The sequence below is a fragment of the Mauremys reevesii genome, linkage group 11, assembly GCF_016161935.1.
Source record: "Mauremys reevesii isolate NIE-2019 linkage group 11, ASM1616193v1, whole genome shotgun sequence".
In the NCBI taxonomy this organism is placed as follows: domain Eukaryota; kingdom Metazoa; phylum Chordata; order Testudines; family Geoemydidae; genus Mauremys; species Mauremys reevesii.
Window position 1 is genome coordinate 70,214,329 of NC_052633.1, and position 72,089 is coordinate 70,286,417.

Below are 72,089 nucleotides of genomic sequence, written 5' to 3' on the forward strand. Positions count from 1 at the left end.
TTCAAAACAGACCATTTTTTTTGTTAAATTTCAGAATTTTTTTAAGCTTTTCCAATTTTTTATTTTACACATTACTGAAATGGTTCCCAAACTTTCACTTTCAGAAACCCAGGGTTTCAGTAAATTAAAGTCAATCATCTGGATAATATTTTTGACATTTTCACTAAAATTGTTGATTAAAAAAGTCCCGGGGGTGGGGGGGAATGAAAACATTTCAATAAGGTTGACAATTTTTCCACAAAAAAGTGTTTTCTATAAGAGACCACTTTTAAATGAAAAAATATTTCCTTAAAAAATTTTCTACCAGCTTGAGTCCCAAACATAATAATTACTCCTGAGGGCACTCTGTGCCAAAAAATTCTTCACACAGTATTTTAAAATTCTGCAAAATTCTGCAAATTTTATTTGTCAAATAAATGTGGAGGCTCCAGCATGGTACTGGGGAGTACAGGCCACTGGCTGCACAGAAGTGGGAGATCACTGTGCAGCTCCCCCCTGGGACACAGACTCAGCAGTGAGGCTGCACCCAACCCTGACACAGCGCAAGGGCTGGGCCTGCCCAAGAAACACCGCAGGGCCCTGCCCCTCTGGGCCAGGTGCACCAGGTGTGGGCAGGCAGGATCCAAGTGTGGAGGGGCTTAGTGTGGGGGGATACAGGTGTGGGTTGGGAGGTTTCTGTGTGGGGCAATCTGGGTTCAGGCAGCTCAGTGGGGGATCTGGGTGTGTGTGGAGGGAACTGGACGTATAGTGGCTTGTTGGGGGGTTCTGGGTGCAATGGTAATGGGACTCTGCAGGGGGGTCCAGGTGAAAGGGGTTGGGACTCAGCGGGGGGAGGGTCTGGGTGTGAGGGGGATAGAGTTTGGCAGGGGGGTCTGGGTGTGGGGAGCTCAGTGCGGAGGTTCAGATGCTGGGGGAGTGGGGCTCGGTGGGGTGGGGATCCGGGTGCAGGTGGCTTGTTGGGATGGTCCAGGTGCAGGGAGAGTGGGGCTTTTGTGGGGGTGGGTTCTGGGTTTTTCTGCGGGGAAGCAAAGAAATCTGCCGGGAACTTAAATTCCATGCATGCACAGTGGTGCAGAATTCCCCCAGGAGTAAATAATGCTACTACTAATAATTAATACCTAGCTCTTATAAACAGTACTTTTCATCAGTAGATCTCAAAGAACTATACAAAATATCATTATTGCTGTTTTACAGTTGGGCACAGAGAGGTAAAGTAACTTGACCAAGATCACTCAGCAGGCCAGTGGAAGAACTGAGAATCGAGCTCTGGGCTCAGCTGAGCCCCAGTGTTCTATCGAGTAGGCCACACCACCTCTAGTACAATGTTCTGTCAGAGGGAATATATATTTTTATAAGAGTAGGTTGAAATTTTCATCATTCAGCTTCCTTGCTCAGGGTCTCTCAGGATATTGATTTATGCCAGGTCCTCATAAGTCCCTTTTCTGATGAGCTTATGTAACAGTCATTATCATAAGCCATCATTAAGGCCTAGACCTAAAAGCATGAACCTTTAACTAGAGCTAAAGGAGCAACTCCTTTAACTGGGAGCTGTAGTTGACCCATATTCTCTGTGGACCAGCAACTAGAAGGGGACATGCAACATACTGATTAGCATGTTACACTTACAGTCTAAGAGCCTGATCCAACGCTAAAGCCACGGAAGTCAACGGTTGGTTTTTTTCCCGAATGAGAGCGTAGGGTGACCAGATGTCACACTGTTATAGGGACAGTCCTGATATTTGGCGCTTTGTCTTATATAGGTGCCTGTTACCCTCCACCCCCGTCCTGATTTTTTCACACTTGCCGTCTGGTCACCCTCTGTGAGAGGCATTATGTCAGGCCCCAAAGCTTTTTAGCCAGCGAAGGGATCAACACAGACAAGCTCTTCTCTCCAGGCACATTCCTATTGCCAACAGTGGAATTCCGAATGGGGGAGATGTAGAACCCTTTCAGACACAGGAGTTGTCCATGGAGAGGGGGCAAAGTGAGACCATCTTTTTTGCTGTTTTCCACCCAGTTTTACTTTGTTTGTATTTAGTGTATGTGCCTGCACACTCAAACACACACACACACACACACACACACACACACACACACACACGACATAGCATATTGTTATTATTCATAAAATGATTTAAATTGAAAAATATCAAACTGATTCGAATCCAGCAATACACTTCAGGCTTTTCCCCAGTGTAAATTCTGACTTGTAGAATAACAATAGTGCTATGGAATTAGGGATGGACCAGTTCATTGATCTGTATTCTGTATGCTAAACTCACAGCCGTCCCCAGCAACTAGAACACAGGGTAAGGAAAGCAACATAAACTGCTACTTTAGAAATCAGATGGAGCTCCAGGCTTGCAAACTTTGCTTGTGGTCTCTCCTAGAGGAAATTAATTATCTGGGATTAACACTTAAAGTCACAGACCCGGCCTTTCTATGATCTCATTTAGATCCTGTCTCCTTAGATCAGAAATCTCATATCAGTGAGAATCAGCAGAATTTTTAAGGGACTGAGGGCTTGGCTACACTTGAGAGTTGCAGCGCTGGTGGAGGCTTTCCAGCACTGCAACTTAGTAACTGTCCACACCTGCAAGGCACATCCAGCGCTGCAACTTCCTGGCTGCAGCGCTGGCTGAACACCTGGTCTGCTTGGGGTGTAGCGAGTGCAGCGCTGGTGATCCAGTGCTGCTCATCAAGTGTGGACACACACCAGCGCTGTTATTGGCCTCCAGGGTATTAGCAGATATCCCAGAATGCTTTTAACTAAATTACTCTCTTTATTTTGTTATGCAGCCTCTCTTTGTTTTGTTGTGAACTCGGAGCTCTGTTGCTCCGGGAGCTGCTTATCTAAAAAACAAACACAGCTCCTGTTTGCTGTGATCAATCTGTACCTGACTGTGAACAATCAAATGAGATAACCCCTGTGAATGAGGCAGGCAGGGAGTGAGTGTTTGCTTGACAGAGAAACAGCTGGGGGCAGAGGGGAGAAAGGGAGTCCGTTGGATGCAGGCTGTTTGCAGTTAAGAGTTAAGAGTAAGAGGTCAGGAACATTTTCTGATTTTGCAAGGCAGGAAGCTAACACACAGTGTTGGCTCCAAAAATCCACTCTCTCTCTCTCCCCCGCTCCCTGTCACACTACACCCCACCCCATCCCCCTCTTTTGAAAAGCACGTTGCTGCCATTTGAACGCTGGGATAGCTGCTCATAATGCATCACTCCCAACAGCGCTGCAAATGCTGCAAATGTGGCCACACACCAGCGCTGGTAGATGTGAGTGTGGCCACACACCAGCGCTGGTAGATGTGAGTGTGGCCACACACCAGCGCTGTTCCTACACAGCTGGATGACCAGCGCTGTAAACTCCCAGCGCTGCAACTCTCAAGTGTAGCCAAGCCCTCAGTAGTGACACCTCCTAGGAAGGGCACCCAGTTGGATTCAGGTGTGGTCCAGGTGGAGTTCCAAGTGACTGTAATAAACGTCTGTTTCTTAGAACCTCCTGGATTATGTCTGTATGATAGCTGTTTCTGTGACTGTTATCAAACAAGGGACAGTAGACAGTTATCAAACAAGGGACAATGCACGAGCACTGATAATAAAAATTACCGAAAGGAATGAGAACTTTCTCTGCCTGGCTGAGGGGTTTTACAAAACCAGAGGGAGAGAAAACATTTTCAGTGCATTTAAATGGGAAATTTAGCTCTCTTAGCTTAGTGCCAGGATTGGCAACCTTTGGCATGTGGCCTGCCAGGGTAAGTACCCTCACGGGCCAGGCCAGTTTATTTACCTGCCGCATCTGCAGGTTCAGCTGATTGCGGCTTCCACTGGCTGCAGTACACGCTCCAGGCCGATGGGAGCAGTGGGAAGTGGCGGCCAGCACATACCTTGGCCCGTGCCGCTTCCTGCCGCCCCCATTGGCCTGGAGCGGTGAACTGCAGCCAGTGGGAGCCGCAATCAGCTGAACCTGCAGACGCAGCAGGTAAACAAACTGGCCCAGCCCGCAAAGGTGCTTACCCTGGAGATCCTAGGGCGACCAGACAGCAAGTGTGAAAAATCAGGACAGGGGTGGGGGGTAATAGGAGCCAATATAAGAAAAAGACCCCAAAATCGGGACTGTCCCTATAAAAGTGGGACATCTGGTCACCCTAGGGGAGCCGCGTGCCAAAGGTTGCTGATCCCTGGCTTAGTGCAACCCTATTGACTTCCACAACGTTAGCTCACAGACTGTATATCGAATTCTTCCCTATGCAGCACAAGGCTCATGCACCACCTAATCTCATTTAATCCCTATTTTGAGGTCTTAAATGTGATTTAAGTGAGACACAGGCCTGGCATTGATTTAAGTGGTATGCTGGCCTCATGCTGGACCTCAGCACAGAGGTGAATTTCTCCTTGTCTGGCAGTGTAAAGGGGGCTGTGAATCCCCTGATTTTATTTTTTGAGAACTGTATTCCAAACACACTGAAAAATAAAGCATCTTTTGGAATAGAAAGGGCACATAGAACCCATTGGCAGCTGGGCCAGTTAGAGCAAGACTCTTTACATTCTTTCTTATCAGTGAAAAATTCAGACCCTCAAGGCATCACATGCCAATGGCCCAGTGGAGACTGATGCAAACAATGATTACTCTTTTCAAGTGATTAGATACCCCTCCCCCACCAAGGTTGTCAATGGAAGAGTTCCTGGGTCTTTATGGCCCTCTTTAAACAGGTGGGAACTAACATCAATTCTTGTACATTGAGCAGTCTTTAAAATCACAACAAATGGCCAAATTCAAACCCAGAGTGGGCTGAAAATCATGGAGGGGGGGATGAATCTGACACGTTGCATCCCCCCCCTTTTTTTTCTATGATTTCAACAACAAAAATAAATCAAAATTAGAAAAAAAGACAACCAGCTCTATTCACACCTTTTGGATCTAGAGAATACAGCTGCATTTAGATGCATATTATAGAAGCTACTGATGATTACTCTCTCTCTCTCTCTCTCGCAATATCTTCATCCAAGAAAGTGCTGGTAACATTAATTACATTCCAAGGCTAGGACAAAACAGTCACCCTGAATGTTTACTGCACAGAAACCCCAAAAATCCAGAGGTGGCAAGCCCACCTTTGAGGATATAGTTACAGGAAATAACATATGGGACATTTCCATCTTCAACAACAACCTTCGTGAGTGCATGAGACAACTGATGGATAATTAATACTGCCCCATTTTAAGGAGCCATAGTTCTATAACAGAACAGGCAACATTCATCTCTGCGGGCTACTTTATGATTGCAATGTCATGGCAAGAATAAAGAGCAGAGAGAGTCAAAGCCAGTCCTTAAGGGCCAAACCATGGTATGTGCATGCAGATGAGCCTGCGGGTGCAAAGGGCCTGTTCATAGAAGAATTGGTGCAGTGATGGGAGGTGAGATTCAGCGGGCGCATGGATGAGGTCCACCTCTTGTGTGCACTATGGAGCATAGCTCCACCGATGTCCCATTGCAGAGGGTTAGTTTAGGGCTGGAGGTGAGGATCCATGACTACATAGACTCACTAGCCAGATCCCAGAAGAGAGATTCAGCAGGAGCAGAGGCTTCCAGAGCAGCAATGGATCGGCGGGCAGCGACTGATCCAGCCGGGATTGATTTATCGTGTCTAGTCTAGATGAGATAAATCATAGAATGTCAGGGTCGGAAGGGACCTCAGGAGGTCATCTAGTTCAACCCCCTGCTCAAAGCAGGACCAATCCCCAACTAAATCATCCCAGCCAGGGCTTTGTCAAGCCTGACCATAAAAACCTCTAAGGAAGGAGATTCCACCACCTTCCTAGGTAACCCATTCCAGTGCTTCACCACCCTTGTACTGAATTTTTTTTCCCTAATATCCAATCTAAACCTCCCCCATTGCAACTTGAGACCATTACTCCTTGTTCTTTCATCTGGTACCACTGAGAACAATCTAGATCCATTCTCTTTGGAACCCGCTTTCCAGTAGTTGAAAGCAGCTATCAAATCCCCCCTCGTTCTTCTCTTCTACAGACTAAATAATCCCAGTTCCCTCAGCCTCTCCTCATAAGTCATGTGCTCCAGCCCCCTAATCATTTTTGTTGCCCTCCACTGGACTCTTTCCAATTTTTCCACATCCTTCTTGTAGTGTGGGGCCCAAAACTGGACACAGTCCTCCAGATGAGGCCTCCCCAATGTTGAATAGAGGGAAATGATCACGTCCCTCAATCTGTTGGCAATGCCCCCACTTATACAGCTCAAAATGCTGTTAGCCTTCTTGGCAACAAGGGCACACTGTCAACTCATATCCAGCTTCTCGTACACTGTAACCCCTAGGTCCTTTTCTGCAGAACTGCTGCCTAGACATTCTAGTCTCTAGTCTGTAGTAGTGCCTGGGATTCTTCACTTGTCCTTGTTGAACCTCATCAGGTTTCTTTTGGCCCAATCCTCTAATTTGTCTAAGTCCCTCTGTATGCTATCCCTACCCTCCAGCATATCTACCACTTTTCCCAGTTTAGTTTCATCTGCAAACTTGCTCAGGGTGCAGTCCACAGCATCCTCCAGATCATTAATGAAGATATTGAACAAAACCGGCCCCAGGACCAGCCCTTGGGGTACTCCGCTTGATAACGGCTGCCAACTAGACATGGAGTCATTGATCACTATCCATTGAGCCCGATGATCTAGTCAGCTTTCTGTCCACCTTATAGTCCATTCATACAGCCCACACTTCTTTAACTTGCCGGCAAGAAGTAAGCTCAACCTCCGAGCCCTCTCCTGTTGACTCCTGTACTCCACTGCCGTGACAGGCTCAAGCAGAGTTGACGGGAGAGTGGCAGCAGTGAACTCACTGCGGTAAAGACACCATGGTAAGTCGATCTAAGTACGTCAACTTCAGTTACGTTATTCGCGTAGCTGAAGTTGCGTAACTTAGCTCGATTTCCCCCCCGCCCAAGTGTAGACCAGGGCTCAGAGTGGCTCAGCATGGGAAGGACTCCTTTCCCCACTGTCCCTCAGAGTTTCCCATCACACAGCCCTTGCACTCTGCTGTGTGCTGACCTAAGGCTCTGGCCATGAGAACACAGAACTTTGTCATACTAGGTTCTCTGAAAGGCCATATTTTAAACATAGATTGAAGGCCTTGCCCTGCTGGTGTCCCTCTCCTGGTCCTGTGCATCACAGTTCCATTCTTGGCATGTAGTGGTTTATCTGCTTTTCCAGCAAGTTTGGTATGTATTTAACAACAACGCATACTTTGATCCTCATTCCCCCAAATCTCCATTGATTTGAACGGGAGATCTTAGATGTGCTAGGAAAACCTATTTTCCTAGTTTCCACCCTTGACTCATTCCAACCAATGCTAAAAATCATGCCAGCCACCAAAAAACAAACAAAAAAACCCCAAAATACTCCAATGCGTTTATATAAAAAATAAACAAAAAAAAAAAACCCTTGAATGACCATGAGGTATGTCTGCCTAATCTGAGTAGCTCATGATCAGGTGTATCTATCTGTAACTTGGGTCCCACTGTGTACCTCTCAGTCTTGTGATAGGTTATATTCTCCCATATCTGTCATGTAGGGGATAGACCTGAATAATGAAGGAAAATGGTTATTAATACAATTATTATAATTTATTCTTATAAATGTTAGGCTATTACAAACTTGCCTTTTCCTGAAGTTTTAAGAGAGACAATTATTTTCACACATGATGCTCAGAGAATATGGTAGCTCACTTGCTTACGTTTAAATTGTTTATTTAATTATCTGAAATACTAAAGCTAATTAAGGAAATCCCTAGGAGATCTCTGCTTTCTGTCAATGTGTTAACTACTTATGCTGCACCTTGTATTTAGCTGAGACACTGAATACCTCTCCCAGACCTGAAGAAGAGATACTTGGAGCTCAAAAGTTTGTCTCTTTCACCAACAGCAGTTGGTCCAATAAAAGATATTACTGCACCCAACTTATCTCTCTACTGTCCACGTGACAGGCTCCCCATTGTCAAGGAAGAAAACACCTCCTTCGCCACAGGACCCTGTTGTTTACCTCCATGTGAGTTTATACAGACTCTAGAATTCAACTTTATAATTTCTATTTTGCCAAACCACCTATATGATTTCCATTTATACTATGTTTTGAAAGATGTATATAAGCATTAGCCATTGTGAGATGTGTATAGTGTGGAACAATTTAATAGGAGTTTTTAATTGCAAATTAGAAATGTACTTCAGCCTAGGAACCATTTTGGGAAAAAAGGCAAAAACCCACAAGATTGTCCTATCAAAGAACAAGACACATCCCCTTACCTAAATAGCAGACTGATATCGAGATGATCTTTATCTCAAGAAAACAGATTTTGTAAGATATTGTGTAAAAAACCATAAGGATGCTCTCTATTCTGGATCAAAGCGAAGTAATGCTTTGGGGTAGGTTATCAGATCTATAAACTAAGTCATAAAAGTAGGCCTCTGTTACTCCACCTCCTTACAAAAAAGAAAGCTGTTAGTTTAAACCCACACAAAGAATATTAGAAATATCCTTATCAAAACTGATTTCTTGTATGAACTCTCTAAAGTCTTCATACTTTGAACTTTAAAGGAGAATATTTATGGTTCGGAAGTGCTTTACAGAATATATTTGTTTACTTCTAACTTATGTTTCCATTTGTCCCTCAAATGCTGAAAATGGTATATGCTTCTTTTGAGATGTTTATTTGCCAGTGTTGGGTATCTAAATGCAAGTGTTCATATGATAACTACCTGAGACTAGAAAAAAGTTTGATATAAACGGGAAAAAAAAAAAAAGGTTGGTTCATGGCTGTTTTGAAATTGGGACTTCAATTCATGGTTGTGTTTTTTTCTTCTTGTTCTTCAACTCATCACATCATGAATAAAAAACAATTCAGTCCAAAGAGACAAGTCTGCAGCCTGTATTTGCAAAGCTTTATTAGTTACAGTATGTAAGCATGAATGTGCTAGCATGCGACAAATTCTAACCACATTTGATTTAAAAGTGGTTCTAGGAAGACTTACAAAATGGAACAATATTGGTCTAATATGTTTGTTCTTTTGTGGAGCAAGTCAAATGGTGCACAGAACATTTTTATTCTCAATGGCTAAGTGTATCTCACTATGTAATGGCCAGACCACTGTAGGGGGAATGCTAATGATGGTATATAGACAGGGTGCTCTGTTCCATTCAAATGGGCTCCGAGATTACTCATTTTCTTTTAGAATAACAAATGGACTTGTCAGGAAAAAAACAGAAGGAAGTCATAAAAAATGGAACACCTGTTCTTGCTTTTTCACAGATGTGCTTGCATATGGGCAGAGATGCTCAAATATAAAATACTTTAATTATTATCCAGAAAATTAATTGCTCTGCAGTCGCATAACATCAAAGAGAACCAAACATAAAAACAAAAAAACCTCAAAGGTCTATATAGTCTTACAACTATGTTCTAATGAATCCTTTGTCACAGGTACCCTTATCAATTATTATTTTCCCAAGGATTTTTGTGAAAATCGGCTATGGGCTTCAAACTGTCATAAATTCACAAGCCACTAACATGGCTGACTGTTAAATTTGTGTACAGTGAGCAATAGCTTCAGATATTCCTTTCCCCCATGAAGAGTAAATTCTCCTTCGGGAACTTGGGGACTGGATGGCTCACTCAGTGTTTGGTATTGGGATCAATTGTTCTCCGTATCCACTGATGGTAGGACATGAAGTAATTTGCTTAATCTTCAGCAAGGGAGATTTAGGTTAGATATAAGGAAAAGGTTTCTAACTCTAAAGATAGTTAAGAATGGGAATTGGTTACCAAGGGAGGTTGTGGAATCTCCAGAATTGTTTTTTTTTTTTTTTTATGAACAGGTTAGACAAACATCCATTAGGGATGGCTCAGTTTTACTTAGTCCTGCCCCAGTGCAGGGGGGCTAGACTAGATGATCTTTTGAGATCCCTTCCAGCCCTACATTTCTATGGTTCTACCATTGCTGATCTTATCCAGCCATGTAATATGGAGCAACTGGCAAAAGATGAGAACCAAAAACATCAGTCTGCAACTCCTCAGCCTTGCTCAGCACCCACATGGCACTGGAGTACAATAAAGTTGGCATAACCATGGTTCCGTAAACCTAGTTGATACTTGAATACAAATAATACTGACAAAAAATACTCTGGTTGGTTGGATCAGGAAGGAAACCATAGTTCAGTGTGAGAGGTTAGGTCAGTCTATCTTCTTAGCAGAAGAGATTTTATTGCTGATTTATGGGAAGTGGGATCCTTAAAAAATGCCAAAATATTATATATTAATTTATGAAAATGATTCAGTTACAGTTCATATTGTCCAGGTTAGTACTTTATCACAACATCAAGCCCTAATTTCACCTTTAGTGGATGCACCCAACCCTATATACATTGCATGCCAAAGGAGGAGAAGCTCCTTGAAACCGCACAAGAGAAGAACAAAGGGAAAAGATGAAGAACGTTCATTGAATAATGAGAGGAGAAACTTACAGTGAGAGAAGAGGTCTCGCAAATAGGCCAAGAGTCAGAAAGAATCCATCAGCGCCAACTTCAGCTCTCCAAAAAGATGCTACCAGCAAAGCTTCAGTGATCTGGGCAGACCCTTAGTAACTTCCATGCCTGCTTATTTCTGGAGGTCCAAGGTGTGGATAAACCAATTAAGAGTGCTAGGAGAGTTCTTACTCCCCCTAACTCCCTTCTTGATCTAGCCCTTAGTAAAATGGGAATCAAACCACTTATGGCCTGATCCAATGCCCATTGATGTCAGTGGAAGTTATTCTGTTAATGTCAGTGCACTTTGGAACCTTGATGCTCAGCAGCCCTGATTCAGATGGACAGAGATAATGGGCAACATTTTCAAAAGCCCTTGAATAACTAAAGAACACAAAAATCCTCATTGAAAATCCCAATCTGAGCAGACTAATAATCATTTAAAAATAATAAAAAAGCAGGATTCATGTTTTGCTAACCAAAAATTACACCCTGGAGTTTCAAAATAAGCTGCAGTTGAAGAAAAAAAATACATTATATCAGTAATTGAATTAATTACTAGTGGTAAAAGCATGTGTTCATCCAAAAACCAATTTGTGGTAATGCTTAGTAATTGCTAGTCATTTTCAGCAGTTTCTAATTATTAACTGCTAATTATTTTGCATGTCTGAACTGAGTGCTAATAAATGGGGCCAAGATGGTTGTCCTTGTGATTAGCATTTTGTGTGCTAGTAACAGGTGCAGTTGGGTCAGTGGAAGCCACAGACACACACATTCTAGGGGTATGATTCTAAGGTAGTGTGAGAGGCACTGGGTTCAAATCCTGCATATGCACTGGTGGTTGATAAGACCGGATAAGTCTTTGAGTGGGCCAAAAGAGTCAATATTTAGTGAGCTTTCTGGGAGATGTGGACATTTGTAAACTGAGAACTAGAATGTGACCACCAAATTAATTAACAGCCATTACTAACCTCAACTGGATTTCATCCAGCAGGCTGAAAGCCTCTGTAACCCTAAACTACCCAGTTCCTCTAATTAATTCATCAAATAAAGTGAATATATGACTCCATATTGAAGATATTTCTACATATGTTCTTCTAACGTATATATAAATCCAATAGTGGCAAGGCACCTCTTTTCTCTCGCCAGACTCAGCGTTTTCGCCTGGGGTAATCAGCCCCACTCAGGCAGCGATTGCCTTCTGTGCTCTCTTGGTTGTATTTTCAGGGTAGGTGTCAAGACTTTTCCCCCCTCTCTGGGGCTTTGAATGCAGAAGGCGGGGGCCCACCAGGACTCTAAAAATTAATACTTGCCACTCCAGGCTTGCATTAAACTCCCAAGCTTACAGCTTTTCTCTGACTTTGGATTGGTAGATGCTGCCACCACCCAAGTGCAAAACACCTTTTAGAACCCAGGAAGGTGCACTGGGGAATTCCTTCCTGTGGGGTACCCTCAAGCCCTTTTGCACCCTCTTCAGGGAAGAGCTGAGAAAGAAAACCAAAAGAAATCAGCTGTTGCCACCAGCTAATTAAACAACAAGCACAAACCTCTTAGGACACAAAAATCCAACCCTGTTCTTAAAAAGGTAAAATTTTATTAAAAACAAAATGAAAGAAAATATATCTAGAAACTTAGGCTATTGCTAGATTAAAAAAAAAACCCTTACAATGGATTAAGCATCAAAAATAACTTTCTTGAAGTTAAGCTTAAAGGTTACAAGCAAAACAAAAGCATCTGGAGTTAGCACAGAGTTGTCCACAAGCCATAAAGAAATAAAAAATAAATAAATAAACCTAATCACCTCTTCCTAGACATTTCCTGATCTACTTACATAGCTGGGGTTTCAAATAGGTAGTTTCTAGGAATGATCTTATGATTTTCATACCTAGCACAACTGTTCTGTCCCTTCTCTCCAGGAAAACAGCACAGACAGACAAAAGGGAAGTTTTCCCTCCCAATTTAAAAAAGTTCTCGCCTTCCCATTGGCTCTTTTGGCCAGGTGTCCACTCACTTCCTTTTACCTATGCAGGGAGACTTTTTAACCCTTTGCAGGTAAAGCAAGTAGAGAACAACTACTAAGAGGGATTTTATAGCTAACTGGCTGGCTGGGTGTCCATAAAAGGGAGCTACCCCCTTCATTTATCACAGCAGGCCTGAGGGTCGGCCTAAGGGTTGATCCTCCACCTAACAAAAGAAAACAGTCTCAAACAAGCAACAACAACAACAACGGGGGAACTTTCGGTGCCCCCCTCACTGGAGCAAGGTGTCATCCAGTTGGTTATCCTGGGGTGTCAGTCCTTCCCCTAACAAGCACCCAGGTTTGGCTGTTTCCCTATGGGGAGGGACACAACCTCTCAGCCTGGAACAGCCTATTTCCTTGCTGCTGCTTGCTAGCTAGCTAGCCAGCCAGCCTGCCAGCCCGCCCTCCCTCCTTCCTTCCTTTGCTCTCCCCAGAGGAGGGGTTTTTAAAGGCCTCAGGCAGCCCTTAATTGGATTCAGGTGTCCCTAATTGACCCGAGGTAACCTCTTCTCAGCTTGTGGGAAAAAAGACCTTTAACATTCTAGGGCTAATATATCAGCCTTCCAGGACCCTCTTGCAGCCGTCCAGCCTGACTTTGTCACACAATATTGTTGTGAAACGATTGCAACTTATCAAGTAATTTCCAGAAAGAGTCTGAGTTTTAAGCAATACGTCATAGACACCAATTAAATAAGAAAGCAAGTGGGCCAATCCTGCTCTGGTTGAAGTCAATTGGAAAGCTTCTATGAGCAGGAACAGAATAGACCCTTAATGCCCTGATCCTGCACACATTTTAAACTGATAGGACTGATTCTCTGTTACTTTGTGCCTTCTGCATTCGTTTACATCAGTGCAGAGTGTGTGTAAAACACTACCATATCAGAATGGCACACTCATTTTGCATTGGTGTGAATGACGGCATGAGGCAACGGAGAATTAGGCTCAACGGAACTACTATCATGAGCAAATTTATGCATAGATTTAAGTGCTTTTCAGTAACAAGGACTAATTGTTTTATCTTGGATTAATATTCATAGATTCCAAGAACAGAAGGCACCATTGTGATCATTTAGTCAGACCTCCTGTATAACACAGGCTAGAGACCTTCCCCAAAATAATTCTTAGAGTATATCTTTCAGAAAACCATCCACTCTTTTATATAATTTTTTTTCAGTGATGGAGAATCCACCATGACCCTTAGCAAATTGTCCCAATAGTTAATTATTCTCTTATTATGTCTTATTTCCAGTCTGAATTTGTCTAGCCTCTAATCCAGCCATTGGATCATGTTATAACTTTCCCTGCTAGATTAAAGAACCCATTTTTAAATAGTTGTTCCTGTAACTGTTCTCATAATCAAGTCACCCCTTTAGCCTTCTCTTTGTTATGCTAAATAGACAGACTTAAAGAGCTCACTCACTATCAGGCACGTTTTCCAGTTTTTTAATCATTCTTGTGGCTCTTCTCTGAACCTACTCCAGTTTATCAACATCCTTCTTGAATTGCGGGCACCAGAACTGGACACAGTATCACAGCAGCTGTCACGCCAATGCCAAAGACAGAGGTAAAATTACCTCTGCATCCCTACTAGAGATTTCCTGTTTATGCATCCCAGGATTGCACTAGCCCTTTTGGCCACAGTGAGACATTAGAAGCTCATGTTCAACTGATTGTCTACCATGACTCCCTAATCTTTTTCAGAGTCCTTGCTTCCCAAGTTAGAGTTCCCCATCCTGTACGTATGGCCTACATTCTTTTTTCCTAGATGTATACATTGACTTTTAGCAGTATCATATTAAAACACATATTGTTTGCTTGTGCCTAGTTTACCAAGTGATCCAGATCACTTAGAAGCAGTGGCCTGCCCTATATAACTTTTTAATTTGGGGGCGAAGGGTTCTCAATGTTGCTGGCAATAAATCACAGTTTTCTAATGGTCAGGCTTTCAATTCGCAAACATCAAGAGACTGGAAATGTACATCTGAATTCTGTCCTTGGAACCAATATCTGGTGTGTACAGACCCTCAACTTTCTGTGCCAGCTGCAAGCAGTGGGTCAGTTTCTGGGCACAGTTATACCAGTGTAAATTTGGATTGCCAGTGGAATAACTAAGACCAGTGATTGGTTCACTGGGTCAGCCTCTGACCTCAGGAAAGACTGGACTGCTATCAGTCACTAAGTACCTAATCTAAAGCCCTTTGACTTCAATAGGCTTTGAATCCAGCCCTGAAACACTATAATTTTTCATGCTAAAATAATCAGTCATATGATTTTAGTGGGCTCTCCATCATTCTTTTCACAGTGAGTTCATCTCTCAGACTGGGTTGGGGAGTATGGATAATGCAATTTTGCTAGCCTTTAATGTGATATCTTTCCAGATCCCAGAAAAATGGTCTCCACTTAGTAGCTAAAACTAAATGCTGTTGCTAACCACAATGAACAAATGGTTCTCAAGGTCACTGGAACTGCTGAATAATGATAAAATTGTGTTATGCTGGGGCTTAGGTGAAACCTTGTTGAAGCTGATGGGTGTAATATCCACCCTTCATTCAGGAAGACTGGAAGGAGTAGTTAAGCTCTTTTTTTGCAGAAAGAGAGCAGAGACAATAGGAGCCACTACCCAAGGCACATGACTAAGTAGTGTTTTGATGGAGGTGCATGCTCATGTGTGGAAGTAGCAGAAGCACCACAGGAGCAGGCAGAGAAGGCAGCAGAAAGCCAAGGACAGCCCAAGAAGCACTTGTTATATACACTGAGAAAGTTAAGAGAGAGCTTTTTGGGTAGAGTGCTGGCTGCAAAAAGAGATTTGGGATATTGAAGAAAGAAACCATCTCCTGTCTGATTCCTGTTGTGTACGTTCTTTGTAAATAAACAGATTGCGCCAAAGAAACACCTGACTCCATCAGCAATTCTCCTCCTACTGGATATAACCTACTACACCCCAAATACTCACTAACTGCTCGGGTCAAATGGGGTAACAATAGTACGCCCAGAGCAACCAAAGAACCTCTACTGTATCTTTAAGAGGTAACGTTGATATGTAACTTAATTCTAGAATCAACACTTTAGAAATCAGAGTTTATCCAATTTATTTTGATTTATGTTTAAAATTTCACCAGTATCACCATATGGCTGGGAGGGAAGGCAGTTGGGGGGAGGGGTTGAAAATAGGGAGCACCATTTCTGGACTTGATTGTGCAGAGCAGCTGCTAACATTATCTAAAGGAGTGGGGTGTGGCTGAAGAGTTCAAAGCATTATTCACACAGCAATGCGGGACTCAGTGAATGCTGTTCAGAACTGGATACGGCACTTTAGAATTCCTAAGAGACAATGAAAAACTTCTCTTCTGTTTCCGAGAATGGACTGGCAAATTGACTTGTTCCTTACTGTTACATATACAGCCAAGAAAGAGGATGAGCTGGGTAGCTACGATTTCTTAGTTTGTCGTCTGCTTCTCCAGTGTCATAGGATTCTTACTCGGATCGTCCAGCAAGTCATCACTTAGGAAGGTTAGGGCTGAAACCATCCCACAGCTTATAGATTAAAACTAGATGCACAATATACAGCCTTAGTCACTGGGCCATGAATGCAGTCCATTACTCTGCTAGACGAGTATAAACAGGTCAAAACAATGATAATATATCTTGCATTTATACAGGGCCTTGTGAAGGATCCTGAGGATTTATATCTCTATCTACCTATCTGTAGTATGAAAGGGAGAATTTGATTCATATTAAATGTATGAATTGCTTTATCCATCACTGAAATGCAAGCACATTTCAGATAGAATACAGCCAGTGTTTTAACAGCTGCACTACCCAACAATTTAGGACCGGAAGTGGAGTTTAATGTATCCAAATGAAAGCTCAGGAGGAATTTTAAGTTGGCTGAATGTGTAATTAATTACTCATATTAGAATTCAGTCAGGATCCTGATGAACACTCTTAACTCATGCAAAAAGTACAGTGGTATCTTTAATGTTTATGATTAGTCAAGGAACTTCAAGTTTGTCTCATGTGAAAGATGGCATCATTAGTAGCAGAGTCCCCCTAACTCAGAGCTGGATCATTAGATCAGTTCTCTACTCAGATCTTTTATGGTATGATAATTAAAGATCTCATCTCCAAAATTTACATGGGCTTATATACACTAATATAAGCCATATTTCACTAATGGTACACCAGTGGTGGAAGCTGTAGATAGGGTGTAGATGTTTACCACCATACATCTGACTCTCCGTTGAATATGATGATTAGAAACACCTGGGCTTCGTCTATGCTGTGGTTTCCACTATTCCTACCATGTGCAGAGCTACATTGCTGCTGAGTGATAGCTTCAAAGTTTGTTGGGTAGATGCGGCCTTGGTGCATTAGAAGAAAGAACATCACTCTGACACGTAAGGAATTTACCAATATTGAACTTTTTCTACTGTGACAACCACCAAAGAGTCCCTCAAAACATTGCAGATAGTTGAGGAACTTGTCCACTGATGACTAGTAGATTAATAAAGTGCAATACAAAATAAACACAGAGGGAGGAAAGAAGAACAAACAATATCCCTATGCAGTGGCTTACAAGTAGAAGGTTCAAGACTCAAAGGTGAGATGCCAAGGATGGAAATATCACACGTCGTAGTGGATCTGATGGTGGCTCTAGACACAAGCGAGACAGATTCTCATCTGGCATAACTCAGTTCATTTAAATGGTCTCAACTGATTTAAATGGAACTATGTCACTATACATCACAACCCCTTGAAGTCAATAAGCGTTTTTCCCTTGACTTCAAAGGGCTTTGGATCAGGCCCAGCTGGAGAATTGCCTCAAGATTTAAGACTTAAAGCTTAACTCAAGACTGGAATGATATCCACAAAATAATTGCATAAATAAATCACTGACCTGATCAAAGTTGTCCATGAAGTAACTGCATATCTGGTTTGGAAAACAGCAGGAATTCCAGTGAGTTGTGAGTAACAGAAATAGAGAACCAGGTAAAACAGCATCGTGGAAAATCTAGAAGAGATGGAAAATAGGGGGGAAAACAAAAAAAAATCTGCAGTAGGGATGTGGGCCTGGATGATAAAGATTGATCTAGCTTCCCCCCGCCCTTTTTAAATTGGCCTCCCACAATTTTGAGGATTGAAACTAAAAAAAAAAAAAGTCATTTTAGAAATCAAATGTGTCTGTAGATGGTGGGCAGCTCTGGTGCCCACTTGTTATTTTTAGATGCTGTAAGTACAAGGATCAATACTGCACGCTGTCTGCAGCTCGGGGAAGAGACAGAGCAAAAGGACAGTCAAACTAAACGATGTACTTTTCAGGTCTGTTCCTATTAGATTCAGAGATGTGAGGTGAAGTACAGTGTTTGCCAGCAACTTCATGCTAAGCAAATCCAATTTTACCAGAGCGTGAAATACATTCACTGCTCCTAGAGAAGTCTGGGACCTTCTGGCTTCCTGTCGCAATTATACTCCAATTCTCATGTTCTCATTCCAGTTTCTAGGCACTCTGAATAACTAGTGCTCATTGCCTCTCCCTTGGATTCTAGAGTAGTATTTTAAGTTATCCCTTGCTGAGGGAGCTTCGCCTAGTATCCAGTCAGGAACATACCTTCCTGTTTTAAATGGCAGAGGGAAACGTCAATGAGTGGGTGTGAAGGAGTTCACTCACTGCTAGAGTGCCTCCTGGTGGCTAAGTATAGTGAAGCAGCTCTCTCCCCAGCTGGCACTCCCCTACCAACGGTTGCTCCCGCACTGCAGTGGTCTGTAATTCAGTCCTCTGGCCAGGCCACAAGTTAGTCCACCTCTTCTGGTTACCAGAAGAAGCCAACAATCAAAGTGCAAGACCTTCTATCAGATCTTCAGCCATGACTGTGCCTCACGGACCTCAGTCCCTTTTCCAAGGCCTCTCTGCCATCCTTGTCCCCTTTTCAGGGGGCCTCACTGCACCTTCTCTGGTGGCTGTTGGGTGAACCCAGGCCTTTCCACTACACCTGGTTCCAGCCCAGGGACCCGAGGACCAGCAGTCACGATCTGTTCCTTCAGACCATTTGCTGCTGCTTCCCTAGACTTTTTCCTACTACAGCCTTTCCCAGGCCTTCTCCCTACACAATCTCACTAGACTCACTCTTTTCTTGGGGATCACTCCTGGAATTCCCACGAAATCCCAAACTCAAAGTATAAACTTAAAAACCCTCCTCATACTTTTTTTCACTCTCTGATCCTAGAGGGTGACAGCAAAGTTCCAATTTTTTTTCCCCTTCAGCCCCTTTTCTACTACCAAATTCCTCTCTTTATACTGACTTCCAGCTCTGCCCCCAGCTGGAATTCATCAACACTTGGGCCTGGCCCACCCACCAGGTGTGGCCAGGTACCTTAATTGAACCCTCTAGTTCTGGTTACCCTTTTCATGCTAGTGTGGGGTGCACTGTCACTAGGGATTCTTTCCATAGTAATGTGGATCCCTGTTGGCAGGCTGGCATGGGGAAATCTTCTCCTCCTACCGTCTGTTCTTTTACCTGTTCTGTGCCTCAATAGTCTCCAGAAATATCACCCCCCCTTGCCAACCCGCTTCCTGGCATGGGCCAAGGTGCCCATCCATCAATTCTAGAACAAGGAATCTGCACAGTTCTCTGCAATGATAGGCCCTCTTTCTGATCGCTTGTTCATTCACGCACTGGGCAGAGCTTTTCTGGGCAGCAGCCACTGACTCTTGGGATTCCTACTCCAGACAGTAGGCATTGTCCAGGATTCTCTGCTTGGTGCCCCCTTCTAGATCCTTTGTTTTGATCAGTTGATGATTACCTGTTCTGTTCATTCCCTCTGAAGCACCTGGCATTGGCCAATGTCGGAAGACAGGATCCTGGGCTAGATGGATCTTTGGTCTTACCGAGTATGGCCGTTCTTATGTTCACCCTGACCTCTGCCCTACCCCCGTTTTTTCATTCTTTTCCCTCTGTAATCTGTTGATTTCTGGGTTTTATGGCTCTTCCTTCACAGGAACGCGCTGCCCTTTCATTGCTTTGGTGCACTCTGCCCACTAATCCCAGTTATTGAATAGGCTGGAATCTTTCATAAGCACTAAAATCTCTTGAACTGAAATTTACCCCTGTGCTGAGGCCTAGATATTAATGAGGTCCCTGCTAAATTCATGTTGGTCTTCTGCTGGCCCTCTGCACAAGGGTGAGTTTCTCCCTCAAAGAAAAGAAAATGGAATAAATGTTAACATGAGGCAGCAGAGAGCAGATGTTGGGAGCATTCTAGAAGGTGAAGAAATGGACTAAGACAGCCCCTCTAATGGTCTTTCTTTCCACTATGCTCTTCTCTGACAAATCAATTGGAGTGAGCACTTCACTTTTAATTTCTCTACAGACCTTCATACAACATGCCCTGAACTCATAAGTTCGGAGCAGCAATTTGACCAGGCACTGCTCAGAGACTGGAATGAGCTTGAACTGGGACTCACACAGCAACTCAGTGATTTTTGTGCTTGGTTTTCTAAGTCATCTCCGGGAAAGTCCCAGTGCCATTCATATGGCTGGCAGGATCTGGGCTTGTTTCCCATCTCTGTGTTGTGTGAAGCCGAAAGATTCAATTGCCAAAAATTAGTAGAACATATAGAGGGAATATGGGAAAACTACCTTAGAGAAGGGCATCAGAGCCATAATGGTAGAAAAGGATTGCTACTCTGAAGGCCTTTAAATTAAACAGAAGAAGAGTTAGCGTTCCATATAAAGTAAGAATTTCCAAGTCGCTTTTTGTTTGGATAGTTCAGAATAGTAGGTCATTAATGTTCAAGGCTTCTCAAGCTGACCCTCTTATGAGGGCATCACAAAGGATTGATCCAGAATCTCACAGAGTCAGATAAGTCAGAGCCTGACAGGCCTAACAAATACCTGATTAGTCTCCTGATGAAAGCAGGGATGCAAATTAAACGTGGGCAAAACACAAACACTCTGATTTGTGGAGTGCCTTGGAATGTAGCGTGCTGTATGCCAGGCCAATTAGAAAAAGGTATTTTTCTTTCTTATTTGCTTGTGGGAGAGAATGTAACTAGGGAGAGGGAATGTGAGAGTTCCAACAGCCAGCATTCTTCTTTCCTCTACTGCGCTGTGAGAAGCAAAACACAAACAAACAAACAACCCCCCCACCTTCCTCCAAACCCAGGAGCAATAGAAAATGTTCCCAGAGAAAATTGGACAGAAAATTGAATATCTGTTTAAAAAGGAGCAAAAGCACAACATGCATTAAAAACACCCAAAAGCAAGAACATTTGCATTTAATCATCACCGTCCTGCTAATTTGATTGGCTTTCACAGTTGCTAACAGGATGGATCCAGTATATAGTCTAGAAAAATCAAATTCAAAATGATACAATGCAATTAAGAACTCTGCTACCAGCCCCAAATTATTTGTATCCAGTACAGGGACTAGGTGACATGGAAACAGAAAGCAGCATTTGTTACCATAGCTAGAGGTGCCACCTGAAATCCATCTCAGTCCTTATTCACATGGAAGGATGGCCTTAACTAGTAAAGCTTACTTAGGGATGGTCTTGTGATGAAGACACTTCCTTGGGATTTAGGAGTTGTGGGTTCAATTGCCTGATCTGCCACAATCTTCCTCTGTGACCGTAGGCAAATCTCTTTGTGCCTCAATTCTGCATCTGTATAAATACAGACACTAGCACTAATGAGTCCCTAATATCTGATGAGGCCACCATGTGTTACTGTAGCAATATGAATACTCACATAAAACTCCCATGGTAGCAGTAACGATGACCTTTAGGAAGGATGAGACACAGCACCCAAGCCTAATGGGTTTCCAACATTGGGACTCAGCTGACCCACGTCACGCATTATTAAAAAGTGGGCCAGATTCTCCCCTGCTTTATACCAGTATTGACCTTGATGGATTTACTCCTGAATTATAGCACTGAGAGAGCAGTATCAGGCCCAGTGAGCCAGTGAATGAAAGTTTGCTCAAGGGCAGCCTAGAAAATCTTACTGCATTGGCAGACCAAATCCTACTCTCTTCTCCTAATATATATATAGAGAGAGAAATCCTTGAGTAAAATGCATATCACTTTTATACAACAGTTTCATAAAACTGCATATGCAATTATGTTTGTGCAGTTCCTTTCTTAATTTGCCTGTACGGTGAATGCATTTAAGCCAACAATCACAGCAACCAATCGTCCAGTCGACAGCTTTTTGTGTGTAGTTGCTGTGATTACATAAGCAAATCCAGTAATTAGGTGTACACAGTTGGTATGCAAATACTCGCACACATTTATGCATGAGCAAAAACATCTAGTGCCAGAATGTATTAGTGTTTTCCTGGCATTTCCTGCTCAATAAGGAATACTGTCTCAAGAACCATACAAACAGCTGACCAGTTTTTTAAAGTATCTGCTTTATTTTGGCTTTCAATTTGAAAGCTATTATAACTACCTTCCTGGTAACATATCACACAGTTAGATCCTGGGAATAGTCTTCCAGAGAAGAGAGTGGGCCATAAACCAGTGGAATCAGATGGATAGCTCATTCTTTTATCTTGAAGTCTCAAGGAAATTCAGCTATTACTGAATATTAATGTATTGTGCAATGCTTCTGACCTTTAGCTTCCGGGCTGCTCATGTGATTGCAGACTAACAATTGCTTGTTAAGATGTCATTCTCTCTGAACAACAACAACAATAATAATAGTGATGATGATAATAATAATGGAAAATACCCACACACCTAAAGCGTCAGGTTACAGGAGATAACCAACCTAATAAAGCAGAAAAAACTTCCTAGCTGTGACACTCAGAATGAGAGCCACTAGTTCAGTTCGGACTATCAGGAGACATTTTAGCCAAGTGTATTTGCTGGCTGTGAAAACTGGCCTGCTAAGATGCCACAAACCCATTTTTCTATAGAGTGACAGCCAAAACTGGGTTCTCCACAATCTGTAAATTGTGGTTCTTATAACCAGCAGTGATTTGGAAACTAATTTTAATGCAGATTTACAATAACAAGCTGGTTGTGTGTGTGAACATCTCCATTAACTACCCCATTTTCAAGACCTCTCTTCAAATGTTAAAGCTGCTTTTGGTTTAGGGCTAAAGAAGCTCCTAATTTTCCTGGCTACTGGATCCTCTGTGCTTATAATGGTTTCCTGATCTGTCATTAATGTGATCACATTAACACTAGTTTCTCACATCTCTATGGTGGAATTAATATGACATTTCAGGTTGAAAAACCTACTTTTCCACAAGCCTCTTATCTATTATATGCTCATTGGCAGCAATCAGGTAATGTGAATACAGTATGCAACATAGGCACTACCATAACTGAGTGCAGGAGTATAATATTGCCTTTCTGTGACTGAAGATAATAATTGAGAGCTACGTTTCATGGTTGCTTTTAAAGGGGATTTGAGGGCCAATCATGTGATTGTCAGCAGGGGATCTGGGTTCTTATTCCCGGCTCTGCCATGGACTCAACTTGCCTCAGGTTACATGATACTTAACCTTTCTGGGCCTCAGTTTGACTAGAATTAATTTGACTCCCTGAGATGACTGTGGTTTTAGGAGATTTAACCATTAATGTTTGAAAGGGCTTTAAGATAGAAAAGTCAAAGTCTTATTATCATCTGTGATTGTGATTAATGCACGATAGTTGCCTTGTAATGATCCTCACAGCCTGGTGACCACGAGGTATTGAATTGGGGACCATGCAGGACGCAAAACAGTGCAATATATCCTGCTTCCCATTAACCTTTTATGTGAGGCACTGAACTCCATTCAGCAGTGTTTATATTTTCATTCTCACTTTACTGAAGTGAAGGAAACATCCATTTTCATTTGAGACTGACTCCACCAGTCTAGGTTCTGATGATCCCTTCTCAGAATGCAAGACCATATTTAGACAAACATGTCAGGCTAAATAACGTTATTGTCCTAGAGTGACACAGACTTGTATGTTCCTTTCCAGTTCTGGAGCATCCAATTTCATGTTTGCACTCATTTCGCCAGCTGAATTACTTAGCATGCCCAGTCCCTCCTTCCCATTGCTGACATTAATGTGGCTTGAGTTTTGTGGCACCTGGTGAGAACTTTAAACCATCATGCCATCTCCTTAAACCTAAAAGCATCTCCAAGGAATGACACATTTGTCAAATAAGTGCCTTATTACCAGTGCACAAGAATTGCTACCAAACTGTTCCTAGGCTCTCACCATCTGTTTGGAAACAAGACAAAAATTCATTAGGCACATTCACCCAATCAAGCGAACTGATGTGCAGAATGTTATTTAAAAAATAACAACCAGGAGTTCTCTATTCTCTGTTATGCTGGGCAGCTAGACTTTTACTCAGGAGAAACTGGGTTCAGATCTGGAGTTGACAAGATGTGAAAGGAGTTTTGATGTCCCAGGCTAGTCCCCAAAGATTGTTTGTCTGCATCACACATACCCCCCTTCCCAGACATCCATGTGCTCAGCCTCTTTGAGAGGCAGCATGGTCAAAGCGTAGGCCACTGGACTGAATGTCAGGAGATTATGATTCTGTGCTCGGCTTGGCCGACTCCCTTGGGCACACCACTTCACCACCTGTTTCTCCCAGAGTCAGCAGGCAGCCAGCTGAGGCAGCAGCAGGTGCAGGCTACACCAGGGGCAGAGTCTGAACTACTAGGCAATAGAAATACTCTTAGCCAGCTAATAATATTAAGCAGACTGGAGACACTGCTTCCCTTAGCAGCCTATATACCTGCCTGGGGATCACCTGGGTGGGTCCTTGCCTGTGGATTGGCTGGACTCTGGTTGAATGCATTCAACCAATCACAAGACCTGCAGGTAATTGCCTCTGATGACTCATCAAATTTACACAGGCTCAGGCTCGGAGGCAATTCAGAGATGACTCATCACAATTTCCCCTTCCACCTTTTCTTTACCTTCTCTCTTTTTGTCTCTTACTATATATCTGTGCAGTAAAGTAGGACCTCTATCTTAGTTAAGACTTTTACTCACTACTGCCCCATTAATAATAATGTTCAGAGAATATATTTTCCCTTCCCATATGCTCTGGAAACTCCATGAGTTAAAACACATGGAATTTCAGAAGAGAGGTTGTGACTGTATGGGAAGAAGCAGCAGGCACCAAGCTTTGTGATACACCAGTCTGAGGATCAGTGAGGAAACGTGTCTGTCCCAGTGGAGATATGGCCCTTTTGTATTACTCTCAAGGTCCAAAAAAGTTAAAGGCATTATAAACTCTTTTATTGGTCAACATTAATACAGTAATACATAGGTTCAAGGTTTTATCTACAGAGGTCCTCCTGGTTTACTCAGATTCTTGGCAAAGACCTAAAAGCATTCATTCTATTGATCAAACATAAGAAAGAGTAAAAAATTAAAATAAGCATTTATACTGATGATGCAAAACAAACTTAATCAAAACCTATTAAAGTCTCTCACATTTTGGAGGCAAAATATCAGAGTCTGTTATTTGTATTAACAACCTTTCTTTGATGAAAGGGAAAGGGTTGGTTTTGCTCGCAGTCCTGATGTATGAAGGCTATTCACGTCTGCTTATAAGAGACAGACCGACACAGCAACAAGATAGAAAAGGTGAGGGAAATGCAGCGTTTGTTCATGTTTTTGGAATACTCGACGGTGGGTCAGTTACAAATGGATACTTTGGCGGTTCGGCCAACTACAGCATGTGTTGATTAGACTCTGGTTCATGTTCCAGTCAGAAACGTCATCTGGTTGGGTGCTGTCTCCTTAGACAGAGAAGAGCTGTGGTCATGTCATCTCACTGTGTTGATGCAGTGCCTGATGCAGTTGATTTCAGGATTTGATGAAAAGCCAAGAGAGCGAGAAATAGGAAAAGTGAAAAAAGAGTAGGGAAGAAAGTAACACAACAAAGAAGGGAGACAGAACAAGCTCTTATGGGGCCCTGTGGTGTTGGCAATGAGGCATCCCCAGGGATGGACTGAGGACTGGGTATCATAATTATATGACGACTTTCAGGACTCTCAGATGAAAAACAAAGTTCCTTCACAAAGAACAAGTCCTGATGGCCTTCCTCTCAGGGAGGAAATCCTTTGGTCTAGTTTATCTATTGAGATAATAGCCCTGAGATGAGTCCAGATAAGCTTGGAGATAAGATGGGATGAGACCAGAGCTCTGTGATGCATTGAGACGTGATTTTTTTTCATTCTCTTTTTAAGAACCCCAAAAGGGGACTAATGGGTGGCATAGTTCATCTCCTTGTTATTTTTGTCCACCAATTAGGCCTAATATATTCCACACCAATTTTGGTCCATCAATTTCTGCACCCATTTCTTCTTGTTTATTAAATCCAACCTCAACACAGTCCTTGAATCATATCATCAGGCCTTTTTTGGTTTGAATAATTTAGTCTTTTTGTCTGCTTTCCTCGCACTTGTTTATAACATTCATTATTGAAAATAACTTGATCTATTGTCCATGGTTAATTCCCAAGCAGGCAAAAAGTCACAGGCTATTGTAAGGTCTTATGAACTTTCACATACTTTTTACAGTTGAGCTCACAATTAAGGTACATTTTTAGGCCCAATAATCACAACCGCCACCTTTCCCTGACACCATTGCCTACTCCGGAGACATACAACTCTTTGCTCCCTCCCTACAATGGTGCCCTCTTCCCCTTTCAGGACACAAGAAGCTGCAGAGGGAGAGCTCCTGCTGCACCAAGTGATACTACCTTCCTTAGCCTTGTGAATTGGTGTGTTGGGAGGGAATCCACAGAGCAAGAACCACATGGGTTTCAGGTTTTGTCTTCTCTTTACCCTCTCCATATTCAGAAGCCCTACATCTCTCCTTCTGCAGCTCCCCTGCCATGCAGTAAGTGTCTCCCTTCCTGACTCTTTCTCACACTGGCATTGGCACTGGCCTCCTTCTCTGCAGCAATCTCCCTCCTGCTAAACTCCAGATACAATGAAGTGGTGCAGAGAGACCCGCTCTGTGACACTTGTTTCAAACTTAGGGTGAGGCTGAGAGGGAAGAGCAGGATTCTCCATGACTCACAGCACCCTAGTGCCATGGGTGGCAGCTCTAGGGGTAGTTACTTCTTCAAGGAAACACCAGTATGATGTGATGGGACATGTGGGGGTGAGTTTCACAGTCCCCAAAGGCCCTGTGTGGCTACTATAAAGGACCACAAGTAACAGAGGGCGTTCAGGAAAAGTCACCATTTGAAACCTGTCTCCACAAAGGAAAGGTCTAGAAACTCAATGCTACATTTTGCCATCTAAGGAGCTTCTTATCTGGCCCCTGTCACTTTAATATCTGAGCACCTCACAATCAGGGCTGGCCCCAGACCCCAGCGCGCCAAGCGCGTGCTTGGGGCGGCATTTTGCTGGGAGGGCGGCAGGTGGCTCCGGCGGACCTTCCGCAGTCATGTCTGTGGGAGGTCGACCGGAGCCGCGGGACCAGCGGACCTCCCGCAGGCATGACTGCGGAGGGTGCACTGGTCCCGCGGCTCGGGTGGACCTCCCGCAGGCATGCCTGCGGATGCTCCACCGGAGCCGCGGGAGCGGCGGACCCTCCGCAGGCACGTCTGCAAGAGGTCCCCCGGAGCCGTGGGACCGGCGACCGGCAGCGTGCCCCCTGCGGCGTGCCACCCTGCTTGGGGTGGCCAAATTCCTAGAGCCGCCCCTGCTCACAATCTTTAGTGTATCCTCACAACACCTCTATGAGTTGGGTAGGACTATTATCTCAGTGGTACAGATGGGAAAGTGAGGCACAAAAAGACTAACTGACTTACCCAAAGTCACACAGGTAATCTTTAATTGAGTAGGGAAGTGAACATGGGTCTCCCGCAGCCTAAGCTAGGGCTCTAACCACTGAACCACACTCCTTGAGTCACAGCTGTCTAATCCCTTTGAAGATAAGTTTTTCCAAAGGTCCAGGACTTTGACTCATGGGGTCTGTTTCTGATCTCATTGGCTTCAATCATGCACTTAGACTTTCAGTATGGGGGGCATGGATCAGCATTCACGTCACATTCCCCGTCAGTACCTGGTGCAAGCCAGGGAAGCTAACGATCCAACCAGCAGTGCAACTTCGGTGATGAAGCCTGGTCACCTGCCACCAGAGGCACGCTGCGCATATGCTAAGAAGACTGACTTTCAATGGGAGATGCCTGCCTAACTCCCGGAGCTTAACATTCATGAACATCCGGGGTGAAAATCCCAGCCATAGAAAATAAACACTGAGACTGGCATTGGTCTTTAAAAAAGTCTCAATAATAGGTGGGGTTGGCACTGAGCCAGAAGAGTGAGCAATGAATCACAACCATCACTTGCTTGTAGTATCCGGTGTTGAGTTTGCCTGGCCCATTGTAGCTTTTGAGAGATGATGGGGTCACAAGTGGAAGGACTTCTTGACTTTGTTCTTTTTGCAAACAAGGACAAAAAAATGGAGAGGGGGGAAATACTTCAAAGATGCTGCTGCTTCTACCACTGTAAATGTGCTGGGTGATATAGCTAGTAATTTGTGCTTTGCGTCCCTAGCTATTTCATTACACATTTACTGTTTCCAGACGTACACAGGAGCCAAGCACTATGGAACATTTTAATGTGAGAAGCGATGCACTCTACTCTCCCAGTTCATTCAACTGAAAAGACCAAATTCTTCGACTGTGTAAGGGGAAAATGATAGATATGATGTAATGTACACAATTCAAGATGTGCACAGTGAAGCAAAACACCTGCTTGGAAATATATCTTCGGGATGAACTCCTGCAGAAATTGGCTATGTTTCAGGGGTGGGGAGGTATTCACCTGCATTTACTGCAGCTGAAGTTGGCAAAGAAAGATTTTCCATTCCTTTAACATGTGAATTGCGGAAGTGGATTTTCTAAATGAAAGATTTCCACTACTAAATCCTTTTAAGTGTGTCCTAGTTCCCAGAAGACAGTTTGGAAATTGCACCCAGGTAACAGACACTTATTTCAAAGTGTAATATTCAGCCAACCCTTCAAAATATTCTTAATAATGAAACCCTTGTGTGTGAACTTTGGTGTGAACAGGAGGCTAACATAGGTGATTTATCGATTACATTTCCTCTGAAATATGAACTGGATTGGTTAAGTGTCCCTAGCCCTACAGTATCTAAGAAATGCAAAATAGATGGGGGGTGAGGGGGGTGGTGCATCAGGAACACAGGGAAAAAAAAACAGCCTCAGCAAATTAAGAAGGTGTGTGAATTCTGAGTTGCAAACTGGAAGTGGAAATTAGCATTTAAACCACACATTAAACTATTCTTCTCCCCTCCCATGTCCTTAAGAAAAGACATGCCTGCAGCTGTGAAATAGAAATTAACTTAACCAAGGTAGGATATTTTATAATTCATGTGCATCGTAGATCTGCATTATATACTAAGGGCAAATTCTGTAACCGTTACTCACATGTGCTGTACTTACTCATTCAAGTGCTCCTCTTAACATTAATGGGATTACCTGTAGGTGAAATTCACTCCTGTGCAAAGAGCAAGTACAAGTCTATGCACCATTTGAATCCCTAAAATGAGCTCGAGTGGGACTTAAATGGTTCATCGGCCTTCTGCCCAGGAGTAAAATTCACAGTAGGGTGAATTTCATTCGTACAACAGTGGGAACAATCCTGCAGATGGTATAATAGTTTTCCATCTCTAATTAATATGCACCAAATTGTTCTTTATCTACTCAGACAAAATTTCCTTTGAGTTCAGTGGCTGGCATGCATAGTTAGGCCTGATAGGTTTGAAGTAGGGTGACCAGAGGTCCTGTTTTTAAAGGGACAGTCCCGTATTTAAGCCCTCATGCAGGTGTCCCGACTTTTTCTTAAAAAGGGGCAAATTGTCCTGTATTTTCTGTCTCCCTGACCATCAGTGCTGGAGGGTCCTGTTGCTGGCCAGGTCCCTGCTCGCCAGCCACCTGCCCATCAGCGGGGGTGGGTGGAGGGTAAGATCCAGTGGCCGACAATAGGGGTGAGTGTGTAAGGCTGGTGGCAGGGTGAAGATGCAGCACGTGGGGCTGGCCAGTCCCCCTGCTTGTCCGTCAGCACAGCCCACCCCCCGCATGTGAGCTCTCGGCCAGCAGGGCCCCACCCCCGTCCAGTTTCCAGACGGTGCTGGCTATGCGCTGTGAGCTGCAGTCACTGGTGAGTGCAGGTAGGTGCCAGAGGCAGCCAGTTACATATCGCCTCTGCTACCCACCCATCGGCTCTCTACATGCTCCCCCTCTCACTGTCCTCTCCCTGCTTTGTTCCTTCACCCCCCTCCCCAGCCCCGCTGCTCGTCCATATCCCCCCTCAACCCCCCTCCCCGGTGGGACACATCCCACTCCTAGTGCTGTGCAGAGAACCAGCCCCTGGTCGGAGTGCTCAGCTCACCAACAGCCTGGCTGACAGGTTCCTTCCCTCCCCCACTGCCTCTGGCTGAGCCGGTGCCCAAGGAAAACCCAAGACCCTCTGGCCCAGGGTGCTGGCCACTAGAAGCCGAGCCCTGCACGTGCCAAAGCCCCGCACAGCGCTGGCACGGGGAAGCTTCTCTGCCCCTCAGCTAAGTTCTGGAGTGGGAGGGGGGAAGCGATTTCCAACCTGTTCATGCCCCGAACCTGCAGGATCCTCAGCAGCCCCCCGGAGCCGGGGCTTAGCACCCTCTTTCCACCCCACACTGCCCTGGGTCCTGCCCCCAGGGAGTGTGGGGCTGCTCTGTTCCCTAAGCACCCTCCCCTGCTAAGCCACCTCTCTGGCTGGTTTGCTGAAGCCCCTGCAGTCAGGTTCCCTGGGCCCTGGTGCACAATGCATCCTTTGGGCTTAACCGGGTTAAGGTACATTTAAGTTAACCCCTTCCTGCCTGCACTGTGGCCAGAGGTGGCTGGCTTATGTTGGTGGCCAGCAGCAGCCGGAGGTGTTAGGTGCCTTTCAACACTGTGCAGGCAGGAAGGAACCAGCTGCTTCCAGCCACACTGGGGTGGGGCAGGGAAGGGGGGAGTTCTGCAAAGACATGGGGCAGGTCATCCCTTCCTCCTCTTCTCTTCCCCTGTGGCTGGAAGCAGCTCCTGTCTCTTCCCTCTCACACGGTGCTGGCTACATTCTGGTGTGAACCCTGGCAGAAATCTGGGGAGGGGGACATGTAACCCCACGTGCCCCCGCCCCCCCAAGTGTTGCCTCAGGAAGACACGGCGCCATGTACCAGGAGAGGCAGGTCCCAACCAGGGGGCCCAACCAGGCATGGAGGGCGTAGAGCTCTGGGCAGGGAGGGTCGGGTCAGTCGGTCACCCCCTGGTGTGAGAGAGGTGTATGGGAGTGTGTGTGCGTGTCACCTCTCCCCATGTGAACCGTAAAGTTTTAAAGATAAGAAGGTAAATAAAAAGACTCCAACTAGGCAGTATTTCTTAACAGGCTCAGTCAACTTGATGTTGATTTGAACGTTTATACTGCATAGTTCTGATAAATTGCCATTGAATTCATTTGAATAAGAGTAATTTTACCAGGTGTCCCGTATTCAGCTTATGGTCACCCTAGTTTGAAGTTGAGTCAGAAAGCGGGATTTTTCCTACACCAAGTTAAGGACCCTGGTGCTACAGTAATAATAATAATAATTCATAATTCGGAACTAGTTGTGCTTTCTAGAGGACTATTGCCTTAAAAAAGAAATGCCGTAGAGCCAAGAAAGTGAAATTTCAGTGACTCTGAGGAGTGAGGCGTGTGGGAAAGCGTTTATAATAAGCATTGCATTCACCCAGATGAGCAGGAGTCCATCAATGATTGTAATTAAGTAAATGGGATAATGTCAGTGATTTCTTTGCAACAGTGCCTCATAAAAAAGGGACTTCTCAGCTACAGCTGCCAGCACATATAGAAGGAAAGGTCTTTTAAAATAATTCTTTAGAGAAAATGGTTTAGGTCCATCGTCCCACTGCAGTCAATGGTACTCAAGCACACATCGAAATTTGAAGCCATACTTAAGGGCTACCCTGAATAGGAATGCTTTCCTGAAGCAGGGCCTTAGAGATGTAGAGAACTGTAGATGTAGATGTAGAGAACATGAACAAACTGTAATGGGACACAGAACTTGCATCCGAAGAAGTGGGTATTCACCCACGAAAGCTCATGCTGCAAAACATCTGTTAGTCTATAAGGTGCCACAGGATTCTTTGCTGCTTCTGTAAGAACACCAGGATTTTCACTATCCCTAAAAAGGCAGGATGATCTACCAGACTGAGCCTAGAGCCTAAATCAGGAATACCCAAATTGGCTTTCACAGTGACTTGATGGGAACTTAATTAACCTCTCTGTCCTGCAGTTTCTTCATCTCTATCACTAACCCATTTTCTTTGAAGACCAACTGAATAATATCTGCTTAGTGCTTTGCATTTCAGTGCTACAATTTCATGATGCGAGCCTAGTGGGTTTGACTACATTACCATTGTATCAGTGATACTACATATTCATTGAGAACATGACACAAGCACCATACTCCACTACTGTTAAAACAATGTGATTAAAATATAAGACTATGTTTAACTATTATACCCTGAAATGAAATCTGGTTAAATATACTTTTTTCTTGGATTTCTTTCAAAATCTGTATTTTCATCATTTTTCATACCCAGAGAGGTTTCTTTGGGCAAATGGTCCTGTAATAATGCAAGTCATACATTGTCTGACCTATGGACACCTGAACCCATTATATTTGATGTTGATAAATGAGAACAAATTGTATTGACAGACTCCCTCTCAAACATAATTACTGAAAAAGAACCATCCTGAATCAATTAATAGTGTAACTCAGCTATAGTTTTGTGGCCCTCCACTGCTCAGAAAAGCAATCAATCCTGTGGCGTTTGGCCAAACTTTGCACAACTTACCCAGGAGAGACGTTATAGGTTTCAGTCAGTTACTTGTTATTTACGGCCGATTAGAATCAGGGTCAATGATTTCAGTGGGACTACTGACCTCAGTAAGGAAAGGGAGGGATAGCTCAGTGGTTTGAGCATTGGCCTGCTAAACCCAGGGTTGTGAGTTCAATCCTTGAGGAGGCCACTTAGGGATCTGGGGCAGAAATTGGTCCTGCTAGTGAAGGCAAGGGGCTGGACTCAATGACCTTTCAAGGTCCCTTCCAGTTCTAGGAGATTTGGTATATCTCCAATTATTACCTAAGGGAATTGCCCCTCTGTGTCTTGTGGGAGGGGTAAATGGAATACAGAGCCTTCCACAACTAGGCCAGATGTCTGACTCCATCTCAGCATTAATAGTGAATAGATGACAGTCCAAGTGATATTTTGTAGGCATTATGCGGCTGTCAGACCTAAGTTTGTGTTCTCAGCCATTTGCCAATGTACGGGTGTTCATGGCAGAAAGAAAAGTTACCATTTTTGGCATGAAGTATTGCCTTTTTGGATGAATGGCTGAACGGAACAGGGAAACTACCTTCCCATTTCAAGAGGAGGTTCTCCACTCCTACCTGAAAAGGGAAGAGGTACAACTGTGAATTGTGAGGGAGAAGTTGGCAGTGCACTACCTGGTGGTGATGCCGTACTGTAGATTGAGGAGCTGTACATCTTCTCTAGATTAATAAATTATAAGGCCACAACACTGTGATCATCTAGTCTGATCTTCTATATAATACAGGTCATAGGACTTCCTTGAATTAATTCCTGTTTGAACTACAGCAGATTTTTTTTTAGTGAAGCTTGCAATTATGATTTAAAAATGTCCAGAGATTGAGAATGTCTGTCTGCAGAGCTGTCAGTGTAGCATCATTCATAGCTCCTTTCTCTCCTTCTCATTCCAAAAAGTATATTTCTCAAATGAACTGGATGTTAATGGCACCTTAAAATAGCCGTTAGGCCTCTCTGTTAAGTAAGCAGAAGAGAGATACGACAGGCTAGAGTAACGAGTATTTTCTAAAGTAAGTTCCTTCTTATGTTTCATGGCTATTCATATAAGCATGACCCCAGGGTCAGGACTTCTATAACTCCACTTCGCACTGAATATTTCTGCCTTAATATCCATCTGAAAGGCTTGTATGACATGTTCATTATGTTGCTTCTTCAGCTCATGCACACTCTAACTCAAGCATCCTCATTTCCATCACTGAAATCTAGACATCTTTTAGGATAGGATGTGGCAGTTCTTTTCACAACACACAGCAACACTGTGTCCTTAGGAGGTGAAGTCGTATTTCATATGAAGGTTCCATTTATATAAGTGATGTATAAAGGATTAATAAATGACTATTAGATGTTGTTACAGACATAAGTAATATGTGTTATGGATGGTTATAAATACATCAGAAGATAGGTTACTGGGCCATCATTACAAGCAACCTATTCACTGGTTAGACCAGGGTTTCTCAAACTGGGGCCACCGCTTGTGTAGGGAAAGCCCCTGGTGGGCAGGGCCAGTTTGTTTACCTGCTGCATCTGCAGGTTCGGCTGATTGCAGCTCCCACTGGCCGCGGTTCACTGCTGCAGGCCAATGGGGGCTGCTGGAAGCGGCGGCCAGTAAGTCCCTCAGCACGCGCCGCTTCCAACAGCTCCCGTTGGCCTGGACCTGTGGACAGGGTGGGTAAACAAACTGGCCCAGCCCGTTGGAGGCTTTACCTACACAAGCAGCGGCCCCAGTTTGAAAAATACTGGGTTAGACTCTGTAGCAATTGATTAACTGCTTAATAAAACATCTATTAACCATTTATAAACTCTATTCACTATATGTAGATGGAACCATTCTATAAAGTGAGACTGAATATTCAGTGCAACTGAACTTTTTCAATTTTTTTCAAATTTTGTGAAATCTTATTGAATGGAATATAAAGGATCACACCTTACTGAGGAAGTTTCTTCTACATATAATCAGTCAAATTATGCATATTGTACAAAATAAAATATAGGAAGAGTCCAGGGTTTCTTGCAATTTCTTGTAATGTGTTAATATTCTTAACTATAACCAATATTGGAGAATTATATATATAAAATAATTAATTCTACAAAGTACTTAAATAAATGCTGAAGGAAGCTAAAGCTAAATAATGTTTGTTGTTGTCTCCTGCTTTTATGAGACTGGCCATTTGCCATGGAAAGATAATGAGAAGGAATAACATGGGTGTTTTTTTTTTTCGATTTTTCATTAACTACAGGAGAGTGAGGACTGGCATTTTCCTTAGTTTTTGGTTTTAAAAAGTGTTGCTTCCCAGGATACCCACGGTTGTGATGCATCTTCCTACCGTCTGCCTTTAATGTGAAGAAATCTTGTCTGTGCCTGCTGCGAATCAGTTCCCTGATTCCATTAGCCTCTGCCAACACAAGCACTACCTTTCAGGCCTCTGCAGACTTCTCTTCTCTACAGGTTTGCGATAGGAGCACACCAACCTCCAAGCATCCCTCTGGAATGCTTAGCACCTTTTCCACTGAATACTCACAGGTTCACTATTCCCAATGGAATAGTACACACCAGCTTGCTAGTTTAAATTGAGCATTACCACTCCACTTAACACACAGCACTTAGTTACATTTATAGTGAAAACACAAATAAGTTCATTATCAGATAACAGCAATTCAAATGACAGAAAGTGAGAATATTGGAAACAAAGGGTTTCATATCAAACAAAATCATAACATGCTTCTTCGAGCCCCAACTTAACTCACAAGACATTCTCCTGTCTCCTACAGGAGAATCCTTTCCCCAGAGTTTTCAGCCACATTGGTTGAAATTCCTCTTTTATAAGATCAAGCCCGCTGGCAGCTTGGCCTCACAGATTGAAGGATACGTGGGAGGCTCATATGCAACCAAGACATACTAAACTGGACCTTCTGATCTTCACCTGCAAAACAGGGTCTCTCCCCCACAAACTCACAAACCCACTGTTTACTTCTTTCTGTTAATTTTCTTCTGAAATCTCTGCAACATCTTCATTAGCATTTGACTCAATGTGCTAATAGACTTCTCTTGCAATACACACAATACACAATATTCATTACTCAATATTCAATATTCAATACTCCCCCGTCCAGTCTGAAGAAGTTTGTCTCAAGACATGCTATCTTGGAATGACCTGCCTTTAACTACAAAGCCTAGAGAACATAATTTCAGCCTATGCACATAACTCCTCACATATTTTCTGTACATACATCTGACAATGTTTAGGATGACCATAAGATACATGCTTTCAGTAGAGACCTTACATGACCCCTTTTGATGAACCCAGGGGATCCCTGTAACCCTAAGTACTTCTGTGCCCTCTGCCAGCTGGCATCAGGAATTCCTTGAGTAACAATTGAGATGAATAGTTTCATCCCTGTGTGATTTACTGACATGTTATGACCAATTTAGTGTGCCCAGAAAGAGGACTTGATTCTGCTCTAACTGAAGTCAACGTGAGTGTTGTAATTGCCTTCAATGGAGGCAGGATAATATAGTGTGAACATGCATGTGTAATAGAGTGGGGAGGACACTTCTTTAAAGACCACCTAGAGCTGGGACCAAAAATGCTGAAAATTTCAATATTCCTGAGGCTAGTTTAATTCCACTGCATTTTTAACTGAACCATTTTTTTATACTTATATTTAATTTTTTTTGTTTGAAAAACATTCCATCATGTGACTAAACTGTCAAATTAATATGGAACCCCTTCCTGAAAAGGCTCCCATAGCCAATAAATGAATCAGATTTTTTTTTTAAAGTGAAACATTTTAAGGACATCAAAATCTGTGGTTTTGGTAAAAATGGCCAAATTTTGGGGGAAAAAATAGTTTGACTAAAAAGTTTTGATGAACTCTAGCTCTAGCAGTTTTTCTTTTCTAAAGTTTGGTGACATGGAAATAAACCGAGAACGTGGGATTTTTCTTTATTTTCTTCTTTACCAGTGTTTCTCAAACTGGGGTCACCGCTTGTGTAGGGAAAGCCCCTGGCAGGCCAGGCCACTTTGTTTACCTGCCCCGTCCACAGGTCCAGCCGATCACGGCTCCCAGTGGCCGCGGTTCGCTGCTTCAGGCTAATGGGAGTTCCTAGAAGCGGCGCAGACCAAGGGACTTACTGGCCGCCACTTCCAGCAGCCCCCATTGGCCTGCAGCAGCGAACCGCAGCCAGTGGGAGCCGCGATCGGCCGGACCTGCGGACAAGGCAGGTAAACAAACTGGCCCGGCCCGCCAGGGGCTTTCCCTACACAAGTGGTGACCCTAGTTTGAGAAACACTATTCTTTAGTCAAAAGTGGCAGTGACAGCATGTCTTAGCATTGATCTTTGTGGGATCAGGGAGTGGGATGAGGTCCTTGTTTCATTAGCAACAAGGCAGTCAGGTAGGGTTGTAGGAAAAATATCTTTTTTTAAGCATGTTGAGAGGCCAGTGCTATATGCTGAGGCTAAGGTATTTGCACGTTGGCTGATGGCACAAACACGATTGCTGAGTCCTTGGTGTCACAGCAAAAAAGCTTCCCTCTGCAACATGAACTTCTTTCTTCGGTTCCTGTTATCATACTAAAATCCTGACTTAGACCCTGATCTCGCTGGTGCAGAGACCCACTTGCACACAGGCCATTTCAGGATTTGGGAATGAATCCTGATGGTGCACACAACTCTGTGCATGTGGTAATACAAATCATAAATAATAGTAATACATTTTGCCCATTTCAGTTTTGCCAGGGAAATCAACTTAGCCAATGATTAAAAATTAAGCATATTCAGAAATCTTTGCAGGACTGGAACGAGAGAGTATTATAAGAAGTCTGTATACTAGAGCTTAACTCAGTTAGCAACCAGGCTTTTTTCAAACACAGCAGTAGAGCAGAGAGAGAGAGAGCTGTTCTGTAGTTAGGGTGTTGCAGGAAGCTCACACAGCTTTATTAATCAGCTCTGCTGCAATTTAATGTGCATTTAAATGTCTCCATTAAACAGCATTGCCCATTTTGTCTTCATGGTGACCATGGAGAAGTAAAAAGCATTTGAAAAATATCTGCAATATTGTCAGAACAGCTCAGTTACACACAACATACCCCTTCGGGGACGTTATACCAGTGAGATGGGAGTTTTTCAGGCTGTCAAATTAAGCAGGAAAAAATAAAAATGATGCAACTGCAGCTTGTAAAAGCAGGGACAAAATACTCAGTAAAACTCAAGTAATTCAAGAGACTGGCAATAAAGAATTTTGTGCGTTGTTTTCTCCCTTTGCTTTATCATTTTGCCTCTTGAGCCAAATTCTGACCGTTGCCCTTTGTCTGCAGTTTTTTGGGAAGCAGAAACTAAAATTCAAACCAATGGAGAGGCCTTTGCTATATCATTGCAAACCTGGACAGAGTCTATTGAGAGCCTGATAGACAATATGCAGAAGCATATTTATCTCCTTCATCCAGGTGGTATAGTGGCTTAAAAGCCATCTTCCTCTCTTGTCATTCTGTCCATATCAACCTCCTCTTGTCTGGCGTTGCATCACATTTGAACTATACATCCTCACTTTCAAGGCATTGACCTAATCTTGCCCCACCTACACCTGTGCACTCATTTCCCATCTCCCATAGCGCTTCCAGATGCTTTCTTTTAACTGATCTTTTTGTCTCATTCTCCTTCAGTCTTTGCTTTATGCCCCAACTCAAGCTACCCTTTCACTTGGGGCTAGGGTGACCCGATAGCAAGTGTGAAAAACCGTGACGGGGGTGGGGGGTAATAGGTGCTTATATTAGACAAAGCCCTGAATATCGGGACTGTCCCTATAAAATCTGGTCACCCTACTTGTGACAACCTGACTTTTCTTGTGCACCAAGCAACCAATCTCCTGCTTCAAGTCCATCATTAAAGCCTACTTCTCCCACAAATCCTCTCCGAATTGTTTGATCCCCACAATTTCCTTTGTCTGTACTGCTGTTTTGGGTCCTGTCTTTGTTAACCTTGACTTTCTTGTGCTTGTCAAAGGGAACATGTCTAACTCCATCGGCCTGATACAGAAAACTCCGAGTTATAATTAGTCCTTATGCATGTGAGCAAATAGTCCCCTTTAGTAAATGGAGCTCCAATCTTTGATGGCTTTGTTTCTCTGCATTAAAGGAAGCTTCCCTAGCTGCACAGCTCCTGAGATTGGTAGGTGAGGAATGAAATGATCCCATTTAGTGAGTGCAGATCTGCTTCTTTATGCCATGATGTCCTGTCAATATTTTAACAAAGGGCTTCCTCAAGTGGCTCAGATTTTAGGGTTGTGGTCCTCGTGTAAAATAAAAATAATAGACTAGCACAATGATCACATATTAAGTCTACCGTATTGATTAATGCAAAGAGCTTTAAAGAATAAAAATAATAATAATATTAAAGAATGAAATCATTCTGAAAAAATGGTAGAGTTTTTTTTATTATTTGTTTTTATTACACTTTTAAAGAGTCCACATGGTGCCTTTAATTTTATAAGCAAATGCAAAAAAAAAAAAGTATGTTAGTATTTCCAGATGTTTCTATAGTGCCAAATGACTTTTTATTTTAATTAAATGCAGAAAAAATCATCACTCATAATTGACTGGATTATTTAACTTATTTTCTCTTTACATTTCAATTCTGTTTTAAAACATCCAAGCTGTTGCACTTTTGAAGTTTTCAGTTGTGTGTATGGAGTAGTTCCTTTTTTGGCATCCTTGTTTCCTATATGCTGCAGGTTGATAGGGTAGTTTATACCAAGCGTCCCAAATACATTAGCTCCCAAAAGAAAGCAAAGGAAAATCAAGGCAGAGTGACAAGAAATATCAAGCTGACATCCTCTTATAGAATGAGAAACAGCTCCCCCACAGAGAATAGTAGAAATCTAGTCTCTTGTGAAATTGAAATTAGGGCACAATCTCCCAATTGCTTCCATTTTGCATGGAGGCAGGGGTGTACTTGCAAAGATTCCATTGAAGGATGGGAGTTCAGGCTGGTAAAATCACTCCCACAGTTTCTGTAGGAAGCGATCCTACACTGGTAGAGAAAGGGACTAGATACCCAATTAGTAGAGCTGAACAAATCGCGGGGGGTTGGAATCCTCAGCTAACGTAAATTGGCATAGCTCCATTGGTGTATCTCCATCAACGTCAATGGACATGCATCAGTTCACTCCAACTGAGAGTCTGGCCTGAGGATTTTGACAATACACAACAAATTAATAATCAGAGAGTCTAGAAGGAGGGAGAAGCAGAGTTTGGAGGAAGTAAAGATGGGTTTATTTGTATAATTTAATAGTCACATTGGTCTCAGTAGTCACACTGATCACAAGTAGCCACTAGCCTAACACACAGGTTTTAAAAGAAAAATAGAGGTCTACATTTTGCTCTTAAATACGCTGGTGTAAATCCAAACTCTGGTGTAGCTCTCACTAATTTTGCTGGCTTAAATCCAATGCAGTTCTTCTGGATTTAGACCAGTGCAAATAACAGCAGGATTTAGTCCATTTATACATACATACATACACCATCACCACCACCACCTGTTTCCACTGCAACCTTGGCTATGTTATCTGTGTTGAATTATAGGCAAAACCACTGTGTGAACCTATTTCATTACTGAGTAACTGCCAGGAAAGTGATATTCAATTATTCACCAGGCCTAGAGGGGGTAGGACAGCTTTGGAGGACTATTTTTATCCTATCAGGAAAGAGCTGCTTTTAACTTTGGGAAAATAAAAATCAAATTTCCTGCAGCGGCATCCTGTAAAAGGAGCTGTGAAATTGGTCTGAAGAAAGAACACACTGTAGCCGCCGGACTGGTCTCCCTTTTAATGACAAAGTATTCCCCAGTGAATTGCAGAGACTTGCATGCAGTTGTACTTGGCTTCCCAAGGTGGGAACTGCTCTCATCGATTTAATCAGGGCTGAGGAAATGCAGTGAGAAATGTACACAATTCAGAAATTGCGTTGGGTAATGGAGTGGAGGTGCTGGATTCGTGCACGTCTCACGACAGAGAGAAAGGAAGGTCAAAAAGAAGCACTGGACTTGGACTCAGAAGATCTGGCTTCCGTTCTTGCTTAGGACAGTCTCCCTTCCTGACCTTGAGCCAGTCATTTACTTTCTCTGTGCCTCAGTTCCCTCTCTATAATATGGGGATAACACTTCCTTTCTCTCACCCTTTGTCTATTTAGACTGTTAGCTCTAGGGGCAGTGACTGTCACTTGTTATGTGTGTACAGCACCTAGCACAACGTGTTCTGATGTCACTTGGGACTTCTAGATGTTACTATAATTCAAATAATAATAAATCATTAACATGAATTAACTTCTCCTTCCCACTCCCTAAACTCTTCCGACACCTCCTCTCATACCCTCTGCTCTTCCCAGTTTTCTCTCTCCACACTCTCACCTAGAGTTGTTCTATTTCCTCCAGATTCCTTTTGAAAAGGGGCTGTGATTGGTGTGTGTGTTTTCAACAATTCCAGTGGCTTTCCCAGAGCCCTGAAAGGGTTCAGCTTTGTGAATGGCTGGCGTAAAAGACTGTGATGAGGGACTGTCTTCTTAGACCACATTGCCTAGTGGTCAGAGCACTGGTTAGTCGTACCACCTACTCATTCAAGTTCTGGGGGTTGGCGTTAGTGCCTAGTGGTTCAAGTCTGGGGTGTTAGCTGTAGGAACACCTGGGCCTTCCCAGTTCTCTAGGTTCCAACCCAGTGCCCAATGACAAGTAGTTGAGGTGTGTGACCTGGGCTAGGTTATCACCCAGCCTACTCCCTGGGTTACTTCCTACCACATCCCAGCCTCTCCTGAGGCATGGTGATGCCCTGGCTTGCGTCCCCCAAGAAGGTCAGGAGATTTCCTTTTTCACTCATAAGCAGCTACTCCACTGTCTCTTCCGTGGTGGCTTGCAGCTCTGAGTTGAGGTCAGCTTCAGGATGGTGTGGGGGGTCCTGCTGGATTCCTGCAGGAGCTACCAGTGCAGATCTAGTCCCTCGCACTGACCACCCTGGCTGAGCTGTGTCCTTTTCAGTGCACCTCCACTGAAAGTTCGGTTTGAGGGAGCCTCCTGGGACCAGACATGTTCCTTAACCTCCTGTTCCCCTGTGTGGGGTCTGAACACTCCATCACAAAGATGCTGATGTCCGCTGTTGCTCCCAAATTCTGGGAAGCCCCCTGCTACATCCATTGTGAGAATATTCCATGATTAGAGAGCTTTGGAAGGAAGTGCATAGACTATCTATCTATCTATCGATCGACCGACTGACCGACCTACCTAGGGCTGGAAGAGTCCGTGAGACATCATCAAGTCCAGAAGTCAAGACCCCTGCACTGAGGCAGGACCAAGTAAACCTAGACCATCCCAGACAGGTGTTTGTCCAACCTGTTTTTAAAAACCTCCAAAGATGGGGCTCCCACAACCTCCCTTGGAAGCCTATTCCAGTGCTTAACCACCCTGATAGTTAGAATTTTTTTCCCTAATATCTAAACTCATCTCCCTTGTTGCAGATTGATCCCATTTCTTCTTGTCTTGCTTTCAATGGACTGACCACAGTCCTCTTTATAACAACCCTTAAAAATGTAAAGACTATGATTAGGTACCCCCTCAGTCTTCTTTTCTCAAGACTAAGCATACTCTGTTTTTTTAACCTTTCCTCGTAGGTCATTATATGGGCAGCTGTTATGAATCATAAAAGTTAGTGTAGCATTCGGTGACTTTAAGAACACATCCTTGCTGGTTGCTTTTTGTCCATTATATCCAGTGTCTGCTTTGGTTTTGGGGCGTGGGGATGTAGAGAAGAGGACAAAGGACATAGAAGCAGGTGAAATGACTGAACAAAAAAGGCAGGATACTTATAGCTGCCTTTATGCACTCAACAATGTCTGAAATAATTTGGAAGATAGATTAAAATGTATCATCTGCTTAAAATCTGGGCTGCCAATTGTGTTTGAAGTCTGCTCCCCTTAGATGCTCGGTTGCAACTCCCAGTGACTTCAGTGTGAGCTGAGAGGGAAATGGGGCTTCATGAGCCTGATCATCCTTACATCCCTCAGCCTATGCCACTTCCCGCAGCCCCCATTGGCCTGGAACAGCGAACCGCGGCCAGTGGAAGCTGCGATCGGCCGAACCTGCGGACATAAGCGCCGACTCTGTGGGTGCTCCAGGGCTGGAGCACTCACAGAGAAAAATTGGTGGGTGCGGAGCACCCACTGGCAGCTCCCCGACCCTCTCCCCGACCCCAGCTCACCTCCACCTCCACCTCTGCCTCCTTACCTGTGTGGGCCACCGCGTCCTGCTGCTCCCCCCTCCCTCCCAGCGCTTGCGCCGCGAAACAGCTGTTTCACATGGCAATCCTGGGAGGGAGGGGGAGGATGAGTAACGCAGCACGCGTGGGGAGGAGGCGGGGGCAGGGCTTTGGGGAGGGATCCAATAGCAGCAGGGAGGGGGCGGAGTTGGGGCAGGGCCGGGGGGGCACCTGTACCTGCAGACGCTGCAGGTAAACAAACTGTCCCAGCCCGGCAGTGGATTTCCCTGACAGGCCGCCTGCCAAAGGTTGCCGATCCCTGGTGTAAACGAAGAGTAAAACCCTTGAAGTCAGTGGAGTAGAATCAGTGAGAGGTGAATCAGCACATTCCCACACAAGTAAACACAAACCCCTCTCTCTCTCTCTCTCTCTTCTAGCCCTGCCAGAAGGAACAAGCTCAATGTTATCACTCGGATTTTCTTACATCATAGTCACTTCTTTGGCTTCCCTGTAGTTACTCTTTATTTACACCAGTGTAGTAAGAATATCAGGTTCTACATAGCGGTAGAAAATTAAGTGAAAGATTCTCGTTAATGCTGCTTATGTTTTTTCCCCTTTACACCCAAGGCTCAGTGGTGAGGGGTATCAGAGTGTAGCAACTTGCTAGTGTGCTGTTATTCCTCGTCCTGTGCAAATAGATGGGGTAGGAAGCGGGTAGAGCCTTAGCTCCATCCCTTTAATCCAATGGCCAGTGCACTGGAGCCAGTAAAACTGGGGGAGGGCTGGTGCAGATAACTTGCCCCATGGAGCAAGGGAAAGCAGAAGCCAGATGATGATGATCAGACTCACAATCTGATTCCTGCCTTTCCCCGGGGGAAGTGTAGTTACTCACCACCCCGCCTGAGACTGGACTGTGCAGTTATAGGCCTCCTTCCATAGAGGTTTTTAAGGCCTGGCTTGACAAAGCCCTGGCTGGGATGATTTAGTTGGTGTTGGTCCTGCGTTGAGCAGGGGGTTGGACTAGTTAGTGGTTCTCAAAGCCAGTCCGCTGCTTGTTCAGGGAAAGCTCCTGGCGGGCCGGGCTGGTTTGTTTACCTGCTGTGTCCGCAGGTTTGTCTGATTGTGGCTCCCACTGGCCGCAGTTCGCTGCTCCAGGTCAATGGGGGCTGCAGGAAGGGCGGCCAGCACGTTCCTCGGCCCGCGCCACTTCCCGCAGCCCCCATTGACCTGGAGCGGCGAACTGCGGCCAGTGGGAGCCGCGATCGGCCAAACCTGCGGATGCGGCAGGTAAACAAACCAAACCGGCCCACCAGGGGCTTTCCCTGAACAAGTGGCGGACCGGCTTTGAGAACCACTGGACTAGATGACCTCCCGAGGTCCCTTCCAACCCTGATATTCTGTGATTCTATGAATACTGGAACCTGTAATAGTCTAGCCTTACTCAACCTTAAACAATCGTAAATTCCTTTTACATGCAGATCAGAATGAGATGAAAATTAATTTTTAAGAGAAAAAAAATCTTCAGCAACAACCCAGATGATTTGTTTTAAATTTTCATTTTAATGAAGTTATTCTTATCTTGAATTCCCACACAATCCAATTACCTGGGCAAATTTTAATGCATTTTCTAAATTTAAGCATTCTCGTTCTTTTATTAAAAACAGTTATTAGTTTCATAAACCTTCACACATAATTAGAATAAAACCCGTGGGACAATGCTGGTGACTCAGCAGATTCAGTGCTGGTTTTATTATGGCTTTAAAAAAGATGGTAGGATTTTTAAGCATTTACTGACTATCCACAAACAGTGTGACAAGAACATCTATTTGCAGGAGAAAACATAAAGTTACATTCAAAGCCTGTCAAACTGAGCCCTTTCCTCATTAGCTGGCAATACTGGTAAAACTCAGTGCTTTCAGTATGCAGGGACTCATGTGAGTTTTTTTTTCTTTTATGTTTGGCTCATTTTTGATCCCACCCGATGAATGGTGGGTCCAAATCACAGAGTTAAACTCAGCTAACCCTAGAGTTGGCCTCAAGTCTCAAAACTGGGATTGAGATCCCTGTCTCAAACGCTGCAAAGATCGGAGATGTTCAGTGTCATATTTAGAGGGCTAGTTACACCTTTATCCCTTTTCTGATCTCTCTGAGGCCATGTCTGCAGTTATGATGGCATGTAGAGGGGGGTGCGTGGTGCGGACTCTGGGAGGGAGTTTGGGTGCAGGAGGGGGTTCGGGGTCCCAGAGGCACTTACTGAAGCTCTCGGCAAGCGGACGCCAAGAACCTGCAACCAATGGGAGCTGCGGAGCCAGCCCTTGGAGAGGGGGCAGTTCGTGGAGCCTCCATGGCTGCCCTGGCTGTCTCTTTTCAACCAGCCATTCTGGTCGAAAATCAGACACCTGGCAACCCTAAGTGTAGATGTGGCAGGCATTACTCCGGTGTGTAGAAATGTCCACTAGGGTACGTACCCTAGGGGTTGAGGCTTGTAGGGATTCTACTCTGCTCACCTAAACCATCTATGCTGCTATTGAAATCCGTGAAGAGTGCAGTGTCATGCCGCCATGCGTGTAGACATACTCTGCGTTCACCCTCTCAGGGGTCAGGCCTTGTGCCTCAGACCAGGCCCTGGGCTGCAGGACCTCATGTATCAACCATTCATATCCTGCAGCTCTGACTCAGTTCACCTGATGTTCTTCCCTTCAGGAGTCCGTGGCCAATAGAATACCCTCGCTCAGGGTGTCTCCCACTCTCAGGTGCATTAGAGAGGGAGGAGTAATCACTAGGGGGGTTGAGTCACCACTCCAAGTGAGGAGGCTGCAGGGAGCCAGATGTAGCTCTCTGATTCAGGGCTGACTGGCCTAGGCAGAATTTAGAGCTGTAGAAGGCCAGCTCTGAATTGCACCAGTACAGGATCCTGCTTGCCATGTCATCTTCCCACCCTGTCCTGCCTGTGCCCAGGTCCTGGAACATGCCTAGCATACTGCTCCATCCCTACCCTAGGGATTGGTAGAGGGCTGTCACAGGAAGTAATAGAACCACCTCTGCTGCCTTTACAGCATCAGAGGGTTCCCATGCATGGGAGAAATCCTCTGCTGGCCTTTTCTGGCTGCTTTAAAGCCACTTTGCACAGCTTAGGAGCACAGACTCCAGCCCAGCTGACTATGATAATTGACTATTAACTGGGCTCACTGAATAGCACTGATTATTCCTCCTGCTGTTTGGCAAATTTACTGTTAGCTTTGCCTGCCCCTAATGACAGACTTACAACAGCACGATCGTTTGGACATATGCTCTATACGTACATAGCACTGTGTAAAGGCAGCTCTTTTACGCATGCAGTGTCATGTATACAGCACATGCTCGGCACTAAACAGCAACCTGAGCCAAGAATGTTTGCTCCAGATGTCTACTCGAATGGCGCAAAGTTCAGGGACGGTTAGATCCAGGATTTTTATTCGTTTTAACTATTATTATGCAATGTGACAAAACAGCTAGAACATTGTAATTAAATATCGGCTTACAGCGTCTCTTAGACTATACCAAAAGAGAGTTAATTCAGTTTTGTTTCTAAGCACTAATAGGCAAACAATAGAGTGGAGTCTCACCTGCCCTTTTAGACCTATGTAATTGGCAGCATTTGCCACAAGGTCTCAGCCTCAACATTTTAATGCAAACCTTCGCATTTCCTTCACAGCAACCTGATCATTCCTCCTTCTACTTTAGTATCTTCACCACACGGTTTTATATTGATCCCCTGTCCTGGGGTTTCTTTTCTAAGCATCTCAGTCTTCTTGTTATTTCTCAGGCTGTGTAGACTCCAGGTTCTTTATTAATGCCCATGTTGGTTTTTTCCTCCCCAGCCTAGTTTCTGATCAAAGCAATCAATAAATAAGTGCTGTTATTATATTTTCAGCCTTTCCGAGGATCCATTAATGGCTAGGCAGTGTCTGCATAAGCAGTGCAAGCTGAACTGGCTGGACAGGGACAAGAAGAAAGAGACAGTTACCCAAGTTAATGGCTAGAGTACATATCCTTTACTCACCCAAAGCCCCCCCCAGGTCATAGTTCAAGCTGACTTTGAAATAGGAGCTGCAGGTCTAGTGAATGTGATTTGGGGAGCATTTCTAGTGTCTCTGTTCGTTACAAGAGATGAACATACAGCCACATTCAGATAGATTATTGCTTAGTAGCACAGGAATTAGGAGTTCAAAAGTACGTGATTTGCATAATTCATAATCACAACAGCAAGTGATAGCCTTTTTTTTCTTGTACCGTACTTGACTTGTTAGACTTCTGCAAGTCCTTGATCAGGCTGAAAATAATCCTATCAAAGCTTTTCCTTACAAATCTATGTTTTCTTAGATGAACTCTGAAGTGCAATTATCTTTGGTGGTAACAAAGCCGTCTGTTTTACTCACCTGAGCTGGTGGTGCAGCAGAATTTGGTTATGCATTTCTTCTGATTCCTTTGTTATATCTGGGGCTAGAGGTTAGGCCTCAGAACGAAACTCAATTCTCAGCTCATTCTGTGTTGGTTTCAAAGCAAACTGTGCATTCAATGCCCATAACACAAGGGGATTGAGAGCACCATATAATGATAGGGGAAAATCCATCCCTAGCAGAACTTTATTGATTGCAGTGCCATTGCACCTGGGAAAAGTTCCCCCCTCAGTATGTGCTTAGAATCATAGACTATCAGGGTTGGAGGGGACCTCCAAAGATCATCTAATCCAACCCCCTGCTCAAAGCAGGACCAATCCCCAACTAAATCATCCCCGCCAGGGCTTTGTCAAGACGGGCCTTAAAACCCTCTAAGGATGGAGTTCCACCACCTCCCTAGGTAACTCATTCTAGTGCTTCACCACCCTCCTAGTGAAAAGATTTTTCCTAATATCCAACCTAAACCTCCCCCACTGCAACTTGAGACCATTACTCCTTGTTCTGTCATCTGCTGCCACTGAGAACACTCTAGATCCATCCTCTTTGGAACCCCCTTTCAGGTAGTTGAAAGCAGCTATCCAATCCCCCCTCATTCTTCTCTTCTGCAGACTAAACAATCCCAGTTCCCTCAGCCTCTTCTCATAAATCATGTGCTCCAGCCCCCTAATAATTTTTGTTGCCCGCTGCTGGACTCTTTCCAATTTTTCCACATTCTTCTTGTAGTGTGGGGCCCAAAACTGGACACAGTACTTCAGATGAGACCTCACCAATGCCAAATAGAGGGGAATGATCACATCCCTCGATATGCTGGCAATGCTCCTACTTATACAGCCCAAAATCAAAATGCTGTTAGCCTTCTTGGCAACAAGGGCACACTGTTGACTCATATCCAGCTTCTCATCCACTATAACCCCTAGGTCTTTTTCTGTAGAACTCCTGCTTAGCCACTCGGTCCCTAGTCTGTAGCAGTGCATGGGATTCTTCCATCCTAAGTGCAGGATTCTGCACTTGTCGTTGTTGAACCTCGTCTGATTTCTTTTGGCCCAATCCTCTAATTTGTCTAAGTCCCTCTGTATCCTATCTCTACTCTCCAGTGTACCTACCACTTTGTTTTCACTACACTGCTCTGTTACTCCACCTCACCTGAAACTGCATTTCTAGTCCTTTGCTTCTCTTCCAGAGAGTAAATTCACTGTGTAATTACCTCATATAGCCTTGATCCAGCAAAACACTTAAGCAAACGCTTGGCTTTAAGCTTACGAGCAGTCCCATGGACTTCAATGGTTACATGCTTAAAGTTAAGCATGTGCATAAGTGCTTTGCTGGATCAAAACCTGTGTGCGGGGGGGGGGGTGTTTGGAGGGTTAATAATATGAAGGGGCATCCACTGTAGAACAAATTAATTTTCCTGGTAACATGTAGGAAGTGGGACTGGAGCCTGTGTTTTCTCATGTGAAATGCTGAATAAACCTTTGTGCTGCCAAGCTCTGAGTGGCTGTTAAAAAAGCAGCATTACATTTATGTGTTCACTTGTGTTTCACTCTCTTTCCCTTCTTGACTTAGTATTTCCAAGTATTTAGTGCCAAATCTTTCAGTTAGGGTTATCAGGGTATTGACACAAATCCTTACGTCTCTCTCTCTCTGCAAGCCTCCTTTTCTTTAGTATTTTAACATGTAGCATCCTTATCAGGCTAATCACTGAATCGGATGATATGTCTACCCCACAGTCTTAGCCCATGCTCCAACCTTCCCACCACACACAAATCCTCAAGCATGTGATTATTTGCATATTGAAGACCTGTGCTTGCTTGCACAGCTGAGGGTAGGAGAGTAGGGAGAGTTAAAGCCTGAGCTATGTTTTTTTCGCTCGGTCTGGAACTTGCCCCCTTTGTAGTGAGGATGGAGGCAAGATCACTCAAGTGCTGATAGTCCTCCAATGCCCTTCCTCCAGTTCCTTCCCAAGGGACAGACAAGTTCTCCTGTAATTGACCCAATTGGCTGGAAAAGATTCCTAGCGTGTCTCAGCACACAGAACCACGGGCTATGCCCCAGATGCACATGAGTGAGTGCAGAAAAAGCGAGAACACAGTGATGTGGGAACAACTTTGCTGTGGGAATGTTCATACTTGGACTAGGTGAAGCTGGATGCTCAGATCTGGATGCCAATCACACCAGTTAACGGTGCGGTGTAGACGTTCTCTCAGAGGCAGCGTGGTCTAATGCAGGGTTTCTCACACAATCCCAGGAAGGAGTACCAAAGCCGAGCCCCATCACCCCAGGCAGGGGGGTAAAAGTCAAAGCCCAAGCCCCGCTGCCCTGGGGGGGCTCCAAAGCTTGAGGGCTTCATCCCTAGGCAGTGGGGCTCAGAGTTTGGCTTCAGCCTCGAGCCCCAGCAAGTCTAACGCCAGCCCTGGCGACCCTATTAAAATGGGATCATGACCCACTTTGGGGTCCCGACCCACAGTTTGAGAACCACTGGTCTAATGGATAGTGGCCCAGTCTGGGAGTCAGGATATCAGGCTTCTATTCCTGGCTCTGCCACTGAGCTGCTGTATGAACTTGGGCCAGTGGTTTCCCCTTCCACCCTTTCGGTGTTTAGATTGTAAGCTCTTCAGAGCAGAGGCTGTCTCTTCTGTGCAAAGACTAATACAATGGGACCCAATCTCAGCTGAGTTCTCTGAGAGCTCCCATAAAGCAAAGAAGAATAATTGAAGAACAATTGGCGTCATCGAGAATTGGTTCATACTCGTGCATTTCACCTTATGTGCAGTTCACATGTCTTACCTGAAGCCACAGCTGTGGGCTCCAGAACTGCAACGGTTTAGGCAAACAGAGGAGATATTGTTATCCGAGGAAATGGATGTGCCCTCTGCATTTATTCCGAGATATAGTTTGTTCTCCAACTTTATATGACAAAGAGAGTGCAAGGGGATAAGATTTCAAACTAAAACACGCCACAGACACTGGGAAATAAGTTTATCACAATGTGTATGAGGAAATGTACCAGAGCACAGAGCTGAAAGGTCTTTGTTACATTCTTAGTAATACTTAAATATTTAGGATCTGTGCACAGTTCCTCATCACCACGTTTTGTGAGCGGAACAGGCCCCAAGAGTGTGGTCTTTACAAACCACAACTACTTCATACAAGAACAATCTCCCAGCAGATCTCATTCCTCTTAATGTACCTAGTTTGAGTTGAATTTAAGGGCTGGGGGCAAAGGGTGGGAAACAGACTCAGTCACTTAAAGCTGAACTCCTACTTGTTGATTGAGAATAAAATACAAGCAGCAGCCCTAAATAATCCTGTATTCCAACACACTGCTCTTCATTACAGGGTGAATGGGGGAGGAAAAAAAATTGTGATAATCTTCCCATGAAATAAGTTCCACCCATTCCCAAAATAAGAGATGGCTACCAGAGATAATTAATTAATTGATAATTGAACAAAATTTAATTTCCATCCTGCAGGATGTTTAGATATTTATTCTGGACCAAAAAAAATCAAAATATCAAAACTTTTCACAGAATGAAGAGTCTAAAAAATATTGAATTCAGAAATGTCAAAACAGTTCATTTCCTTCCACATTGACATTAATCTCCACACCTGCCTGAGCTGCTGCAGTGCTTCATGGGAGCAGTTCTGGGTCCCTCATGTCCATATTCTCTCTTATCTGCCTTTCTATCTTGCCTGACTACATCACCCATAATGCATAGTAGTCTCTCCCTGTGGCTAAACTGCCAGCATGCATAGGAGTGTTTTAGAGATTGATATTGCTAAACTACTTGAAATGTTTCATTCTGATTATCCCAACAAAATATTCTACAAAAATCAACCTTTTCCCACAGAACATTTCAATTTCAATTTAACCCCATTTTCCAATGGGAAAATGATTAATTAGAATGTTTTGACCAACCCTACTCAGTAGATTGTACAGATGTTCAAAATGGGATCATACCGATTCTCTAGATTGTGCTGAGTTCTTTGAACTTGGCTCCTTCTCAGTGGAGCTTGTATACTCCACTGGGTCCTTTGGGCTTTTCTTTCCTTCAGTGTGGCTCTGATGCCCAGCTGGGCTCATTCATTTTGGCTTATTCTTGAATAAAGAAGAATTTTCATCTGTCACATGATAAGAAGTGAGCTGAGAAAATTGTCCCTGAGTATCTGAATTTTCTGGCAGCTTTTCATTCTGCCACATTTGCAGTCTTTAAGCATTCACTTTCCACCATGCTCAACATTCATACATTCGAGCTTCATGGAGGGAAAAAAATGCACTCAAATACCATGGTGATGGGCTGGGTTTAGGAATAGACAGATAGGCTCACAGAAAAGCAAATCTGAAGTTTGACTTCTCCCAAATTGCTCAAGGCAAATTTTGAGTTTTATATTTGATTGTAAAACTGGCAAATGGCAATTCACAATTTAAACTGCCTGTGTCAGTTACATAAGTCATCTCACTGGGAGACAGAAATGACTTATTCAAATGACCAACACACTATCAAACATCAAATTGCCCTCTTACCAGTTTCTCATCAGCAGATGGGTTGTCCCGAAGTTCTGAAGTACTCTGACATTGCCAAGAACATAATTTGATGCAGTTCTCAGAAGAGAGTAATTTATTCCCCATCCCACCTGGCTCATGAACATGTTCCTTAGATTGGAACTAGAGCGAAACTAAGGGACCTGATCCTTTCAAAAAGTTCACACAAACACTCACTAATTCAGTGGACAGCTAATTCTCAGGGGCTTAAACAACCACACCAGGACCCTTGAGCAGTTAGCCTTCTATTGTTATTCAAGCTAGCTAGATCAAAGTTAGCCTGGGTATGTCTACATGTGCTGCACTCACACCTCTGATTGCAGGGCAGACATACACTGGGGACAAAAAACGTAACTATCTCTTATGAATACTATGTATGACTTACAGAATACAGTAGCCTTATATTTGATCCCCAATGGTCTTCCATTGCAAATGTGCAGAATAAATAGGGATCAGAATTTCCATAAGAAATACTAGAAACTCGTAAGAAGGCAAGGCAAATGAGTGGGCTACACAGTGCCTCCTCATCATTTTTTTTTTGTGCATGAATTTAGGGAACCAATCCTGTGAGGGAATTGAGGGCAGTGGACCCTTCCCAGGAAGGGCTCAGCACATTTCAGGATCAGGCCCTTAATCAGAATTTATGGATCGTTTATTATTCCCGGGCCTATACATATATAGTGACTGGACTAGTTTGCCCCAGGGCAGTATTTAGGAACACCATATCTCACTTCAATGTGGGGAAATAATGTTGCACATTTGGGCTTGATCTTCCTCCCACGGCAATCAATGGGAGACTGGCCATTGACATCAAAAGGGGATGTTTTATGAGCTTTTTATGTTTAATATTGTGATGGGGTGTCTACCGTACACAGGTAAACAAAGAGTTAACAGGCATCTGAGAGCTCAGTTAGCCAACCTTGCTGAACCTGGAGGGTGTATCAGACTTGATTTGTTACTAGACCCAGCTGGGAAGGAGATGGGTCTCCTCCATCAAAGAAGGAAATGAAAGCTATGGGGTGGTCCCGGAGAGGGACCCAAGACAGAGAAACCCAGGAGAGAGGAGGTAGGGAGTTCACTGTCTCTGGGAAGGGCCTGAGCAAGGCAGATGGAAGAAGGCCACAGGGATGGAATTAATCCCTGTGGTTGGCCTGGAAAGAGGACAAGGCACAGGGAGGCAGTCCTGAGGGGACAGTGTTCCAGCAAAGAAAGAAGGAGTTGAGAGAATGTAGAGAGAAGCCTTGCATCAATAGGAGAAGCAACAGCTTGTTGTAAGTTGCATTTTATATAAGATTTTCTAAAACTTAGATTGAGAAAAAATCTAAAAGTTACTTGTGAACAATTAATTCAGAGTCTTGAGGGCAAAATCCTGCAAGATGTTGAGCAATTCCCGGAAAGTCCTGAGTGTGATATGAGTGGAACTGGACAAAGAGGGGCAGATTTCAGGAGGGATGGAGTTTGTTGCAACACCAGGGGTTCAAGCACACAAGTTGGGGCAAGGCTGATCCCAGACAAACACAAGCCTCTCAGTGTGAAACACAGGTCCTTGTGCATGCTCAATAAAACAGAGATCACACACCATTAGCTTTTAAATTGCTGATCTTTGTAATTCCAATTGCTCCTGGCTCTGTTGTTTTGTGGATTTATAAAAATAAGGTATAGTCTGGATTCTTAGAACTAAAACAGAGGTACTTCAGACAAAGGACAGTCACGTGCTCCTAGCTGTGTGACGCTGACAGTAGATGGCATCCAACCAGTTCTCACTAGCCTGAATCTGGTTCCCTCTAACATGTGCTCTGCTCTTAAAGGCACAGAACATACTCCTAGCACTGACTGGCACTCACTACCTAACATGCTTTGTTGCTTAGTAATACTAATGTGCACCCCACCCCCGCATGTCTTCTGTCAACAAGATCAATGTTCCTTCCTGAGTTTTGTCTTTCCCATGGGTTTAGTTTGATCATTCAATCCATGGTCTTCATCATAGGTCCTCATTCTATTCCATGTAAACCTATTGAGGGAGTAGTTCAACCTCCAGGGCCTTCTAACCACTTGATGGTTGAAATTCTGAAGGAAATATCAACATTTTGAATGTCAATGAAAAAAGAGAAGAATTTATTCCCCAGGCTTTTTGAACGCTACAGAGAGAGTTAGAATGTTTAGAATTTCAAAATTTCTGCAAAATTACAAATTGTGCCATTTCATATTCCAACAAAATGGAGGGGGGAAATTGTGAGTGTGTGTGTGTGTGTGTGTGTGAGAGAGAGAGAGAGAGCGAATATACTACTGCTTAATTTTAACCAAGTCTATTATTGATACTAAAAAGTCTTTCAGATTTGCTGAATTCATAGATTTCAAGGTCAGAATAGACCATTGTGATCATCTAGTCTGGCTTCCTCTATAGCACAGGCCCCAAAATAATTCCTAGAGCTCATCTTTTAGAAAAAAGCTTCCAATCTCAATTTAAATAAAAGTGCTTTATTTTTGGGTCTGAATTTGTCTAGCTTCAGCCTCCAGCTACTGGACTGTGTTATACCTTTATCTGCTATACTGAAGAGCCCATTACCAAATATTTGTTACCCACGTAGATACTTATAAACTGTGATCAAATCGCCTCTTCACCTTTTCTTCCTAAACTAAATAGATTGAGCTCCTTGAGTTTATTGCTATAAGGCATGTTTTCTAATAGTTTTATTCATCCTTGTGGCTCCTCTCGGAACCCTCTCCAATTTATCAACAGCCTTCTTGAATTGTGGACACAAGAACTGGACACAGGATTCCAGCAGTGGAGGCACCAGTGCCAAATACAGAGGTTAAAATAATTTCTCTAATCTTAATCAAGATTCCTCTGTTTATCCAAGCTTCACATTAGTCCTTTTGGCACAGCATTGCACTGGGAGCTCATGTTCAGCTGATTATCCACCATGACCCCCAGATGTTTTTCAGAGTCACTGTTTCCAAGGATAGAATCCCCCATCCTGTAAATATGGCCTACATTCCTTGTTCCTAGATGTATACCTTTATATTTAGTTTATTTAAAAGCATGTTTGCTTGTGTCCAGTTTATCCAGAGATCCAGATCTTCTTGTATCATTGATCTGTCCTCTTTGTATTTACCACACACAATTTTTATGTTGTCTGCAAACTTTCAGTGATGATTCTGTTTACTTCCTCCTCATCGATGAAGGTACTAAATAGCATAGGGACAAGAACCAATCCTTGAAGCACCTCAAATTGTATTGTACCACTTAATGAAACTGTTCATACACAGTTTGAAAGGTGTGTAGGCTGCTAGCTTTCCTCTTTATCTCTCAATAGCTAATCACATTGAGCCAAGAGGCCTAAGAGGAAGCAGGTCAATATTTTCTGGACTATGTCTCAGTTCAGGCAGCAAAGGCTAAGACTCAAAGTTAATGGGCTATCAAAAGACACAAACTGTATTGGACATCAACTGATAGGTGGCTTTTAGGTCACCACTGCACACATTCATCCTGCGCCTGTTTCTGTGGCAGATTCACATCGGGTGTCAGTGTGCATCATATTTCTCATTAAAGCAAGCCATTTCTTGATTTGCACTGCTTCCTTTTCCATACTACCTACTTCTTTCCTCGCCCACTTTTACTGGGACAAAGACTTGCTTGGGCTGTTCTTTGACTGAGGGATCTTTGTCTCACAGCAGGTGGGGTAATGCTGTATGGCACAATAGCTTTCTGATGGGAGGATGGGGAAAAGAAGTGACATGAAGCAAAGTTATCCAAAAAAAATCAACCCTGACTTATTTCCATTCTCAAATCTCTCTGAAGACAATAAAAATGAAATTCAAATATTTATGAAAGGCAAATTTGTTGCTCTGGTCATCCCTACACTAGCTTGATTAATCCCAATGATAATAAGCTTGAACAACAAACTTTGGCAGAAGAAAGAGTCGGACTTAAGCTAATTCTTTATCTGTTAACATTCTGTTCTAATTTACATTCAGTAATTACATTAATATTAAAAGTGCAAAAACAATTGCATGACTCAGATGTGCTGCTGTGACAATTAATTCCATGAGTCTCCATGAAGATGACCCAATTTTTTTTTGAGACATTACAACTTGCACGGTTACTTATTTCACTACCTTATTTCACTGTGCAGTTAATCCAGGGTCCTACCCAGGATTTAGCGCAAATCCCCTTCCCATCCACATAAAAGAACCTCTAACCCGGTGTCTGGAATGGCTCACGACCGTGATTGCCAACCTCATGGCAGACTGTCAAAAAGCAGGGCAGACACCCCAAACTGGTGGTACGTTCTATAACTAGATTTTGCCAATTCATTAACAAATGTGAACTCCTAAAGCACTATAATACCATAGAGTCTGACATTCCCTTGGGCACTCCATCCAGGGGAGCTGGAATAAATGATAAATTGTCACTTTCGCCAAACATCACAAAATAGCCAGATAGCTCCCAGTCCCGAGAGGCCAGTCACTTACACCAGGTCAATTTTGTACCTCAGATCTCACACCAAAGACAATGCTTGTAGCCAGTCCTGTAGTAAATTAACTAAGTATTTCTGAACTTGGAGAAAGAAACGACAGTTATTTACAGGTTAAAGCAGGCAACATATATGCACAAATGAGTTAGTTTATGATTCCTAGAAGTGACAGAGTTGTACTAATATGTCACCACTGAATGTCTTTTAGGTCAAGCAGCATGGGGATTTCTTGCTTACATTTAGGAATGTTTACCGCTCCAAGTCCAGACAGCATAAAAGATCATTTCTCCTTGTCAGGTATTTTTATCTCCTCCACCCCAAAGTCCAAAGTCATGGGGTGATTTCATTTGTGGATTTCTCCTTCCTGGTGGAATTTAGGAATGCAGTCAACAAGGCCTTTCTCCTTTGATACTATACAATATCTCATTTGCCTTCAGTGGGCCATCTTGTATGCAGGATGTGCACCTTACTTTAAGATTAATGCTGTTTTTCCTGTTTGATGAGTTACAAAATTGCAGAGGTTTACAATGCAAACACTCGATATAACTTTATACCATGGGCTACAGAGGTTATATATGAGATCAATACATGCAGCAAACTACAAGCATTTCATAAAGTCTAAACACATTCTTATCAACTTAACATCTAATATCTATTCTGATAATGCTAGCACACAGGTGAGCAAGACTGGTTATTCCAGCTGTGCATTTGTAAGCATTCAGTGAGGCCTTGGCATGAGCTGGCACCTGGTCTTCCACCATTACACCTGCATTAGAGGTGTGTTAAGTCTGGGCTGGGGATACAAGCTTTCATGGATGGGAGTACAAGTTAGAACCTGGACTCTGTTTTCACTCGGGATGGAACCCATCTACTTTGCAGTGAGGAAGCAAGCAAACTCACTTATGTGCTGATAGTCCTCCAATGCCCTTCCTACTATTGCCTCAGAAGAATAGACAAGCTCTTATGCAATTGCACTAAGAAGCACCAGTCAAATTCACAGATCTTAGGTGTAATGTTAATATAGCATGTTGATCCAGGAAGCAGGTAAGCTACCACCAATATACAACTGACAAGGGTTTTGAGTAGTAGCTGCATTAGTGACCCAAGGATATCTGCAAATAGCATGCATTAGAAGCCAACGTGAAGGTAAAGAAAGAATAGATTATTCCAAAGACAGCTGCATCCGCAAAGAAAGGCTGCATCCTATGAACTAAAATGAAATCCTAAAAGTCCTAGCTACTGCTGCTACTAAGAGCAGTCAAAGGTCCTTGGGGAGCCCAAGGCAGGCTTGCTGAAAAATTACTGTCACAACTGTATTTTTCAAGGGAAAATTGGTTTTCAATTAAATAAACATTTTAGTGGAAAAAGTGTGTTTTCATAGAATCATAGAAGATTAGGGTTGGAAGAGATCTCAGGAGGTCATCTAGTCCAACCTCCTGCTCAAAGCAGGACCAATCCCAACTACAGATTCTTTTAAATTAAAAAATAATAACAAACCTCAAAACCCACACTTCTGATTTTCAGCCAAAAACTGAAATATTTGAATTTTCAGTTGCTGCTACAGGGCTTCATGGGAGTTGTAGTTCAAAGTCACCTGATGCTCTCATTGTCTTCTATGGGCGAGGCTTACCAGCTGGATTTCATCTCCCATGATGGACTGAATATCCAACTGCCACAAAGCACATATCCCTTCAACAAATGAAAAACTGTGGTGCATGATGGGAAGTGTAGTCTAACCGGGGAGCTTGTCCTATAGAGAAGAATGGGAGCATGATTCATCCCAACTACAACTCCCATGGGACACTGCAGAAAAAATTTCAGAATAAAAATATATTGTGTTTTGGCAAAAATATTTTGGATTTTTATTCTACAGCAAATATTAAAAATTCACAATGTTCCATTTTCTGACCATCTTTGACCCTGAGGTTATGAATCTTTTGCATGGTGAATGGCAATGCTTCATCAACAGATGGAGCAGATTCAGCACTCATCAATTCTTCTAGTTCCTTATCTCTGACCACAATTATCATCTGTTTCATTCACACTGAGCTTCAGTGAGCTCAGATCCTCCAGTAAGTCATGTCAAATAAGAGGAAGAGAGAGAGAGAGAAGGAAGGAAAAAGAAAGAACTTTCTCCCAGCAGGCAGCTGACCCGCCAGGAAATGTCTGTACCTACTGCAGGTGGCTCTGCGGTTCCAGGATCAGATGCCTGAGTCATCTCAGGACCCATATGTAAATCTGTGATAGAGATCATCCTCGAATCGAGGGGTCGCCGATGATGGTCCCTACAGCAAAAGTTACATTTACACACCCATAATGTGTTCTACCTACATATACTCACAGTACAACTTTGTGAGACGCATTAGCTGTAAGGGGGAAGGTTAAAGGTGTCACAAATACCATACTAGATAATGGCAATCATACTTTGCACTTGCTTAGCACCTTTCATTCAAACATCACAAAGAGTTTTACAAGTACTAATTAATTAGGCCGCCTTGCCGTTAATCATAATTAACCCTCTTTGTAATTAATTAATTGACAGTCACTGAGGTAGATAACTACAAGAGCTAGTTGAACTATTTCAACTTTCAAAAACTTGTTATTTTAAAAAAAAGGACACAATTTTAGCTACCATCTTTTCTAAAAAGTCCCTTTCCCACTGTCCAGAAAGTATAATTGTCCCTATTTCTCAGAGAGACAAGACTAAGATGCACAGAGTTAAAGGGTATCTCACTAAACTGTAGTGACAGAACTGAGAGTAGGGGTTTATCTATACCAGAGCCTTTGTGGGTATAGCTACAGTGGCAGAGTCCCCTAATGTAGACCCCATGTAAACCAGCAGAGGGTTGGCATAGCTGCTGGCATAGCTACATCACCTTCTATCATCTTCTATCATCACCGTGGCATTTACACCAGGGTTTTTGCCAGCGTAACTGTTTGCTGTCGGGTATTATTTCCTTCCCCCCAACTATCCATGTGAACACACACACAATTCTAGCCAATGTAGCCAGGTAGTATAAACCAGGCCTTGATCCAGGATCGGTTAATAATAATAATAGTAATAATAATAATTAATTAACAATACATTAATACTTCATTGTTTAGTTTTTACTGAGAACCTGAAAAAATTGAAGAATTTTTTTGATGATTGTTTTCTTTTTCCTGCAACAAATGGACTAAAAACAAGAAAGAAATAATTTCCTACCTAGTTCTAATTAGAATCCAGATCCCCCATTCTTATGGATAGACTGAACTCTCTCCCATGCACATAACACAATATTGCAGCGAACTTAAAGAGGCTTTCTGCAAGAAAATATTAGCAATGCATCTATAAACTGTTTGCATTGACTGGCTCAGAATATGCAATACTTCACTTTATGCTCTATGCCTATGATCCACAGTGCATTGGAGTCCACAGAAAGACTCCCATGGACCTCAATGAGTTTTAGACCACGTATAGTGGATAGAAATTCAAACCCTTCAATTTCAGTTATAAATGTGCCTCTCTACTTTTCACAGATTCTTCAACAGGTAAAATAAAATTCAGTCAACGGAGGGAATATTTATAAATATGTGTGTGTGCAGCATCCATGTGAGAGATTGACTTGGGCCTCTGACCTTTGGAGGAGAGCAGCTGGCAAGAATTCTGGAAGCCTACCTTCCATCTGTTTAAGGAAACCACACAGAGAGGCGGGGATAGTACACCCAAGAACCAGCTCTGGGTGCTTTGGTTGGTTGGTTTTTTCAGGAGGTGGGGACAGAGGGGTGTCCATATCAGTGTATCACCCCCTGCTTGTTACACTGAGTTAACTGGCCAGAACGGGAGAAGAAACATATGGATCACTCACTCTGTCAATTGTGGAATGGGGGAAAAATAGAGGCAATATAATTAGAGCACTTAACTGGAAGGCCACTTTGGAGTGATGTGTTTTAAGCTTTGTCACCAGCTGAAGATATTGTAAATCTGAGAGGAAGCCGGGAGAGATGTCCTGCTTGCCTAATCCTAAGGAACACATTTTCTGAATATCACAAACACTGGGCCTGGTCCTTGATCCTGTTACAACAGGTTGCAATCAGTTGTAATGCTGCTTTAACCAACCAATGGAGGATACCTCCGATGTGAGGGGATCCCTGATACTACAGAATCATCATAATTGCTCCTTTACCAACCACTCTATGGGCCCAGTGTAGGGGCATATCTGAAGGAAAGGAAGCCAGGGTCAGGGCATCTTTATGCCATGGTGATCCTCTCTGGGCCATAGGAAGCTGGGTATGAATTAGAGCAGTCCTGAGGCAGCTCTGTTTTACTATGGAGATTGGACTAGTGGTCAGCTAGCTCCAGGACTGGTGGGGTGGATTAAAGGTGGCATAATGATCCATTTCCCCACATACACGTCTCAAGCTGTGCTAGGCTACAATCAAGTCCCAAAGAAACTTTGAAATACTCTTAGAGCCAGATCTTCAGCTAGTCTAAATCACCATTGTTCTGTTGACTTTGAAAAAACTACAGTAATTTATACCAGGAGAGGATCTGGCCAACATCCATTAGTGTGAATAAGTAACTACTGGCCTAATGCCATTTGCAGAGGTACTCACTGTGTGTTCCGGCCAATCATAATTATTATTGATAAATATAATTCCCTATGATAGATTCAGACTACAGTAAGTAAATAAGTATTAATCCTTTGTACTTAGATATTGGAGGACAGATATACCACTTGGTGTATGTCAGCATAGCTCCACTGAACTTACAGCACCTGAGGATCTGGCCCATACATCTCATTTCAGTTGAGGCTCTCAAGGTACAGGTGAATGAGCAGTTCTGTGGGGTAGATATCGCCATTTTAGAGAGAAGATAATGAGGCCACATCACCCAGTGGCCATGATGTTTAAAAAATGTTATACTATGCCTACTCAACGTATACTTCTGGTGGTGCTCAGAAAGAAGATTAGAAAAGAGACCAGTAGTTTAGTCTTGTTGTCTTCAGCCTAAGGTAACAGAAAAAGCCAATACTGTGTACACTTGGAACATCAACAAGATTTTCTTGGGCTCTGTATTTTTAACTGCCCAAAATCCACTTCTGCTTTTACAATGGGACTCTAGACAGGCCATTTATACCAACTCTTTCTCGTTCACTCACATCACCTTGTTTCATTTTCTTCTCCTCAGATTCTGCTTTTCACTTTCCACTCGGAGGCATATCCTGTTCTCTCTGCAGTGTCTCTATGACTTCCCGTGCTGTCGCACAGGGACCAATGGGCAGGGGAACATTAGCAGCATGACTACATAGCCTGCATGAATGTGTTGTTTGAATTGGACCAACTACAATTTAGTCTCAACTGGCCATAAATTGCATATGCTGTTTGCTTCCTCTGAAGCTCATTCTTGGTCCCATGGGATGCTGAGCAAACCACAGTTTTAGGCACTTCTTTTCTTTTTAGAATTGTTTCCTGAACTAATATTGTGCTTTATACAGTAGTGTGCACTCTTACAGAATTCATAAGCGCACAAGGAAGAGAGTTAACCTTGAACCCTTCTCCAAGATGTCTCTCAACAGTCATTTTTGAGGCATACAATTTTCTGCTTCTGTTGCCACAGGTTCTTTCACATACTGTTGCATATTTGATGCCTTAACCATCTATCCCCTCGGAACATTTTAGAATTCAATATAAATAAATCCTTAGAGTCAAACTCCATTGGCCTTTTGCTCTTTGCAGTAAAAACTAGGCGTTGGTTGTTTCTTCCTTCCCTAGCACATGGAAAGTTTTTCATTTAACTGTTCTTAAAAAAAAAAGAAAATCTTTGGCGAGCCACTTAACTTTTATAGCTTCCAATTCCCTAGTCATGGGGTTTCCACTGCTTTCCTTTCCTCACTTCACTCTTTTCTAGACCACTGCATTTCACGTGAACAACCCTTGAGTAGTGGTAGATAATGATGCAATGAAGAATTTTCTACGACCATCTATGCATTTGTAGCCTGATCATATTGTAAACCTATTTAGGGGCTGGCATTTTAGCTAATGATGATAAAATAGCAAAGGCATGCAAAAAGCTGAGCTTGGTTGCTTTGCTTTAGAATCCCTGACAAATTGTGTTAATGTCTGCAACACTTTGCTCATGATACCGATACAGTATGAAATGAAATAATTTATAGGAATGGCAATTAGCCTTGTGGCAGTTGTAGTGCCCACAATGTGCTCTGAGATTTCCAGGCATTCTAGAAGGAAAAGTCCTCTATTCTGAGTGTCCTACAAAGGATCGGCAGACAGGTCAAAAGCAATATGATTCATTATAGGCAACATAACAGAAGAGTGTTGTTAAGGGATAATTAAACATGCAGAGGGTAGGGACCCTGTGGAAGAACCAAGGAAGTCCCACCATGCATAGGAGGCCAGATGGAAGAAGGCATGGAGTCAATTGTTCAAAAGTCATAAACAGGAGGATGAGGATGGATGCCTTGGCGGATGGGAAAGGGAGACATAAGGGAGAATAATCTAATTGTTTTTCTTTTATTTACTTGATTCAGTTTGGTTGTTCTGTAATCTGATGCCCCATTCCTCATGTGGTATATTGAAAACGGCATTACAATTTGTGATCTATCACTTTAAATTCTCCAGGACTTTCCTGATCTTGCTTGTAGGCAGGAAGCACTGTAGGGAAGCATGCAATCAGCATCAGTTTGCAGAAGATCAGACTAGAATATTGTAGGGTGAGTTGTGCCTCACTGTTTTAGGGAGCAGCCTGCTTTCTCTCTGTGTGTTTTTTGGGTTCTTGTCTGTTGTTCTGAATTCTAAGAAATAAAGTAGTGTTATGTTGCAACCTTCCAGCAAGAGTATTTTAATGTAACTTCTCTGTGTGTATGTCATGAACATAATATCTCACATACCTGAAACTCCCAGCCCGTTGCCTTTTTTACCTTATATTTGTGGTGGTCCTTTGGCTTCACCATCTGGAATGAAAATATTTCAACACTGGGCAGGTTTCATGCTTTGTGATTTGAGTTACTTCCTTCCCCCACTCCACCCCAATCTTTTCTTCCTCTGTGTGTGTAACCCACACACCTTCTGAGTGTGGTGTTCTGTCCTATCTAGTGGCACCGAGACCATTTAGAGAGAGACAGAAAATGAATCTGCCACCTCTACAGCCAGCTGGCTTTTAGCTCATGCAGTAGAGGTTCATGCACTAAGCTCCAGAGGCCCCGGGTTTGATCTCACCCACCAATGACCAGGGTCTGTTCATGTTACGAGTGGAGGCTCGTCCAGGATTTCTCTGAAGCTCAGGACGTGTTTCCTCAGCTAGGGGAAATATGTAATCCACACACTTCCTGGGTGTGGTGTTCTGTCCCATCAAGTGCTACCAAGAGAGAGAAAATGAGTTTGCTCTACAGCCTTAGCTAACAGCCAGTTGGCTTTTAGCTCATGCAGTACAGGCTCATGCAATGAGGTCCCAGGTTCAATCCCACTCGTCGCCAACCGGGGTATGTCAGCGTTACATGTGCAGTACAGTACATTAATAGATGACTCCTTTGATAAAGAATCATCTGAAGTTTACAAGCGTCTATGTATCAGTAGTTAGGAACTCACTGAGTAGGCTTTGATTTAACATTCTACACTCTTTCTACCAGGAGCACTTGTCCTGTACATTGTCAAGGGAATTTGTAAGAGCTCTCTTACAGGCATCATTACACCACAATCAGATATTCTATAATTGGACTATCATTAGCCTCTTGATAATAGAAGGAAATAAGTTCATTAGAGTTCAGCTCCCAAACTGAAATAATCAAGGATGTTTCATACATGCCTCATGCAGCCCAGTTTAATATTGCAAACCAACCTATATGGGATGACATTAAACTAGATATACTTAAATACATTGAACACAGTGGGCTGGATCCTTAGCTGGTGTAAATAGGCATGCTTGGCTATAAAGGGCATTAGATTGTGCCTTCAGGTTTATTTTCTGTGTTGAAGCAGCAAAGAATCCTGTGGCACCTTATAGACTAACAGACGTTTTGCAGCATGAGCTTTCATGGGTGAATACCCACTTCTTCAGATGCAAGCAGAGAACATTTTCTGTGTTGTTTTTTCCATTGATTTGAATCTCTTTTCATTCTCAAGAGTCAGATTTTCCCCCTCCTGCCCCCGCCCTCCATTTTCCTGAATTATTTTGCATGATTTGCCAACCTTTTAGGAATACTCCCATACTCCAAAAAGCTATATCTAACATCTTAGTCTTCCAAATCCACTCTAGCCACCGTGTTCACTGAGCACTACAAAGTTTGGGATAAAATATGGTTTTCAACCTGGGATGAAAATTCTATCACAGTGCATGTTGTATCATGTAGTAAACCTCAAGGATGCAAAAGAGAACGTGTAAACCTCACAGAACCTTAGAGATGTAGATCTGTGAAGATATGGGAAATGCAAATACAGAGAAAAAGGTTTTCCAACCTGAGATATGTTATATCTTGGCTAAATTTACTATTTGGTATGCACTACACATGTATTATAAGGAAATAAAAAGCATTATACACAAGTTGCTTTGTTCTGCCACACGGCAAAAGTATTTTTCTTCCACTTTGTATGTCCCAAGACAAATTCAACAGTGAAGGAACGAAAAACAAAAGATACAATCTCTGACTGTATATGTGCTTTGTGTACTTTTTTAAAATAATTTTCTGGTTAATTCTATACTTACAAGGAACTCAGAGGAAAGTTCATGAATTAAATATTAATTATTAATGGTTTTAATGGTTACCAAGTTTTCATGAGGAAAAAAATCAAATGTCTTTCAGAAAAATCCAGACCCTGAATTAGATTTTATTGTGTAAAATGATGAAATGTCTCTCTTTTTTTATTTTTTTTTAAGATCCAGGAAAGCTGTCGGCTCTGGTTGGTTGAGTGCTTCATGCAAATGCTCCCACCACTGGTTTCCTTTTGTTTTGCTTCCTTTGTGAACAATCTTCCATCTTTTTCTTTTTTTTGGATACCACTATTGACTCTGGAACCATGATGATGATTGTTTACGCACCTGGAACAGTTTCTTGGAGTCGGCGCCCACTGATGCTTCTTTGGCTATTCTCGCTTTTTTGTCAAGTCACTCATCTTTCCAATACAACTTGTTTATCTTTCTCTACATACTCCTATTGCAGCATGCCACTCTTCTAGTTGTGTCACCGCTGCATGCTTTTTTTGGTGGGGAGGTAAGGGGGTAAGGCTTTGCTTCCTTCAATTAATTTTCAGGTGCATATCTCTATCCACCCTTCTTGCTTTGAGCCTCTTGGTATCTTTAAACTTATGGCACCTTCCTGGCACCCATATCTAAAGCAATCCCATTGTTGCCGTATCAACATTTCTCTTGAAATTCATTTGAGAGCTGAATTTTAAAGTCCCTCATGCTTCCCAGGTCAGACAGTTTCTTCACATCAAATACCATCTTTTTTTTTTCTTATTAGCTTCATTCTAATTGTTCTGATGACAAGATAGTGGTTGCTTCCTGTATTAGAACTTGTAAGAGATTCTATAACCCCCCAGTGATCTTCTCCACCATCTGTTGGTGGCCATGTAACTCAGGACAGTAATTCCATCATTTTGACTTCCATGTTAGTTTGTGTTTTCTGTGAAGATGGAAAGATGGAATCTTAGTAAATCTTTTACCATTTTCTGTCCATCTCTCACTTCCGTGTTTACCCATGCAATGATCATAAATGAAGTTGTCATTACTAATTTGGGCATTCATATCACCCATAACCAGAACAATCTCATAAGTATGGACCTGGCGTATTATGTCTTGAAACTTGATGTAGAAGGAAGTTTTATTTTAACATATGTAACAAAACATGCTCTTAATTCATGAGCCACTTGATTCCCATTCCTATAGAGATTGTGTTGCCTTTTTGTCAAGAGTACTCCAGCTCCCTGTGAGTATCATATTGCTTTCCTGAATGTGATACTGTCTGAATGGAGTCTTCCATCCCCAGTCCATCTCCTTTAGCCCACTTGAAGAATACTGTGAACTGAGTCATTTCTCTAACTACTTGATTCAGTTCCCCACATAATAATAAATGGAGAGATATCTATCTCATAGGCCTGGAAGGGACCTTGAAAGGTCACTGAGTCCAGTCTGCTGCCTTCACTAACAGGACTAAGTACTGATTTTGCCCCAAATCCCTAATTGGTCTTCTCAAGGATTGAACTCACAACCCTGGGGTTAGGTGACCAATGCTCAAACCACTGAACTATCCCTCCCCACTCACATAGGTCTTACATTCCAGTATCCAATTCTAGTTTTAGTTTTAGCATCTCTTGTTTCGGGCAATACAGTCCCTCACAGGTTTGCCCGAAACAAGAGATGCTAAAACTAAAACTACCCCTCTCAGACCTCCATTTGAACTCATTTCTTGTCTACTCAATGATTCTGAGAGGTTAATTTAGACAGACCGTGGCTAATTGAGACAGACTCTTTCATAACAGACTTATTTTTCATGTATGCAGTGTTGTAGCTGTATTGATCCCAGGATATTAGAGAGACAAGGTGGGTGAGGTAATATCTTTTATTGGACGAACTTCTGTTAGTGAGACCCACTGGACCATGGCCCTGCACTCCGCCTCGAGGCCCCATCCCTGCTTGGCCTCTTCACCCAAAAGCCCTACCCACCGCTCACTCCTCTCCGCCCCCTCCACCTGTGCAAGCAATGAGCGGGGCCTCAGAGGGAAGAGGTCAAGTGGTGGCATGGCCTCAGGGTGGAGCGTGGGTCCATAGTCTGGGCACTGGGGCCCACAAAAGATTAATCTGTCCCTGAGTGGAAGAATTACTTCCAAGAAATTAAGGACAAGAGTCTGAACATCTGAAAAGGTGCTTTCAGGGCATCCTAACTAGTAACCCTATAAATGTGACACATTTCCTCCCCCTTGACTTTGCTTCAGAATTTCCCAGGCTTTATTTTTCAGTAGAGGTTTGAAACTCACTTGGCATTACAGTGAAATTTTCCAAGTCAGGCTTTTGGTCTTTTAAAACACAGTGTTTGCACTAGAATATTCAGATCATGGAAACTAGTTAACAATGATACATGATACTAGGGGCCAGATCTTGAAATGCAGTTTCTCCTGGGAGGTGTTGAGTGCTCCCAACTCCACTTAAAAGCAGTGGATATTTTGGGCACTCAGCACCACTGAAGATGTGTCAATGTCTTAACGGATTAGATCAGAATCTCTTATTTATCCAAGTGGGAGAAAACATTTTTTCCAGCGATTAAATGATGCTGGTTCAGACCGCGGAGGGGACCATGCTTCTAAAAAAGGAATGGCTTTTAGTGCATTTAATTTTATGAAGACCATGTTATTTTACCAACAGAGGTTGGAATATCAAATCTCTCTCTGTATTATAGGTGTTTGAAAGATGCCAATTGATTTTCATGGAAAATTTAAAAAAACCCAAACAATTATAAGACCATAAGAACAGCCATAATGAGTCAGACCAAAGAACCATCTAGCCCAGTATCCTGTCCTTTGATAGTAAGCAATGCCAGAGGCTTCAGAGGGAATGAACAGAACAGGTAATCATCAAGTGATCCATGATAGTAGCATGAACATTTAGCAGTTTCTCTAAGATTTTATTTTGGTTTTTGAAAAAAACCACCACTATTTCCAGTAAAAATGCAAAATCTTTAGTAAAAAAAAATAAATCCGTTTTCATAGCTCAAATTTAAACAAAAAAGTTTTTGGCCTTAGTTTCTCTTTTTTATGTTTTTAAAAAAATGTGTTTTGATCCAAATTTAAAAAAACACCCAGTTTTTCATTAAAATATGTTGGTAAAATATTTTTGACTAGCTCTATTCAGCCTGCCACATAGTCTACAGTCTATCCTCATCTTAGGCCTGCTATGTTCTATTGTACACTTACAATGGTCGTCATTGTGGGATTGTCAGAATGCCAGCCAGGCAAACCCCTAAAGTGAAATATCCACACTAAACATCATAGCCTGTGGCAGGCCAAGTTACAGTCTGAACAATTAAAGGGCACCCTCTCATCATATTTGACACAATATGTATTTAAGGCCAGCAAATCTTTGCTCTGTTTGCCTGAAGAAAGGAGGCATGAATTCTGATACTTGTCACATAGCAGCACTTACAATATAACATAACCCCCCGCCACCAATTTCATTTCCAGATACTTACCAACAACATATGAATTGCAGACTGTGGGTATAGTCGTCTAACCCAAGTTCATTAATCCTGAATTAAGTACTACCAAGAAAATATGACACTGCCCAAGGTTTAGCTTCTCACCTTTTTCATGTAAATGGAGTAACTGAATCTAGTTTACTAATCTAATAATAACTGGATCTGAAGAGCGGGATTCAGCTGGTTCTGTGCCTCATAAAATTTTACTGCTAGATCCTAACTTGTCAATGTTAAGTCATAAAACAACTCAACTCTGTGCCATTAACAAATTAATCAAGTGCTAAAAATGCCCTAATGAAGCATCAAGGAAGGATATATGAGAGCATTTACCTGGGGCACAAGGCTATTTTATCATCTGAACTAAGGGCCAGGTTCTGACCCTTGCTGCACAAGGAGAAAGGAACCACCTTACTGCTATGCACTTAATCCATATGTTATGGTAGCAAAGCCAAGCCACTACTCCCCTCCTCACAGCTGGGCAGAGAATGGGTAGATGAGGTCAGGGTGGGTGCAGAGCCTTGGAGCCACCCCCTCACAACATGCAGGGCTGCAGAGCTGAACCTGTGTGGAGAAGGAAGTAACACCAGGAAAAGGGGAAATCAGGGTCTAAAATATGACTGTGGACTGCCATGGCTTTGCTGCTGCTGTTACTTGAGAGAGCTTTGATCAGGTTAAAACCAGTTTGGGCATGTCTACACGTGCTTCAATCACACTTCCTAATTGCAGGGTAGACATGACCCAAGATTACAGTCTAGCCATAAATGAACAAAGGCCCAGCCTCAAACAAACCATATATATGTGGGGAGGGGGAGGGCTGCCTCTAGAGATCACTTAAGCATATGATATACAGAATTGTAGAACTGCAAGTGACCTCAGTAGGTCATCTAGTCCAGTCCCCTGCACTCAAGGCAGGACTAAGTATTATCTAGACCAGTGGTTCTCAAACTAGGGCCGCCGCTTGTTCAGGGAAAGCCCCTGGTGGGGTGGGCCGGTTTGTGTACCTGCTGTGTCCACAGGTTGGGCCAATTGTGGCTCCCACTGGCCGCGGTTTGCCGCTCCAGGCCAATGGGGGCTGCAGGAAGCAGCGCGGGCTGAGGGACATGTTGGCCATTCTTCCTGAAGTCCCCATTGGCCTGGAGTGGTGAACTGCAGCCAGTGGGAGCCATGATCGGCCGAACCTGCGGACAGGTCAGGTAAACAAACCGGCCCGGCCTGCCAGGGGCTTTCCCTGAACAAGCGGCGGCCCTAGTTTGAGAACCACTGATCTAGACCACCCCTGACACGTTTGTCTAACCTGCTCTTGAAAATCTCCAGTGATGGACGTTTCACAACCTCCCTAGGCAACTCATTCCGGTGCTTAAACACCCTGACATTTGGGAAGTTTTTCCTAATGTCCAAACTAAACCTCCCCTGCTGTAATTTAAGGTCATTGCTTCTTGTCCTATCCTCAGAGGTTAAGGAGAACATTTTTCTCCCTCCTCCTTGTAATAATCTTTTATGTAGTTCAAAACTGTCATCATGTCCCCGTTCCACCTCCAGTTTTCTCTTCTCCACACTAAACAAACCCATTTTTTCAATCTTCCCTCATAGGTCATATTTCCTAGACTGTTAATTGTTTTTTTACTTTTCTCTGGACTTTCTCCAGTTTGAACATTTTTCCTGAAATGGAACTGGACACAGTACTCCAGCTAAGGCCTTATAAGCCCGGAGTAAAGCTGAAGAATTACTTCTCGTGTCTTGCTTACAACACTCTTGTTTGTTTGTTCTTTCTGCAACAGTGTTACACTATTGACTCATATTCAACTTGTGATCCACTCTAACCCCCATATCTCTTTCTACAGTACTTCTTCCTAAGCAGTCATTTCTCTTTTTTGAATGTATACAATTGATTGTACCTTCTTAAGTGAAGTACTTTGCATTTGTCCATATTGAATTTCATCCTATTTACTTCAGACCATTTCTCCAGTTTGTCCACATCATTTTGAATTTTAATCCTATCCTCCAAAGCACTTTCAACCCTTCCCAGCTTGGTATCCTCCGCAAACTTTATAAGTGCACTCTCTATTCCATTATCTAAATAATTGATGAAGATATTGATTAGAACCACACACAGAACTGATCCCTGTGGGACCCCACTTGTTATTCCCTTCCAGCTTGACTGCAAATCACTGATACCTACTCTCTGGGAATGATTTTTCAACCAGTTATGCACCCACTTTATAGTACTCAACTTAGGTTGCATTTCCCTGGTTTATTTATGAGAAGGTTATGTGAGACAGTATCAAAAGCCTTACTAACGTCAAGGTATACCACATCTACTGCTTCCCCCCTATTCACAAGGCTTGTTACCTTGTCAAGGAAAGCTATTAGGTGGGTTTGACATGATTTGTTCTTGACAAATCCATGCTGACTGTTACTTATCACCTTATTATCTTCTAGGTGTCTGCAAATTGATTGCTTAATTATTTGCTCCATTATCTTTCTGGGTACTGAAGTTAAGCTGACTGGTCTGTAATTCCCTGGGTTGTCCTTATTTCCCTTTTTATAGATTGACACTATATTTGCCCTTTCCCAGTCCTCTGGAAACTCTCCTGACTTCCATGACATTTTGAAGATAATCGCTAATAGCTCAGATATCTCCTGTCAGCTCCTCTTTGAGGATTCTAGGATGTATTTCATCAGGCCCTGGTGACTTGAAGACATGTAACCTGTTTAAGTAATGTTTAACTCCTTCTTTCCCTATTTTAGCCTCTGATCCTACCTCATTTTCACTGGTATTCACTATGTTAGACATCCAATCACTACTAAACTCTCTGGCGAAAACTTTGAAACAAAAATGTCATTTAGAACTTCTGCCATTTCCACATTTCTACTATTGTCTTTCCCACCTCACTGAGCAACAGACCTCCCCTGTCCTTGGTCCTCCTCTTGCTTCTAATGTATTTATAGAATATTTTCTTGTTACCCTTTATGTCTCTAGCTAGTTTAATCTTGTTTTGTGTGTTGGCCTTTCTAATTTTGTCCTTACATACTTGTGTTATTTGTTCATATTTATCCTTTGTACTTTGACCTAATTTCCACTTTCTGTAGAACTCTTTTTTGGATTTCAGATCATTGAAGGTCTCCTGGTTAAGCCAGGGTGGTCTCTTGCCATGATTCCTATCTTTCCTACGCAGTTGGATAGTTTGCTCTTGTATCCTTAATAATGTCTCTTTGAAAAACTGCCAACTCTCTTGACGTGTTTTTCCCCTTAGAAATATGGTTTATCTTAATTCTTAATCATATTCATACATATAATTTACACGCAGAGACACTTTAAGAAATGATTGTGGTAGCTTTGTTATTCCAGAGCACAAATGTGACAAGAGATTGAGAGTAGCTACTTTATTGCATTTGTTGTCATTCCTAAATCTAATCAAACTCCTTAACCAACAAAATCGGGTTAATGTTTATAAAAGTTTAACATGGGCCAGTCCTGACACACTTGGAAGTTTTGCTGGAGTAAGGACTGCAGGATCAATCTCTGAACAGTACTAGCAGCTTAAAATAAAGATATGGTTAACATGAGACCACTTTGGGTTTAAATGGGATTATCACCATGAGAAGAAAATGAAAATAATATCTCAAGGGAACGGATTTATCATCAGTTAATTTGTATTTGTCCTTAATCCTGCAGTCAGTTACCTAAATAATCACATGGATTTATTTGCATTTGATGTTGTGGAGATCATGCAAAGATAAATGCAGAAAATTTAAACAAAAC